Below are 72,089 nucleotides of genomic sequence, written 5' to 3' on the forward strand. Positions count from 1 at the left end.
TACTTGCCAACTCGTAAGTCAGACAATATGAACGGGATTGCGTTGCCAATTAAAATGCCTCCGCAGGTAGTAAACACGCAGCTACGCTCCTTCAAAGCTGCTGCATTTCCTGTTGCTTAGCAAAAGGGCAATTTCTTTCGCAGTGTGTAGCAGTGCCACAAGATTTTTGTTGTTGCTGTGCACAACTCTGGCGTTGTCATTTACTTAGACAAATATCTATGTGTGAGCGTATTCATGCAACGTTTTTCTGCATCATTCATAAAATCCTACCATCTTCACACACTTTTCCATTTCATTCGCTGTCATACGCACGTTCTTCAGCAGGTAAGGTGCGGTGAGGGGGAAAGCACTGCAAGGCAACTACAATTGTCGCCAATTTAAAATGGCAATTGGCATTACTGGCATTGTTCGCATGTTTTCCCTTTTACATTCTCTCTTTCTTTGGCTGCTGTTTCTTTGCTATGGCTTCGCTTTGCCGCCGTAACTGCCTAATGATGGTAAATCAAGCGCGTAAAGCTATGCGAGGTATTTAGTGGATGTTAAAGAGCGAGTGAGCAGCCCCATTCGCTCGTTCTTTGTGCGCTCTAATGACATTCGTGTGGCAAAAGACAAGAAAAAAATCGTTGGTTTAGTATAACTCCATTTTACCCCGACATACTCTTTGACGACGGCTTCCATTTCTTTGACTTGCCCACTTAGTCCTCTTCTCGCTTGCAGCCTGTATCAGCGCCCTGTCGTGGTGTCAGCGCCCATACCTTTCTGGCTGATTTCACTGGGTGATTATGTTGAATTACCGAAGGAAACGTGTCCTTTTTGCTTTTGAGTATTGCAGGTCCCAGTTGGCTTCTTTCTCTATATCGCGTTAGGGCAGCGAGTCAATACAGTCTTTTTGTTTTGTAGGAAATGACGCTGAAAAAGTTAGAACTGTACATGACTACATCGTTCATTGTCGGTGCTTTTGCGTTTTCGCAAACAGGCAAACGGAAATGTGAATGAGTTTCATAAAATAAAACAATACAAGTTTTTCAAATCAAACCGTTGTATATGTGGTTTTTGAAGGAAAGTATACCTGTAGGAGATTGGTTTACAGAATAACAAATGCGAATAACTCTAAAACACACTAAAGTCTGATCAATTTGATCCATTCTTAGATATAATAGTTTTTGCATTTTTTGAGATGGATCTCAGGTCTTCCGAAGTAAGTTGAAGTTATAGATCTGAGTTAGGATAAATAGCGTTTAAAATTATTCAGATATCTATAATAGATACGGTTCCAATGGCCCTGTTGTTCAACAAGTGATATTCTGTTTACTTTGCCCTTCTTAAAATAATTTGAAAATTTGGAATTTGTAAAATAATACCATCCGATATGAAGTTTCACGAATTAACCGATGGCAGATCCATATTTCTTTGGTACAATTTATTTTATTTCGTGAAGAATGCAATAACTTTTCAAATAGTTCTTAATACTAATTTTTCTTTGCCGTTTAAGGGACACACATAATGTGACAGTTGAACGATGAGTTTTGGCAAGGTATTTTTTTTCTTTTTTTTTAAACACAATCAATTTTTTTAGGCAAAATATATTTCGGGTTACGGTCGAACAATTTTAAAAATTGACAAAATAGCGGCGTTTAAAAAAAAAATTTCTCCAAACATTGGTAGTTTTTTGAGGGCCCCAAATCCAGCGCACAAGCCTGGCGAGGGATGGTTAGCTTTCTCACTTTAGCTAGTCTTCAAACGAATGTTCTTTGACTACCGATAGGTACTTGCTCTAAGACCGGAAGTCGTGAGCTGCTTGAGCATTATTCAAAGAAATCCATTCTTTCCACTCCCAAGTGAATGGCGCTGGTGCAGAGAACTTTCCACACTTACGTGAACAAGTGAAATGTTCATTCTCCAAAAGTATGTGCCCTGAATAAGGATAACCACTGCAGTAGATGAATTGGAAGAATATATTAAAAATAACTTTTAGCAATTTACTACAGGTATTTTAAAATCTAAGTAGGCCTATGCTAAAAGTACTTTCTTGGTAAGCACCCTTTGCAATTGATTTTTCATTATTATCCATTTTTTACAATGACAGTCGAGTTCTAGCGAAATAAAATGAGTCACGTTTTGATTATAATACATATGAACAGAAGTGTGCGAAACATATGCGATGAAATATACGTAGAAAATTCAGCAGGCGCAATATAATGGCTCACGTTTTGTTATGTATATAAATATATGCACATACGTATGCACAAATATACTCGTACTATTTACATGTGAAATAAAGGCATAATGTATTTATTTATTGTTTTTTCTTTTGTACGATATTTACACTCCCACCATTTTACACAAATAAAAAAGGAAGTATTCAGGTCTTCAGAAAGCACTGGCAGCGATATGTATGTAGCTTTATGTATAGAAAGTGATTGCACAATAAGCATAATAACAGGCACACAAAATGAAATAATATGCAGAGAAGTATGTGTGCAAATACTTACCGACTCATTGCCCCGTTCAATGCAGCTTTGTAAAGACAACAATGACACATTATATAAAAAATCCCCAAAGGACACAGACATGAAATAATAATAAAAAGTACACAGCCGCAAAGTAGGGTTAAACGCTAACAAGTCAATGCAGTAAAGAGTTAGAGTAGTGAAAATGGGCTGACTAAGCTCCCGTGGTAAGGGTTAAAAGCCACTCTGCTCCCTTTATGCTACGGAACAAGTGGGTGGAAACTGAATCACCACTGATTGCAGGGGAGAGCTTGCTGTCATTTCTTTGGAAATCCTTACAAATTATTACTGAAGAAATACAAAAATAAGTAACACAATAAGAAGCCATGTGATCCCTTAGCATAAGACGCTACCCAAAAATGCAGTTATGTTTGGAATTCGCCGTCAAGCTCTGTGGTGCGTCATGTCTAGTTGGAATGCGAGTTATTTTAATATAATAGAGAGAACATGTTTTTCAATAAAGGCTTTATGCCTAAATTTATTAAATAGGGTTAAAATCTCTAGACCCTATATAACTACAAACCAGATGCACCTGCATGAATTTCTGGCCTTAATCCTGGCAAGTTGCAAGAGCACGAAATGTTGGATTCCACTTTTAAGCTTCAGTATTGATATTTAAACACTCTATATTATTGACTAATGGTTCAGAAGAAACACTACCCTACCTTGAACTAATTATCCCATTACTTTTCATTGAGAATGATTGAGTAATGGCGATTACAAATGTGCCTTCGCCGTTGTTTACACTGACCCTGCTGAACATGTCCATTCTATTCACTAAACTCATCACTCAAAGCATGGGTCGAAAAGAAGTGTTCTTCTCAGATTATTTAACTTCTCATATGTCAAAAGTCTGTAAGATTTTCTGAATTCTGTTTTTGCTTTCGATCCGAAACCCTTGACGGAGAGTAATAGTCAAAGTTGCCTGAAGAAATCTTTCACCGCGACTATCATCATTTAGTGAACTTAGCAAATTGTCATATACATTTTTCGCCGATACCTGAATTACTTGATTCATTTGCTTGATATCTTTGTCTTTACAAATGACCGGTATTTCTCATGTGGGTTCAATATGATCTTCGTCGCCACGTAACAGCCCCGAACTCTTAACTAACTTATTTATTTAGTCTCTTCTAGGTGGCGGCTAAAAATACTAAAGTATCACCTCTAGCAACTTCAAGTCGTCTGTGTTAGTAAGGTTCATCGTTCGTCTGTGTCAGTAGGGCTTCGTTATAGTATTGTTAGTTATATCGTCGGTATCCGTCTATCATCCTTCTGGCGCCTTTTAAATTGGTTTGATTTTGGTGTTGAATGATATGAATCCTGCCTGGAATAAGTTTCTTGTAGTTGATAACTTTTTAAGTGAATCATACAAAAATACTCTTCTCTAAATCTTTTTTTGTCGAGATGACAGCATATATGAGTATATGATGAGATGATTTTAAACTTATATAACATCATATTTTTAATACATATATAGTCATGCCGAAATTTCATTTCTGTTCTTTCAATTGTTTGCCAAAGTATTAGCCCCGTTGACAGTGTCAGCGATTTCCTCATAAGCACACAAAGTGGATTCATAGTAGATTCATATCACAGGCCAAGCCTCGCTTATTTACCCACGTCTTGTATAAACCGCATGTCACAAGACAAGTAAACCCTCCAAGAGAAGAAAAACGCTAAATTGCGGATGTAACAGGCAGCAACATTAAAAGCCCTAAGAAAACTGAAATGAAAATAAATATTCCAAGAGGAAGGTGTTTGATTTCACCGCGCTTTATTGACTGCGCCTGTCAAATTATGCATTGTGCCATGTAGCATATTGTACGGCTCGTCACAGCTCGTCATGCACAGTCATACGTAATCCTGAATATTACGATGGCTTCGGCTTTGTTGTTAGAATTTCATTAAACACGAGTAATAAAAAAAAAAAATAAAAATAAAAAAATGAGAAACGCCCAATACAATGCAAATGAATGCAGATGAAATCTCTGCCGCCCACACTTCTTTGCAGCACAATATGCATATCTATGTATATATATATGTATATAGACATCCCCTCGAGAGTTGTTATGTTGCTAAACTGAAGTGGCGTAATCTGCAATAACTTTTGGGGTTATCTGCGTTGGCTAAAATATACAAAGCTAAGTGTGCGCGTGCACTAAATTAGCGATTTATTTGCATAAATTGTAGATAAGTCATGATTTCCTAGCATATTATATAAGCCGTTATATTACACTTAATGCCACAAGAACCACTTTTGCAAAATAGTAGTATGTTGAAAAAGGAGTCTTGTAAAATGAAATGCAGTGGTCTGAATAATTTTGAAATGGTTTTTTGTGGGATCACATCTTTTGTAAAATCTGTGTATGAAAACTAAATTGAAACAAAAGTATGAAAGAACTTACTTTTTATCACTCGTTTTGTATGGCAGCTATATGCTTGAATAATTATGTATCCAATTTCAACTAAAAAAGGACTAGTACTCATCAGTCAGTCAGTATGGTAGCTATTTATGGTACTCCGATATCGGCGGTTCCGATATATGAGCAGCTTCTTGGAGAGAAAAGAACGTTCGACATATCAAAAGTTGACGGACAAGTTTACAAACCAAATCGTCTCATCACGCTGATCATTTATGCATGTACTTTAGGGTCTCCGAATCGCGAGTCCCGATATTCATATATACTATATTATTAAGTCAAGGTTTTTTTAACTTAAATTGACCAAGATGAGCCAGTTTAAGTTAGATGGTTCATCAAAGATTGCACGTGGACTACGCTGTCTAGTCTTTTGTGATGCCATAGAAAAGAAGAACACGTGTGTTCGAACTAAAAATAAACAAAATACTTAGTAGCCAATAGATATTTGCACAGGCGCCTAATTCCCATTCCCGCCAGCTCGGTGGTATCTCTAAAAGTATGCGCTTCCAAGTATTTAAGAAGACCTCCCAAATGCGGGACAGTCAAGAAGGATGTATTGAGTTGTTTTCACCTCATGGTATTCCATACAACTTCTGCAGATGGCGTCTGGTAGGATTCCCAGCTTCAATAGGCCAATAGCTCAACTAGGGAGAGGCTAGCTTTACTGAGGGCAAAGAGCTAACTAGATCTCTTGAGAACACAAGAGGATACGGGAGCAGCGATCCGATGCCATTCTAACGATAACGATTCTAGGGTGCCTCTTCGTGCTGGTTCATCAGCTTAATAGCTTCCTGTGATTCCGCTGTGACCTATCACCCATACCAGTCTTATCACAAAAGCAGTCGATACTGTTGAAGGCGAGGTTAGTCACTCTTCGACCATCCCTGCATGCACTATTAAGGAGTTCAAGGCTAGTATCGGCGCTCGGTTATCTGAGTGGATGGTCACTTCTCTGAAGGAGTCTGCACTACGGAACAGTAAATCTACTGCTACCTTAATGGCGACGACCTCGGCCTGGAATACAGTGCAAGGAAGTCTGAAATTAGAGTTTTCCCTTCCCTTCCTTTCCCAAGCTTTGACCTATCCGTGACCCTCTCCTCCAATGGCTTCTTAACACCCACACCTCTCTGCCGCCAGAGTTGAGTTTCTTGGCTCCATGATCCAAGTGATCCGGTATGAAGTCAAAGTGAGTGAGGATTTCCGAGTTTTCAGAGTTGTGTACTTTTTTTGTAATTCAGACTCTCTCTGTCTGATGGAACCTTTTGGAGGCATACAGCTCGCCGGTCCATGGGCAATAAGTGCAGGATGGCTTTAAGTGCCATCGCTTTCGTTATGTTTTGCAAGTGTGGTCTTTTCTAAAATTCCTCCAAATATAAAGGCTTTATAGAACATAGTGGGCTTGGCTACGGTGTCGTAGAGCTAGAGGAACACTTTCCGTGAAAGAACCCTCCTTTTGCCAATGGTACAGGGTATTCGATATTCGGCTTCCATGAAAGCTTTCTATTCAGGATGGGTCCTAGATATTTCACTACGTCCCCTGCTTGCAGACTGATGTCTACACCGACACGAATACTGTTCCTAAAATAATAATAGACCAGCTTCATTGGAAAATCTTATAATCGAAATCGAAATTGGACACACTAAATGGCTCGCAATTTTAAAAGCAATGTGGAGCCATTACTCCACCACATTACTTATCTAGCATTTGGCCTGTTAATTACATATTGCTCAGTAGCTTCAGCCTGTGCAAGAGAGTTTCGGGCATTGAGTAGTGTGAAATATTAAATACTATCCTTTATGTAATTTCGGTGTCAACTAGAAATTAGTAACTACTTTTTTCTACGACTTAAGATGTTCCATGGTGAAGGTATCTGTAGCTAAAGTAGGTACTTCAACCTAACCTCATTTTCAAAGCACATATCGTTGACCGATTAGAATGTGCATTAATAAAATATTCGTCTGTATGAATTGGTTAAGCCGAGTAAAAATATCTAAATACACACAAATATACCCACGCACACACACACAAGCTTACACGTCAACGACATGCTCGGCTGCATTCAGTTCCGTTTTGAGGGAATTTGTAAGCCCACAGTTTGTCGACCACAATTTCCGCCGACGCATTTAAAGAGCTGCCAAGGAGGGAAACAAACACCAGAAAAAGCATAACTAGGCAAGGTAAAAATAAGGCGAAATCCCCTCGTAACGTTTACCATATACAATTTTGTTTATGCAAAATACTAAGAGGGGTTGTCGCTGTGTGTGGGTGTTTCACATACATATGCATATACACATCAGTGGCAAGGGTGATGTTAAGGGCAGAGTATTTAAAGTCAAAAATATGCTTTTATGACTGAAAACAAACAGAAACGTAAAGACGGTAGAGATTTACACATTTTTGTTTTCTTTCACTTGCTTAAGTAAAATAAAATGCAAAAAAAAAAAAAAAACACAAAAAACGGAAGCAAGCCAGTGAAGGCGTAGAAGGGTACGAAGAATGTCTCGATGAATGGTGAATTCTTGGAATTCACTGTAGGTGGGGGGAGGCTAAGCATGTGAACAAAGGAAAAGTGCAAAAAAGTGGATTGAAAAAACTGCAGAAGCGACAGCAAGTGCATGCCGAGGGCTGACTGATGAATGGGTTAATATGCATATAGCATTGCCTGCGGTAGTCGGCCAGATGGCAAAACTCCCCTCATTGTGCAAAAATTCTGCACACACAGACACACACGCACCGGCACAACTCGCAATTAAGTGCAAATGTAGTGCTTGTATATAAAACCATGAGCGCTCACTGCAGATGGCCGCAGAGGAAATTGTTGCTTGCAACCGGCGCGCCGCCGCCTGTTTGTTTGCGTCGTGTCTGCGGCATGCGTAAGTGTGTGTTTTGCTGTTGCTTGTTTTCGTGTGGGTGGCATATGCTGCAAGTGCGGTCGGTCGCAGCGACGCTGTGGCGGATGAGGCCGTCGCCACTTGAGCGCGTAGCAGTACTTGTAAGCGCGTGCACCTACTCATAAATCTACCATAAACATACTACAATGTCTATACGCAAATATAAATATATTTGCAGCAATGTGTTGGTGCGTGGTATAACCCCTTGTATAGTCTATGCTACAGCTTAGTCTGCCTGTGTGTACCGTGTAGTTTACAGTTTATTTTTCTGCCGCCTATTAGTGTGAATGACGCGCTTATGTCTGTCTGCGTAAGCTTACGACCTCATCTCTTGTTATGAATGAAAATTCCGCTTCGCTGTTAAAATACGAGTCTCAGCTTTGGTTGCTTGGCGACAATATTTTATGAATGAATGCCTCATCATATCCGAGAAATAACATGAATGAGCGTATTATAAAATTTAAAGATTGCGCCTATTAGTAGCAACATCAATTGCTGCTAGTAGCAACTGTCACAGCAATCCATCGTGCTGTCCTCTTCACCTGGGCAAGTATGGCTGCCTGACAAATATATAAATAAGCTCAGCATACGTTTTGTTCTCTCATTTCTCATTTTTCTCTGTATTAAGCCTTTATTTAGCGAATCTGGCAGATTACGAGCCAAGTAGGGTATACTTATGGTACACTGTGTTTTTTTGTTTTTTTTTTAAATCATAAACTTATAATATTTCCTTCTCGGAAGAGTGAAGGAAAGCAACTCCTATAAGGGGTCATTATGTTAAGTATTAAAATTTCTTATTTTACATTACATGGAAAACACCATTCTTAGAAAAGCAGATTTATTTTCAAATATCTACATATACACATAAAAAGTCATCAATGCTGCATTGATATAGTCACGTCCGCCTATTTGTGTATACATAAACTAGTAACTATTATCAGTATTAATCTGAAACGCACGTCCTTTTTACCCCAAGAAGATCATTTGTTGAAACCAAGATTTTGGACCACTATAGGTCTTAGCAGTCATACTAATGTGGATACATTAAGCAACGTAACTAGAAAGAACTGGAAAATATTCTTCATTGAAAACCGTTGGATTGTTGGACCGTTGGACCATTCAATAATATAGATTTTTCTCACTGAAGGTGGATTTTTACTAAACCGCTGTTTTTGGCATTAAAAAATTCTACTTCTTCTCTTTTGGCATAGAAACCGCTTACGCGTTTATAGCCGAGTCAATAACAGCGCACCAGTCGTTTCTTTTTTTCACTAGGTGGCGCTAATTGGAGATTTCAAGCGAAGCCAGTTCCTTCTCCACCTGGTCCTTCCAACGGAGTGGAGGTCTTCCTCTTCCTCTGCTTCCTCCGGCAGGTACTGCGTCGAAGACTTTCAGAGCTGCAAAGTTTTCGTCCATTTGAACGACATGGCAACGTAGCCGCTATCTCTTAATTCGTTATCGTATAACTCATACAGCTCATCGAATGCGATATTCGCCGCTGCTAATGCGCAAAGGACCATAAATCTTTCGCAGAACTTTTCTCTCGAAAATTCGGAACGTCGACTCATCAGATGTTGTCATCATCCATCCCTCTGCACCGTATAGCAGCACGGGAATAAGGAGTGACTTATAGAGTTTTGTCTTTGTTTGCCGAGAGATGACTTTACTTATCAATTGCCTACTTAGTCTGAAGTAGCACCTGTTGGAAAACAATTTCCTGCATTGGATTTCGAGGCTAACGTTGTTGTTGGGGTTGATGCTGGTTCCCAGATAGACGAAATTGTTTACAACTTAGAATTTTTGACCGTCAACAGTGACACAGAATATTGTATTTTCTCGATTTAGTTCTGCACCTCGAATTATTTTCTCCAGAAGAAGGTTGAAGAAATCACATGAAAGCGAGTCGTCTTGTCTGAAACGTCGTTTAGTATCGAACGGCTCGGAGAGGTTCTTCCCGATTCTGACGGAGCTTTTTTTTTGTTGCTCAATGTCAGTTTACACAGCCGTATTAGTTTTGCGGGGATACCAAATTCAGATATCGCGGCCGAGAAGCAGCTCCTTTTCGTGCTGTTAAAGGCAGCTTTGAAATCAACGTAGAGGTGGTGAATGTCGTCTCTCTTTTCACGGGTATTTTCCAAGATTTGGCGCATGGTGAATATCTGGTCGGTTGTTGATTTTCCAGGTCTACAGCCACACTGATAAGGTCCAATCAGTTTGTTGACGGTAGGCTTTAATCTTTCTAACAATACGCTCGATAGAACCTTATACGCGATGTTGAGGAGGCTTTTCCCACGGTAGTTGGCGCCGATTGTGGAGTCTCTCCTTTTGCGGGATAGGCAAAGCACACTTAAATTCCAATCGTTATTCATGCTTTCGTCCTAACATATCTTCAATGAAACTGATGCGTCCTTATCAGTTCTTCGCCGCCGTGTTTGATTAGCTCGATCGGCAATCCATTGGCCCTCTTTGCTCTGCTCTCTACGGGTAATTGCTATTCGAACTTCTTCATGGTTGGGCAAAGGAAGACCTGCTCCATCGGCTTCGGTGGGGGCATCGGGTTCGCATCATTTAATATTTGGTAAGGGGTTACGTGGTTTTACGGCTTTCAAAAATCGAATTCTTTATTGTCATATTAAATTCTTCAAGACTTCTGGAATAATATCCAAGATTTGTACGCTGATCTGAGTAATAGTTTCGGAGATTGAGCTTTGTGAACTTGTGCGAAATTTTAATTTTTTTATAAAAATGTCTGCTTAAAATCCAATTTTCAGGTTTTCCCTACGTCCAAATTCTAAGTTAAGGTTTTAACTAAAACACGTTTTTTCACTTTATATTGGGTCGAAAAAGTCTTTTCGTATTTATTAGCAAACTTCAACTCAATTTTTTTATATATTTATAATAATGAAAAAACAAGTAAGGAAGGGCTAAGTTCGGGTGTCACCGAACATTTTATACTCTCGCATCATAAAGTGATAATCGAGATTTCAAGCGTGGTTGTGAACCGATTTCACCCATATTTGGTACATGTCATCACGGTGTTAAGAAAATATTATATACCGAATTTCATTGACATCGGTTGAGTACTTCCTGAGATATGATTTTTGGTCCATAAGTGGGCGACGCCACGCCCATTTCAATTTAAAAAAAAAGTCTGGGTGCAGCTTCCTTCCGCCATTTCTTCCGAAAAATTTAGTGTTTCTGACGTTTTTTATTAGTCGGTTAACGCACTTTTAGTGATTTTCAACATAACCTTTGTATGGGAAGTGGGCGTGGTTATTGTCCGACTTCTTCCATTTTTGAACTGTATATGGAAATGCCTAAAAGAAACTACTCTATACAGTTTGGTTGACATAGCTATAGTAGTTTTCGAGATATGTACAAAAAAGTTAGTAGGGGCCGGGGCCACGCCCACTTTTCCAAAAAAATTACGTCCAAATATGCCCCTCTCTAGTGCGATCCTTTGTGCCAAATTTCATTTTAATATCTTTATTTACGGCTTAGTTATGATATTTTATATGTTTTCGGTTTCCGCCATTTTGTGGGCGTGGCAGTGGGCCGATTTTGCCCATCTTCGAACTTAACCTTCTTATGGTGCCAAGAAATACGTGTACCAAGTTTCATCATGATATCTCAATTTTTACTCAAGTTACAGCTTGAATGGACGGACGGACAGACGGACAGATGGACCTGTGGACGGACAGACAGACATCCAGATTTCAACTCTACTCGTCACCCTGATCACTTTGGTATATATAACCCTATATYTGACTCTTTTAGTTTTAGGACTTACAAACAACCATTATGTGAACAAAACTATAATACTCTCTTTAGCAGCTTTGTTGCGAGAGTATAGTAAACAAATATGTACCATTTTGGTCGACCACTTTTTCCATTTTTCGCTATTGTTCCATCAGGGTAAAACTTTCACCAGTGTAAATCACGCAGCGCGAACTGATACAGCATCGCCTCCTTGAACTTAACAAATTTCATTGGTGGTTTGCGTGGCAGTCTTCTCTTTTTTCAACTCCCCCTCTCACCTTTAGCATCTTTTTTCCGAGGGTCACCAGAAATGGCGTGGAAATGGCTGAGTTTAAAGGTTTTTTTTTTGCATGGCTTATAATTTATTTATTTGTTTACATAGTTTTTTTTTTAGTGTTTAAATCAGCTGTGGTAAAGTGATAATACTCATAACATAACGTGACATATCTACGTTTCTTAGAAACATTTAGTTTGGTCTAACTCGAGCGAAGCAATTTGAGGCATCAAAAATTATTTTGAGCATATTTTTGATATTTCCGTTTACAGTAGCCCCTTTGGACTTCAAACGGCTTCCTCACATCCTGTAAATTTACTAAGTTGTTAGCGTTACAAAACTTATTATCCTTTATGTTCATTTGTGGAAACTCTGCAATTTCCTTTTGGGTGTTGGTTTCTAACTATCGACATTCTCGCAGGCAATTGCAACAACTTACTAATCCTCTCGAAAGGGTAATGACACTCCTCATATTCTTGCATAGAGTGCTTGTCATTCTCAGAACAACGAATATGTTTATATATTAAGATATATGAATAATTTTATTGTAATCTTCACAAATTTAAACGTATATATTTAGCCACTAGCTGCGTGGAATAAATTATAAATAATATAACATATTTAAGTTATGTACATAAGTTACAATTACATATAGTATATGCTGCAAATTGTGTTAGTGTGTATTTCTTACTGCCACTGCACACACTTGACTCTTTATGAGTGAGTGAATGAGTCACAAATGATAAGTTGGTGTTTACTTTGCTGCTATGTAGCTTCCTATAGTATAGTGTTAGCGCTATAAATATATTTAATATTTTTTTGCTTCCTCTCCTACCACTAAAGGGCCCAGTGCAACATTTTCAAAATAAAAAGGCTTGTCTATACATTCGTATATGCTATATTTGAATGTGTATTTTTATATCATTAAAATGGGCACTAATTAGATGCTCGCCATTAAATTGCTTTTGTGTTGTCCAATTAGGCGTTTTTCACCTCCCACTAATTGAAGCAAAGATTTTATGGATGAATGAAAACGTAAACAAATGACTACTTGTTCATGCCTCACAATGCACGGAATAATGTGGCAAATTACACTCCCGGCTGCAGAAATGAGAAGAAATAAGAATTTGGTATGTTGTCTATAGTATTTCAAATGTGAATACGGTACAAATATTGCACAGAAAATTCAATGCATTATATTTTAGACCTAACAACCGGGAATAGGGAATTTATAAATAAAACGAAACTTTTTCAATCATCATCAAAATTTATTTTATCGTCCTTGAAGAGATGCACATGTGCCACCGCTTCTTTCGTCATCAAAACATTTTTTATAGGCACTTCCAGGAATGGCCCCGAAATTGTTTTGATGACTTCAATTGAGTCGAAGCGTGTTCGAAGTGGAATAATAATATGGTTAGTAAGAGAAAGTCACATGCGACTATATCAGTTGAATACGGTGTGCGTTTAATGATATTTGTTGAGTATTTGGCCAAAATAAAACACAAATACGTTAAAAAATTATATAAAATTCGACAAACACTACTGAGATTGACTGATTTAAACAGCTGCTGTAAACACATTTTTTAACAGATCGCGCAAATTTTTGGCATCATAATTAAGGACAGTTGTACATAGATTGGAAAACAGGACAGGGTGTAAGTCGAGTTTAGTCGAAAAACGCAAATTTGTGCTTCTTCCAAAATAGTGTACCACGTTTCTGTGGAAAATTACTTAGCTTAGCTTTTAATCTTCCGAATCTGTAAATCCAAGTGGAGCCTTAATTGATAAATATTTTACTGACATATCGATCTATACTAAACCTATAAGCTACAACTTTGAAAATAATTTGAATTGGAAAAATCACTTTACGGTAATATTTTTGATTATCTAAGCTGCCCAGATATGAAAAAATTGGACTTATACCCTTATTATAGTTATTGCTAACTAAATTGGCTCCGACGGTATGAGTCTTTCTTCTGACTGTGTTTCGTTATGACGGTATAAATTCCTCTTTTATAAATTGATATATAGTGAACCAAAAAAAACAAACAAAAAACTTTTAGCTTCCTCTCCTTATAGGCCGATTGACATTCATTGGGATTGAGGTCTGGGCGGTGCGACAGCACTTTGTTTATGTTATATAACAACCATTAATTAACTACCCAAGCGGAATACTTCGGATCGTTATTATGAATACCATTTAAATATAGATTAGCTGCTGACAGAGCCAAACTTTTTACTAATATTGTCTAGTAGTCCATTATTTTCATAATTTCTTCAAATAATAAAAAAAAAAATTTATAAAAAAAGATGTGGGATGCACTCTTTGAAATGTGTATTGTAACCTCTTCGCAATATATCTCTTCGATATTTTTGGTTTGTTTCGTAGTTCACTCGTATGTGCTCTAAAATCGGATGAAAGCAAGAAGCTCCGAACAGTTTGAGAATGAAGTTTTGTATTGTTCGCTTACTCCAACTCCTGTACCCTGATACTCCCAGAAACTTACAGCTTCCAACTCCACCAGTCTTTTTGAATTTAGCAATAATATTTAAAATAATAGTCACTATTTGACTACCAGAGCCTGTAGATCTTGAGACAAAAAGAATATACATAAATAAATGATCAGCTTTAAAAAAAATTTAGCTGTGTCAGTCTGTCTATTTATATGCGGTCTAGTTTCGAGGTTTTTGAGATATCTATTTCAAATTTTGCAAGAAGCCGGTATTGGACCACTCTCAATATCGAAATTTTTGAATTTGGGAATTTTTTAATCTTTATAAAAAAAAAAACATAAAATTCTGATATTGTTACTCATGGTTACAGTTGAAATAAGAGAAAAGTCACTTCAAAATCAAAACATCAATCTGAACAAGTTTGTTTGTTCAATAAATAAAATCCGTGACGAATTCTGAGTGTGCTCTAACGCTTCAACTAATTTGAACAATATATATGTAGGAGTCTTCAATTCGCTTTCAATGGTTTTTTACCCCTAATAATTTTTTAACTTTTTCCGTAAATTCTGGTAATTATCGACTACGATTTCATGGACTTATTATTTAATCAATTGTCCAAACATACATGCATACAAATATATCAGTCCGTATGACTATGTAATTTCATTCATAATTCGTTTTTTGTTGCCTCATCCATGGAGGGAGAGCGAGGTTCGACTCGCACTACATTGTTTAATGGCTTGCGAAAGTTAACAGAAATTCTTTCTCTTTTACTTCTCTACTTATATACACATGCATTCGAATATCTCGCCGTCGCTTTCATTACAGAATTCCACATAATCACACACATTCCATCCTTATTGCAATTCAGCGTGTTTTAATTCGATTTCAATCCAAAGAACCGTACTTATTAAAATTCGACTTATCATTTCAAATTGAAAATCACTTCAATGGAAAATATTAAAAAAAACGTTATGTTATGCTTTCACTGCCATTCAGCTTGCTGGAGAAGTATTCCCTCAATAATTTCATTATGCTCTGGGCATCAATCACTAGTTCATCTCTGGGGGGGTCCCCCTATTCCAAACATAAGTATATTCGATTTCCCTTTCACTTTATACCGCGCCTATCGTTCAATATATAAAAAATTTTACTAAAATTCAAAAATAATTATTTCTTAATAGTGTGTATTCGCTTGCCTTAAATTGGTGGGATCAGGGCCCTTCCTTACTTTTCTTCTTAAATCTGAAAGGGATGACAGAATAATACTGAAAATGATGCAATATCATTGAAGTTTGAAGCGCTTAGATTGATATGGTTTAGAAACCAATATTTAGTTAGTACTTAAGATTAAAAATAGGATGGATAGTACTAGACGATATCTCTTCAGTTTTCTTAACGGTTTATTCCCATCTACAAAGTTTCGCTACATACAAATAGATACAATTTCATATTTAGCTTACTTGCACATAAAAGGATTTACGATAATGGCAGGAGTTTGAAATGCTGCCGTCCGAAATTTAGTGCAATCTCAGCATCGCAATAAATCTAACTTTTAACAAACTAAGCACGGCAGATTACACAAACAAAATGGTGTTACGAAATTTTTGTAAATTGTATCGCATTGTTGTAGTTACAACGATTGTAAAATATATTTTAGCACAAATCACATTGATAGTACACATGTATTTAGAAGCTTTGCCATATTTGGAAGAATAAGGGCAACAAATTCGACCAAAAATCCAACTAAAAACTATGTTTCACATGGATTCCACTGAATTGGTATTTATTTTTTTTTTACGTATGTTATGTAGTTGTACTGTGGCTATGTTTACAAGTGTTAAAAATTGATGGCAAAATTTATATGCACAATTTATTGAAATAAATAATAAAATCGAGCAGCATGTAAGCTTGCCAATATCGAACAGAAATACTGGTAATTTAGTGTAAAAACTCAAACATGCATGAAAAAATATTCCACTTAGATCATAGAGTGCTCCAAAACTGGGTATATTTCATTTAAAATACATCCAGTTAACATTGCGATGCTTTAGATCAAAACCATATATTCCAGCCCCCAACGACAGTTTCCATATAGTAATTTCGATAAACTATTTTCTAACAACGTCCACATTACTTCGTAGTGAAAACCTGCGCTTGATTACTTTCGAAATTAATTTTACTTTTAATCCTTGCGCTTCTGACAATCAGTATCATATATCAACGTAATGAACATGTCGGTCCTCATTTCTAACGTCAGTTGACTACACATCACCCGCTGATGGCGTTCGTTAAAATACGAGTAGTGATGAAATTGGTCCACTTTTGCGTTACAGCAGAGCATCGTGGAGTCTATTTAAGTGTTATCCAAAGGTCCATATGGCCCAAAAGTTTGCCGGGCGACTTTTTTTTACAAATACACAAATTTATATTGTTATTGTGTTTCTTAAAAAGAACAAAGGCAATAAAGTGTAAATTAAGAACTTCTGTGTCCAAATTTGCCGCATTTTGAGAATCAATATTGCTGAATCCGATTGTGCTGTAAATATGCGAGTATATACATATGTACATATGTATTTATGTTCGTATGTTTTGATGCTTTATTTTAATTTCTTTATCATCTATGTGAGAAATTTTATACAAATTTCACACTATCTGCTTGATTTGTGTTGGTCGTGATGCAGCTAACTTTTTTATGATTTGTAGTTTGAATATAGGATGCGCCATCTTTTATGTAGGCACATAAAATACAGTGAAAAACTTTGGTATATACTAAGCAATTGAGTATAGCATATATTTCTTTGAAACCTCACTTCAGTACAATATTATCTACTAATCTCTTCTCGTTGGAACCATTTTTAATGATTACTAGAGGACCTGTCCACGCTTCACTGTGGCTGATATATAGATAATGCTATTACTACCATCTCTATGATTTCTATTAGTTGGATTATAACCATTAGTTAATGAGATATAGCATTTTTGTGAAGCAACTTGTGTTAGTTTAACTTGTGGATCATAAAGCATTTCGTGTGTTAATAAAGCATTGCTTTTTGGGGACTGCTAATGAATTTGGGCTCAGGGAAATCCACCGGCTAAATGAGCACCGAGGAGCACCGAGGACAATGATGCTCTAAAGAGGCGAAAGCTCTGTGCAAATTGGGAGCCAGGCAAGTTCATAATCCAACAAAACCAACGAATGACTGATTCTGAGAAGTGTTTGAGTGCTCTTTAGTCCTAACAAAACCGAATTTTTGCGTTGTGTGACAATAGAAACATAGCCACATCATTTTTAACTAGAGTCCAATCGATAGTCATTCTAGTGGACTGCACATGATGAACCGGTTCTCAAGCCTGGAAAGAGGAAAAAGTCGGCTGGAAAGGTTATGACATCAGTCTTTTGGGATGCACATCAACGACTGATTACTGAGCCAGTTATAATCTAGTTTACTTCGTACTAGGTTGCAATTCTTTTCTACTATTCCATACGCTTAGCAATTGCATTATTTTTGAGGAAGAATCTGTTAAAAATGTACGCATATATTCAAAGGATTCCTAAAAACATGAATTTTGAACAAATGCTTATGATTTGAAATATAATTTTTGTATATATGAGTTGTATTAAATTTTGACATAAAGAGATAAATAGCATCCTTTGTCCTTACCCTGGTTCTAAACTACCTTTCCACCAATTTTCAGCCAAATCGGTTTAGCCGTTCTTGAGTTATAAATGGTGTAACTAACAACAACTTTCTTTTATACTATATACATATATATATATATTTACATTGCAATTGGTTATTTAGGGAATTTCTGTATTTGGCGTACTGATAATCCATTCAAGATTATGATTTTATAATACTGCAACCAACTCTGTGCGTATAATCGATATGTAACACACTCGAAATCAAATTATAGTACCTGCAACCTAAAAATTGCTTGAGCTGTGATTATGCAAATATATGACTTTGAACAAGTTTCCAAATCTCAAAGTCTTTGACAATAATGAAAATCGTCGTTATTTCAAAAACGAAATGTATGTCATAAGCTCTCAGGGGATTGACGGACGCAGCATTTATCAGGCATTTGGTAAGCCATAGTATTATCATTACATTCTTCTATATAGAATCAAGGTCAAACTTTACCTCGATAAATCCATATAAACTCCGTGCGCAACCCGAATCGAATTTTTCATTGAAGAACTCCGTTCTCTAAAGTGGATTTTTGAGATTTTCAAACATAAAAAAGACACAGGGAGCCAAATTTGACAAATATGGTGGCTAGGCGATGGCTGTCGTTCCTTGTTTAGTGAAAAAGTCAAGTAAAATCATGCTAATAAGTGACGGTGCATTCAAGTCCAGGAGTCTAGCATTGGCATTAACCAAAATGTTTTGAGTCGTTTCGTAAGAGATGTTGAAACTCTCTGCTATTTCTCTTCTTTAACTTTTTCGATGTTTTCCTCATTTTCGATGACTTCACGACCTTAAATCACCAAAACACTATTTCGCGAGATAACAAACAGCTTTCGACCAAACACTAATTGGCATAAGGAGATCAAACTTCACACTAATATAAAAAAGTTTTTGATGATCTAGGAAAATAGTTGTATCGATTCGGATTTTTCGTGGCCGGGTCGACGCAGCATTCGGCGGTAAGCAGAGGAAAAGGAAGACCTCTACTCCGTTGGAATAATGAGGTGGAGAAGGACCTGAAAATAGATTTTAGCTTTATTATAAAGGGCTTGCATTATACTTTAAAACTTATTTCGAGCGAGTGGCTTAAATAACTTCCAGCCGAGAAGCCCAATTTTCGACAACTTTTTGCAGAAATTAGGGAGGCGAACTGAATATTTTCTTCCATTATTTGATGTTATCCGTAAATCATCTCGGTTTTATATATCGTAAATCGAATTATTCTTTTGGTAATAAATATGTACGATTTGTAATTTCCTTTCCGAAGTAAGTCTGTTCATTATGAAATGGCAAACCAAGCTAAGTGTAAATCTAGAAAATGCTATCAAAGAGACTAAATCGGAAACAATTATTGCCTGATAAAAAAAAAAAAAAACAACTTGTCTAAAAACACAGCCGTTAATATTAGGTACTAAGGATTAATGGTAATTTAATATGACGGAATTTCTTAGAATACTTTTGGTCGCCTAACATGTAATAATCGTATACACTCTATTGGTGAATCATTGTACCCGTGGTCGAAGACAAACAGCAATAAATAAGAACTTTTATTATATTCGTAATATATGAATTCTTCTACATACATATGTGTGTATGTTCAGTACCTAAATACATTTCTAGTTATATTTCTGCTAAGTTATTGTATTTATACATATGTATAAAATATATGTCATAATGTACAATAAATTAAATAAAATTTATTAAAATGACATTTATAATGTTGTAACTAACATACATACATATGTACGTGCAAATTGTGCATACATGCAGATTTTATACGAGCGAAATAAACGACAATGCGATAGCGATGGCGGCAAAGCGACATATTCAAAATCATGTATATGAATAAAATTACAATAAAATAAATTGTAACGCCTTGCAAGCGACATATGTACTCGTGTATACATATATATCTATGTATGGACATGTATTACGAATATGACTGCAGTCTTTGGCGTCCATTGTACTTATTATGTGCATACAAGTTACATCCAAGTCCATAGTACTGATGTATGTACATATACACATACGCATTGATTCAAAATTCAACGTTATATATGTATTTATAGTAAAATATTGATAATAGAAGCCTTTTATCCTTCGCAAATGCAAATTGTAGGCATGTACACTTGCATCCTGTAGGAAAACCCCTAGGAAATACAATTGTCACCGTTAAAACGTTTGGGGCTAGTATTCTATTATGGAATACACTCCAAAAAATTATTTTTTTTTTATTAACACACAAGAAAAAAAGTAAACTTCGGCTGAATAGCAGCAATAATACCCTTCACTGCATTTATTTTAGCAATTTATGTTTATGTATAACCAGTTCTTTCTAGGCACGTTTTTTGCTATGAACAACCATCTAGTCGAATTAAGGTTACTTTAAAAAGGAAAAAAGTATTTAATGAAGAATTCAAATTACGTAATGTGATTAGTCGAATAAAAAGTTTTCAATACCAAGATTTGATACTGATTCAACAGTTTATAGAACACACAGTGTCCTATGACGACGGTTTAGATAAACGACGAACTTCTTGGGAAGAAAATGATATGAGCCAATTTTTTAGAACAAAATAAAGAAAATCTGAAGGACTAGATGACAGAGTACAATCTATTAAGCGGACAAGTCAATATTTTTTTTTTTTTTGCAATGAAGTTTTTTTGTATGAACATATTCAAAATTAATCCTCAAGTACAATCCCTTGGATTCTTATAGCGTCAAAACGTTTTCGCATTTATTCGTAAATAAAATGTTCACTGTATTGAATAGTTTATTATATGAATATAAAATGTGTACCACAGCAACGCATGTTGCTAGGATCCCCTAGTTCTTTATATGTATATTTTATAAGATCTCCCCGAACTCTTTCTGTCTGTTGAAAGCTTAGCGGCAAACGTAATACACAGTATCCATTATATAACCAGTTATTTAATGTTGGAATTAGTGACCAACGTGCCACCCTATCGTACCTATTGTCAGTATCAATCTGTCGTTATGACCGCTGAGGCAAAGTAGAAATCAGTTGTTCCCTTTTTTCACATTTGACAGACTGTCACTCTGAATTCGACTCGTTTCCCCATCCTGATGTTTTATATTTATTTATTTATTTATAAATTTATAAAAACCCAATATCTCTCTCTAATCTTTCAAATATATGCCAGCTTAGTTTTTACTTACTACCTAATATCGAGACTACAAACACTACATTGTAGGAGAGCAATCAACCGTTTTTATTGGGAAAAAGCCGGTGGTGATTGGTTATTTACATTGAGCTCTCATAAGATAAGTGATATCAGCCGATACCGTATACGTAGCTCACTCATTGAAGTTAACGGCGATAAATAGTTTGAGATGTTTGAAAAAATTGGATTCTTTACTTCGCAAATTTTTAAAACCACCGAAAGTTTATTAAAAAAAAAAATCATACTCGTTATAAGCCATTAAGGTGAGTGTCTCTTCTACAGGTCTCAACCTCGAGATTTTTCCCAACACGTTTTTCTCAAATCCGCTTTTGAACATTCATACACGCTAATTTGAAAAGTTTTCTAGCAAACGTTTTAAAAAAATAATACTTGCTTTGTTCATGGTATTTAGCTCTATATAAGCCGATGAACCGAAAATGGGAATATTAGCCTTATTTGCAAACAATGTAGACAAAATAGCAAAATATAATGTTTTTTTGTTTTGACACCGGTAAGAAATGTAATGGTGTGTATTTTGATAGCCATTAATTTCATACATGTATAGACGAATACATAACATATGCATAATAAAAGGAAATTTTAATTGATCATCCCATTGATTGTGTATTTAACTAGAGCAAAATGTGAGAGAGAGTATTATTCGCAAAATTTCTCACAACTTTCAGGTAAAGGTTTTCGTTGTAAATGTGTTAAGGAGAAACTCGTCCAAAATTTGCCTGCAACCCTGCAGGGTAGGTACATACATAGAGTCCGAAGCAGTATTTTGAAAATTTCTATCGAAATATACTTCAATAATATACACACATACATTTCGGTATATTTACCAATATGCCTAACTTGAAATTTGTTTAGCTTTGGAAAAAAAACCAACAAAATACAAAATTGCATAACAAATAAATATGAATCTCACATTTCGGCCATAACCAATAAATTGCCAATACTATCGTCTGCAAACAGTGCTCTGCCATACGTCTTCCTGATAACCGTACGCAGTTAGAAATACAACAGTAACAACAAATTACAAACACGTGTGGTTTAGAAAGTTTATTTATTGCAAAATTCTAATAGATACATTAAGTTTGCTTGGAATTTGTACACAGCTTGTAATTCATTGCCGATTTGTTATGCATTGATTAGTTATATATTTGCAGTTATAAATAATAATGCTATTTATGTGCAGGTATGTAAATGCAATATTTCATAGGCGAGGCATCGCAAAATAACATAACACGTAAAAATGAGATAGGGGCATATGTCAAAGGCAACATATTTTTTGTAAATTTATGAAAGCATCAACTAAAGTAGATAAGATGTGAGTGCATATAGCACAGATCATGGGAAATGCCGAAATGCAGTTAAGGAAGTTTGAAAATTTGTAATTCTCAAACTCAGATTAAATAGTAAGATCCACATGGCCAACCAGTTAGACAGTTTTTTCATTAAAAAAACAGAATTTTATAGGTTATGATGTTCTAATAGCTCGCTTTCTCCATAAAGCTTTCTCCCAGAGTATCGCGTGTGCACTTATTGGATAGTTTCCAGTCAGAACTCCTAAAAGAAATCACAAGATCTCTTACGGTTCATTTTCAGCAAGATCATTGGCAAACAGAGCAATTGACGGATGATCCAAGTAGAGGTACTTTTTTCAATAACCTTTTTTGGACAGATCACGCGTGAGTCGTGTCAAGCTGTTATATCATTTTTGTTCAGTATTATTTGAAATTTCATTATGGGATGACTTACGCCTGTGTTTCGAGTGTTTCGCTCAACTGACGGTCGACATAATCGGCCTATTGAGCATACTATTTGCAACCCATATTATGACCGAGCATTTATTTGTTATAAGGTTCGACCGACTGGAACACGTCCAGCTACAGAGAAGCAAATATAGAAGCCGCAGCTGAAAGTGTACACGAAGTCCGTGGAGAAACGATTCGGTGCTGTTTGCAGCAACTCGGAACTACTTGACGTATTTTACGTCGGGATCTTAAATTAATGACGTTCAAAATAGAGCTTGTGCAAGAACTGAATTCGCCCAAGCGATCGCTTCGCTCTATGAGCTCTTGTTCCAAGAAGATCCGACGTTTTCGATCCGTCTAATGTTTCCTAAAAGAACGATGCCAGTAATGACCGGCTATTAGATGCCTGAAATTGAAGTTCGTAATCTCGGCGACATTTGGCTTCAAGAAGACTGGAAGAATGGATTTCTTGCGAGAACACTTCGGTGAGCAGATAATTTCACGTTTTTGGCTGGTTGATTGGCCACCAAGATCATGTGATATCATACCGTTACTTTTCCTGTGAAGATGTATGGTAAATCTGAAGTCTATGCGGACAATCTTGCTTCGATTCTGGACTTTGAGCAAAACAGCACTCATGTCATTCGTCAGCTGCCAGTCGAAATGCTCGAACGAGTCATCGAAAATTGGACTCAATGCATACACCATCTAAGACGTAGCCGCGGCCAACATTTGAAAGAGATTATCTTCAAAAATAAATGCCAAAAAATGCTCTTTCGAATGATAATATATATCCCGCCATTAAATTTGAACTTTCTGTGTTGCTTTTTTTTAATTAGAGAAATCCATCCGCATCCTCTTGCCAGCCGACTTGCTCGTCTTTCCACCTTTGAGGACTGGTTTATAATGTACACTAGCGGACTGAGTGTCGATTGAGCTCCAGTGTGAAATGATGGAGCCATATTTCTATTGTCACATACCGCCGCAAAAATTCGGTTTTATTACGATAAAAGTGTAATTGGCACAGAGCTTTCCCCTCTTTAGGGGGTCCACTGCCTTCATTGTTCTCGGTGTTCATTTCACCTCTTTCCAACTTAGCAAATCTCTTTTCAACGGTTGATTTCCCCGGTGTAATTTCCAAATTTAACGGTATCTTCCACTCTAAAAAACAATGCTTTATTAACAGCACCATTACCTAAGGTGCTATATCTCATTAACTAATACTTACCAAATATGTATACGTATCTTTTAAAGATAGGAGCTGACTAGAAATCATATATTATAATAGTTTTATATATATAAAAAGTTTTGCGGTATTTCTTGCGGTATTTTTATTGAATTTTCAATTGTTCATAAATTTTTTTTTTTTGATGACTCATGCTCTTGACCGGTGCTATGGCTGTTACTATGCCGGTCTCTTTCGACCAATTCAACGATTTTATCGCAATTCTCGGCGACAGGCCCTCCGGAGCGTGGCGCATCTTCGACTACCTCTACACCAGAATGAAAACGTTGAAACCATCGTTGTGCGGTGGAAATGGAAACTGTATAGGGTCCATAAACTGCACAAAGTTTATTGGCGGCTTGAGATGCATTCTTGCCTTTATCGTAGTAGTACTGTAAAATATGCCGTATTTTCTCTTTATTTTGCTCCATGTTTGTGACGCTATAACTCACGAATGACTTAAAAGAAACGACAATCAACCAAACACGTGCATGACCCGATGCGACGAATAAAACTAGAACTACGCACTCTCAGCGCCAACTAGCGAAAATACCGCAAGACTTTTTTGACAACCTAATATGTAGATGGTATTAGCAGTACCAACTACATATGTATCAGCCACAGTAAAGCGTGGACGGGTCCTCTAGTATCTACTATAAATATGTTTAAACAGCAAATTCATGAATTTCACCAAAGCATATATTTAATACTAGTGTAAACTATACCGATTATATTGGTTAGATTTTGAGGTAAATAATTAAAATAGCGCGAATATACTGTTTATTTAGTGATTTTCTACTTTTAGGTGGATTTTATGCCGTCAATGAGATTTAAAAAAGTATTGACTGATCCATTAATAGTTAAAAAGCTCGAATAATTTTATTACATTTATTTATTATCTGTCCCACAGATTTTAAAAAACGACTGGCGGAAAGCGGTATATTTACATAACGCAGTCAAAAGCAGTTGAATGAAAAAATTGTGGATATTGAAGAGGAAATAAATGATGGCACCAAAGTGAGTAGCAAGTCAGCTTTTTATATATGTTTATTAAATTTTTACGCACTACACACCTTTTCATACATATACATATGTGCATGTACAAACAAATATGTATATAATAGCGCTGCGTCTGACTCAGACAGATTTTAAATAAAACCAAAGTGCACAACTTGCAAGTGCCATTATGCTATTTAAATATTTAAATAATACCGAAAGTGTCAAGGCTGTTTGAATCAAGTCTGGATTTTTTAAATTTTTTAGCCAAATATATAACAGTACTGAGTGCAATAATTTTTTTGCTTCGAAACAAATGATAATGTTTACAATAGTCCTTTTTGCTCGCTCTACGGATGCTAGCCATAACAGTAATACTAAAAATTAAAAATGGGCAAATGTAAAGCACGTGAAAAACTAAACTCACAGCCGAAATCAATTTGTTTGTGGATTTTCAAACAATACATAAACTAACGAGCACGTGTCGCAGGAAAAACGAAAACTGCACAATTTTTAAATACATAAGAGTCAGTCGGAATTAATGCGCAAGCTTTTAAATTGAATTTTTTCGCTGCATATACATTCATATGTACAGTTATAAATAGTTTTGTTGCGATTGCTTGGCGCTTGCCGGCTTTAAACCAAACAAAGGCAATTTTAATTGAAATGTAATCACCGTGTGAATAAATATTGTTATGGCATTCACTCATATAACCCGGCCGCTGTTCGATATTAACACACCCGCGACATGATATTACATTTATGACTAGCTGCAGCATGCAATTGTATGTATGTGTGTATATTTGTATGCATGGCTGTATATTTATATGTATGTGTGTGCATATGCCTGTATTTCATTAATTTTTAAATTAAATATTGGAAAAATCCTCTGCTTTTTTATTTCAAATATTGGCCCGGACTTTTGATGGCAAATGTCAACAACGCCTTTTTGTTTTTGTTGATTTTGCCACCGAACATGTTGCAACAGCTGTTTATGTCAATAATTACAATTGTGCTATGAATGCGTTTAATATTAATTGGATATGCTGTCCAAGTGTAACGCGTACGCCGGTATTTAACATGGTCATCTTTATATCAAACCTTTGCGGAATTGCTGAAATTTTGCTTGAAATTAGTATTCCGAAGTTGGAAGTTAAAGATGAAAAAGATGGAAATAAGTTAGATGGTAAAAAAATAGTCACTTTTGCAAGAATTATTAGTAAAACTCTTAAATACGTTGTGATAAAAAAGTAACCGGTAATTGTAAAACGCAAAATATTTAATTATTCATCAATATTTACTTTGTCGTCTCACCAGATACAATGCACTTACATATGCCAACGATTATTCCAGTCCTCGAACCACTTTCCGTAAGATTTTTTTGGATGGCCTTCAGCTCATTCAGCGTGTTTTGTTTCATCTCTTCGATCGCCTGAAAACGGGTTCCACGGAGCGTCAATTTAAGTTTGCGGAATAAGAAAAATCGCACGGAGCCAAATCCGGTGAATACGGCGATTGATCGACGGTTGTCATTGCGTTTTTGGCTTTGATTCCAACTTAGCAAAATAATTTATTTTCAAATATCACTTACCCCGAGGAATTCAATTGCAATATCCTAGTGCTTTTTTGTCACTACATATATGTATACAGCAAAGGACTAAACTATTTATGAAAATACCGATATTTATCTCAACGCTTAAGAATTTTATTAAAAATTATAAATACATCGAAAGGATATTAAGTTTGTTTTCGAAACTAATAACTTAATTTAAAAACTTAAACTTAATTGTTAAGAAAAAAAATCAATTTTAAAGAGATATAAGTGTTGTCCATTGACTCAAAACTTCAGTTCATATCTCGCTAGAATGTGTGTCAATCCCTTTTTGGCACACTATTTATGAGATTTCCGATCCGTTCGATGCTTGGAGGGTTCATTTTCAGCCTTAGGAGCTCCTCTTTTGGCATAATTTTTCCTTTTTAAATTGGCTCTAAGGAGCTCAATGGGGTTCAAATAATTTGACACCGGGCGCCAGTTGAGCTGTTTGATACTACTATACCAAAACCACGATTTAGTAATTTTTGCGGTCTGCTTCGGATCGTTACCCTACATGAAATATCTCCTCCGTTCGCGTTCGATGATATCCATATTTGGAAGATATGGATCACACATTAAACCATGGATCCGCCGAAGTATACCCAGCTCATTTTCACATACACCTCCCCAAGCCATTAGTGATCCACCTCTAATTTATACTATTTGAGAGACACATGTGAATATATTCGATTACTTTTGGTTTAACTAATAGTAAAATGTTCATATATTTTGGCGAACTATAATCGAGCCTTACGGTGTTATCACAATAGAACCGTTTTTCACCGGTGCTCCAGCTTTTAGCACGTTATTTTTCAGGTACATTGAATCCTGATTTGTCACTCACGCTAATTCCATGGACCTCTCTAATGACGTTATTAGAATTTATAGTTATCAACATTATAAAGAGGCAAAAAAAAAAGTTCTTCAATTGCTATTTCTTGGGTTATAAATAAATAAATAGGGCATATGAATTGACATTTCTTGCAATAAATTTGATTTTTTGATTTAATTATGTCTTAAAGCGGACAAAACTGTTCAAACACTCTTTCTGTTCGGTTAATTAAAAAACATTACCAGCAGGATATTAGTGGAAGGCTTGATTGATGAAGTAACAAGCGAACTTAAATTAAGTATATTCGTGAACAGTTTTGTCCATTACCGTATATACATAAATATTCAGGATGGCGGATAGAGAAAAATTCAATTCAGGGTTCTGTCCGTCCTCCCTTTCATGAGTGTCGTGCTTAATTAGAGATATCTTCATGGACCTTAGTATATCGCTCCTTGGTTATGTGGTACAAGATATGGCAATGAAAAGGGCATTTGTGGTCTGAAAATGTTTTGAAAGTGGACGTGGGTCTTCTAAAGAGTTTAATGGTCATATCTTAGATACTATTATCGCTAATTTCAACCAGACTTGCAATAAGGAACTATTTTGAAGAATTTTTTTAATTTACTGTTAAATGAGACAATAACAACGCCCCCACCCCATATAACAGTTATAGTGAAAACTACTAAACTCGCGAAAACATACTGAACAAATGTTCACAACCAGGATGGTAGGGAAGAGCTTTATAGGAGTTAAAATTGGACAGGGCGTGATACCACTTATCTTTAGGTGAAATCCTATATACCAAGGATCAATTTAAACCAATTTCAGTACATAGTTACATAATAACGTTACATAATATGACCACGCCTGGTTTTTATATAACCAAATTCTAAAACAGAGAACAAATAGTGTCGAGCTTCAGTAACCATATATGTGGAACTGAGTGCCTATGAGATTTTACCAACAATAGGTCAACCTCTATGTTATAACCATAAAAGTGAAGTAATGTTCTTTTCATAATAATATGTTCTAGTGCCAAAAATGGGTAAAATTGGTATTCATTAAATTTTTCCTTTTCGCCCATATATCCTTTTCAATCAGTTCTATAAATGTGGGTCAACTCTTTTCGCCCACTGAGCTCCAAATCTCCACTTGAGAACTTGAACTTTAGACAAGCAGCATTTATCAAAAGTTAAAAGTTGTGGATGTCACGAAAAGGAAAGTGTGATCTAAAATTTTTTAAATAACTAAGTAGTTCGAATATACAGTCAAACTGATAGATAAACTGCCAATTAGACATGGCTAAATCGAGCCAGCCCGTTATATTTATAATAACGATCTCCGACATTTTTTTCTTCGTGCCAAAGGCAATATTCTCTGTTTAGGGTATAAATATATAAGTGGCTACCAGAAAATTTACTTGGTGTTTTTAATTCTAAGGACTTTAAGCATATTTAAATCAATTAAAGTTCGCTTAGTTCTCAATTGCCGTTTCTAGTATAATTTTTAAATAAATCAGAACAAGAAAGCCCCTGAGCCGCTTGCGACTCGGCGCTGTCAGCTGTCTGGTATGCGACGGCACAAAAATGCAGCCAACATCCTGTCCAAGTTCAAAAGCAGACGTACACAAGGTCATACACAAGGCACTAATATGTATGTATGTGTTTGTGTGCTTACATAGCTGTTTTATAGTTTTTGCACTCATTTGCACTTGTGCGACTAGACGCTGAAATGTAGACTATTTTTGGACAGACTTTTGGTGGAGTTGGAAAAAATGGTATTTTATACTGTTATGTATGTTTTTTTTTTAAATACTCGCGTAGCTTTGTTTTTCACTTTTCAGTGAATCATACATGCCACTCTCTGCCACGGTAAAGTGTACATCTGCGGCAACTTCACGGTCACACATGTGCGGCACATATGGGCTGTGTTGGAGGCAATATCGGCTTTTGTGAATGTGTGTGTTTTCAATTCAGTGTCCATTGAGTGGAAGCGTTTAGTGAGCGAGTAGAAAAAAAACGCTGGAAAAGACAAAAACGAAAATAAAATTTAATGAAAAGTGCAAGAAATTCATTAACATTGACGGGGCACAGCGCTAACGCGAACGCGTAATGGCAAAGGAATGCCGCGAGTTTACACAGAAAACAGTTTTATAAAAATGAATGAAGTCAAATGCAACACTTTAAATGAAACAACTAAACTCTGTCGCTTTTAAATAAAAGCAAATCACCACTTCTTGCGCTCGAATTTCAGTTTCAAGCGAAAAATCCTTTTTCTGCAATTTAATTGAAAGTATTTTGCTGCGGCTGGGAAAATACTTACTGCCAGCATGTGCCAGCAGAGCAATTGGGCATCGGTGGAGTGAAGAAAGTGTTTGGAGTGCAGAACATGCATGTGGCTTGCTTGTCAGCTCGCAAACGAGACGCGACAATTTGTTAAGCGATTATGTTTCTGCCTGCGTGCTAGTGTAGGTTTGTCGAAATATCTGTCCCGCCAAGTGATTATTGAAGTACTTAGCTCTTAATGTTGCTTTGAATTTCTGCTTCGACTATTGCTGTTGTTGTTGTTGCTGTGCGGTTTAAACGGCTGTAAATTATCCACTTCACTAAGTTTTTCCCAACTCATTTTTTTCGCTCTCTCAAAACTCATCTTTCGCCATTGGCATTTAAATGTTTGCACTTGTTGCAATGCTGGTGTTGCATGCCGCATGCAATTGTGGTGTTTAGAACGGTTGAGCGTGCTGCAGCAGCTTCAAGAATGTAGCAGATAAATTAAAAAAAAATTACCGAGAAATGTCAATCATGTCAAAAATGAGTGAGTGCTACAAAGTGTAATCGCCTGGTGATTACAGCGGATTTTAGTTTACATGTAAATATGTATATAGCTAGGTATTTTTTTTTAATTCTCGTATCACAGAGCATGCATTGAAAACAAATAAGTGATTTAAATCATCGGAGGTTGTGGCTTCGTCGCAAGAAGAGGCAACCAGGCTCCCTTTGAGCATAAAACCTACACAGATCTAGGAACTGAGAACTCTTTGTTGTGGCGAAGGATTTACAGAGAGTCTGTAATACTGGAGAGAGTGGATGTTAAGAACCTCTTACAAATGCTTCTGAAATAAAATATTTCTGTTTATTAGCAACTTTCTATCAAAAGTCACCATAGAAAATAGTCTATCGGCGTCAAATCGCATGACCGAGACAGCCAATTGACTGGGCCATTTCGTGAGCTAACACGTTCACCAAACTTGCTTTTCAATAAATTGATTATGACATTCGCTGTGTGGCTTGTGGCGCTGTCCTGTTGGAACCACATATTGCTCAAATAATGCTTATTTTGCATACTGATGAAGCCATTCAGGCAGAAATGAGCATCATCGCTGAAGATGATTTTTCGATGAAAATCCGGATCATACGACTTCAGTTCTTGCGTAAATTTGATCACACGTATTCCTAGATATTTTCGAAAAATTCGCCATAGCGACGTCACAAAGGTGCCCAACGTTTGAAAACGACGTGTGCGAGACTGATTTGGAAACATTTTGTACTGTGCCAACGAATTCAAATTTTTTCACTAGATGCCCAATTGTTGATCTGACAGGAATTTCGTTAGAAAATTTTAGTAATTTCGACTCGAAAAACGTTTGTCGTTTGCTGTCGCTATCGGTCTAACTATGTAGCGTCGTATAAAAAAAAATGCTTTATTTGTTTCGTCTCGTCTTTGGTGTTATTAGAGCCCAATACCTAGCACTTCTCTATTCCGCAGTATTCTACTCTCAACCTACTCTTGTGTTAATTTTTGAGTATAATTTTTCCATTTGGTCTCCGTCCTTTTGGCTAAAAATGTCTTTTGCGTGTAACACTCACTGCAGCTCAACTAGTTTGGATTCTGCTTGAGACAGTTTTTCTCAGCTCCTTATAACTAATTTTATTGTCTTGTACATTGAATGATATGAATGTAATCACCATCGACTGGCCGCTTAATTGTAGTTTAGACTTCAAAAAATATACTTAAACACATACATATGTACATAAGTATGTCTACGTATAAATATATATGTCTATAGAATATGAAATACACACAAGCATGATTAGACGGGTTTTATTTATTTATTTCTCATATAATTACTGCTTTAACTTGCGCTCTATTTTTTCAATTTTTCTTGTTTTCCTATAATGTTTGTATGTCGTAAAGTTAATGACGAGAATGCCGACATTTAGTATGCCATGCATTTCCGGTAGCTGACACACGGTTTCTGTTATTGTTTCTAGCAACATTTATGGCCTTTTCCTCTTCTGAAGAAATAGCATTAACCTGCGCTTGCGTGCAGCATCCAGTCGTGTAGACACATATGATATCCATATACTATATATATGTATTCATGTATGTATTCTCTATATGCACCTTTTATTGCAGCGCTGACTCTTATGCCTGAACTGCTGAACCCTTGTTTACTTTATAGATGCGCAGGCGTTGCTGCTGCACTTGGGACAAGCCTCTTTACATGCAAAGGCACTCGCACTTGCACATATACTTAAGTGTATGTATGTTTACATATTTACAAATCATTGTTTGTTAAAATGTTGCTTAGTTTACATAATTCACATAAGTATACACTAGTCAGAAAAAGTTTGCGTACAAAATTCCCAGCATATTTGTATGGCTCATTATGAATTTTAACACAAACAAACTTTAATTTTTATGGTTGCATTAGAATATCAGAAAAGAAATTTTCGAAATTTGAAACCATCATAAAATGTGGCAAGCTTTTTTTTTAAAGTTTTTTATTTTTTATTAAAAAGTTGGCAACATCGTCGCAGAAAAAGTTTGCGTACAAAATAAAACAAGGGGAATCCCAATAGTTTTCTCTGGGAAAAGTCGCACTAAAAATATTTACATCAGTTTTGTTCAAATCAAATAAACTATTTTCCTGAAATTTTAAACAATAAAAAAAAAATTTTGTACAATGGACAGACAAAGAAAACCAACCAGCCGCGGTGAAAGAGAAATAATTATAAAATTATGGAAAGAAGGTAAAACTCGCGAAATCGGCCAGACGGTGGTTTCCTCGATTGAAAGAGTGATCGAAATGTACAAATCGATGGGTTCTACCGCCACAAAGCCTCGTTCAGGGCGTCCCCCTAAATTAAGCCACAGTGAAAAGCGCTACGTTCTTAAGGAATTGCAAAAAAATCCAAAGGTGAAGGCTTCAAATGTTGCCAGAGATGTTAAAATAAGATTCCAGAAAACAATTTGCAGTGACACCGTATGCAAAATTTTCAAAAAAGCCGGTTATCGGAGCCGAGTCGCACGAAAGAAGCCATTCATATCATTGACCAACAGGCTTAAACGAGTTGCATTTGCTAACGAGCACATTAATAAGCCGCCTGAGTTCTGGAAACGCGTTATTTTCTCAGACGAAAGCAAGTTTTGTATATTTGGAATAAAAGGGCTTGTTTGGAGAAAATCCGAAACTGCACTCAATAAAGAAAATCTCGCGGCGACCGTAAAACACGGTGATGGTGGCGTGATGGTGTGGGGGTATATGTCCTGTAAAGGGGTGGGTAATATCCAGTTTATAGGGTCAACAATGGATAAAACGGTTTATTTGGACATCCTTAATGCGAACTTGAAGCAAAGCGCAGTTAAATTGGGATTGGAAGACAGGTATTTGTTTCAACAAGACAATGACCCCAAGCACACTGCAGAAATTGTTAAGCTCTGGCTCCTCTACAATGTACCCAAACAACTACATACGCCCCCTCAATCACCAGATCTCAACCCCATTGTGCACATATGGGATTTATTAGAGCGTCGGATCCGCCAACACAACATTTCTTCGAAGGAGATGCTTAAAAATGTTATCCTTGAGGAATGGAGCAAAACCACATCGGAGGAGACATCAAATCTCGTAAATTCAATGCCAAAACGACGAAGAGAGGTCCTACAACGCAAAGGATATCCAACTAGTTACTAGAAACTGTCATTTTCATATAAAATACATTTTTGTAATTTTTTTATTTTTTTGTACGCAAACTTTTTCTGAAGTGATTTTTGTCTATTTTTGATTTCATTCTTGTTTTTAACCCTAATCTATATCCAACAGTATTAAAATATTAGGTATACAAAAACTGAATTCCAAAATGTCAATAAAATAGAAAATTTGTTCAGTTTTTTTGTTATTTCAGGAAGTTTTTTAGTAATTAGGAAGCATATGAGTCTTGTACGCAAACTTTTTCTGACTAGTGTATATATGGAGTTTCATTCATAATGATTTTTTTTTTATTGAGTTATAAAATTTATAAGTAATTAAATTTTTACGGAAAAATCGTATCAGACCTTTTTTGTAGAGCATTCAATTTCCTGCAAAATCTAAAGAACAAAATATTTTTTGAAGTGGTTGGGAGCGTGATATAAATTTTTCTATCTGATAATAAGAAAAAAATAGAAAACTGTAAGTAGGAGGACCTTTCCGTTACAATTAACAACTCATTCTTGGAGAGGCTTTCTTAGAGGTGTCTAGGAACCTATCTATCAGAGTACCAAACGAAAAAAAAAAATTTGTCGGTGAGCATTCAGAGTTTCTCGAGCAAAAACACCTAAATACTATGTTGTCATTAAAAACCAAAACTTTTCAACCGTTTAAGCTACAGATTTTTTCATTGTGGACTCGTTTACAGAATAATTTTTTTTTTTAATACAACTTCAGTCGAATCATCAATTTCTGTTTTCATCCCTCTGAGGAAAATTTTTTAAGATATTTGATGCTATACAAGAATCCGCACTGTAAAAAATTTTATCCTAAATGGTTCAAAACTTTAATATCTTTCTTTTTCTTTTTTACTGGCTTAGACAACGCTTTCGCGGGCCAGTCGTTCTTCATTTCATTGTTTGCTGCCAATTTGCGGTTTTACGTGTAGCCAGGTCTTTCTCCACCTGGTCTCTCCAATAGAGTAGAGGCCTTGCTCTTCCTTCGCTTCTCACGGCGGATACTGCGTCGAATACTCTCAGAGTGTTTTCATCCAATCGGAGGACATGACCTAGCAGCGCAGCCGCTGACCCTTAATTCGCTTAACTATGTCAGCAAGGGATCATATAATTACCTTCCGAAGTACTTTCCTATCGGGGACGATGAATGACTTATAGAGTATGTATGATCTCCGATCGTCGAGATTCTCAATTGCCTACTCCGTCCAAATAGCGCTTGTTGGCAAGAGCTATACTGCGTAGGATTTCGAGTCAGACGTTGTTGTTGGTGTTAAGACCGGATCTAAGATAGTTGAAATAATCTACGAATTTGAAGTTATGACTGTCAACAGTGACGTGGGAGCCAAGTGGCGAGTGCGACGACTGTTTGTTTGATTATATGAGATATTTCGTGCCCTCGTTTACTACCAAACCCATTTGCTTCGTTTCGTTATCCAGTCTGGACAAAGCGGAACTAACGATGCGGATGTTGAGGTCAATGATATCAATCAGTATTGCGCGGATACCAAATTCAGACATCGGGGCATAAAGGCAGCTCCTTTTCGTGCTGTCAAAAGAAGCTTTGAAAACGACGGCGGTGTGCATCGATCCTCTTTTCACTGGTCTTTTTCAAGATTTGGCGTGTGGTGAATATCTGTCCACTCGACAGAATCTTACATGCCATGTTGAGGGGGCTTATCCCACGGTAGTTGGCTCAGATTGTGGGGTTTCCCTTTTTGTGAATTGGACAGAGCACACAAAAATTCCAATCGTCTAGCATGCTTTTCTCCGAACATATTCTACAAAGAAGCTGACACATTCCTTATGAGTTATTCGCCGCTGTATTTGAATAGCTCAGCCGACAATTGGTCGGCCCATCGTTTTGTTGTTTTTCAGACGGGTAATTGCTATTCGAACTTACTCATGGCCGGGCAATCACTAGATCACCTCTAGAGGTTCTTTTCGTAGGAATTTTGAACATTACCTTTGTCGAACATCTTTTTACGCTGTTCGTACTTACGCATCTCGGCCATTTAATTTTTTTGTCTTCTAATGCGTCTCGCTTTCCTCTTCAGCTCTCCGTGTCTATTCCATCCCGCACGTTTTATGCTGCACATAGTCGGGTGCGAATCCCCGCTTGAGCAAGATACTGCTCCGAGCCTTTGCTAGGACCTCGGAGCGTACCCACGTCTGAAATATTGAAGACGTGCCTGCTGTCAATCACAACATGATGAATTTATTTGGTTGGTGGCTTTTCGATCCAGATACAGGCAAGCAGATTGATGAATTTTCCAATGCTGGAATCTAGGATAAAGTCGATCAACCTCAACCCATTTGGATTTGTTTCCTCATGGAGGCTGAATTCACCGACCGTTTGATACTTTCTTTGCCTAGCTTTCCGTTAACGTCGCCAAGCACGACTTAAATATCGTCGGGAGGGGTACCACCTATAGGTGCGCTTCAAGTGCTAAGAGAAGACATATTTAGTCACCTTGGCCTTCTATCGCCTCCGTCGGAGCGCGATATGTTAAACAACTTCGCTTTAAAGCGCATTGTGGCAAGACGTTCATCCACCGGGATGAATGCCAGGACTCGGCGAAATTTCTTTCCATCCCCGAGTTCAAAAGATTGGCGTTCAGAGAATTTTCCTCACTCACATGAACTTCTACACATGGCTCCATATATTAGTGAAAACACATCTTTTAACCTCTTGTTTATATAGACCAGATCTTTGAATGCTCACAAGCTCCTTTTAAAGAGAAGCTACATAATCTCGTAACAGAGATATTTTTTTCTTTGCATATCCCATTACCTTTCAGTTTGTGCAAATGTCTCAACTTAAGGCCAGGCAGGGAAATATGTATATACCACATTCATCACTTGCTCAAATTCTTGTTTTCGTATGAATGATATATAAGTATATAGACATTTAAGTGGCTTCCTCATACATACATACTATATGTTTCTCTTTAAATTCTGCAATGCGGCAGCAACTTGTCAATTGTGATTATCCTGTGAGAAACTGTGAAAATTATATAAATTTCTAGCCATGATTAAAGATCATCTTAAGCAGTAATGTAAGTTGTACGCAATCGTGTATATGCTTACATAGGTAGACTTGAATGTAATTATCAGGGGATGAGCACTTAAACGCTTGCCAATACTTCAGCTTCATGGCACCGTCATGGCTCAGTGTGTGTCTGTCTGCCTCAGCGCAGATTAGAAAATTCCCACACGTCCAAGTCGGAAAAATCATAATTTGTGCGGCGCGTTACATAAACAGCGCCTACTTTTGCTTTGAAACCTGTCCATCAAATTGGAACAGTGTTTTACACACACAGACATAACCACATGCGCAAATACACAACGGTTGGTTTGTTCTATGTGTGTATGTATTTGTGTACATGCCACGACCTTGTTGCAATTATATTTCCTTACTTTGTGTTTTCTTTGCTTTATTATTGTTGTTATTAGTATTTTTCCTTTTTGCTGCCGCAAATCAAAGACAGAACGCCGACAATTAGTGTTTAATTTTTCACATACATACATACATACATAGATTCATAAATATACATGTTATATATAGCTGGGTGGTTAAAGCCTGTCTCGTTCTCGTAAAATATGAAAATTACCTAAAATGCGGTGTTAATTATAGACTAGTTGTATCTAAGATATATGCGCAGGAAGTGTCAGAAAATTTGAGAACGAAAAATACACCCTAAAACGTATAAACTTTTTTATAGAACTACTTGTTTGATCTTGTTAACTAAAAAATATAAAAATCTAAATGAAAGATTTGTGTGAGACCGCACAGTTAGAAAGAGGTCTTCAGAAAATGAGAAAAGGCACATACTTATGTAAGTCTCTCCACCACTGTTCTTTCAAATATATTGTTATTATTGTTTTTAAACAGTGTAAAAAGAAGCGGGCTGATAATAAATTTTCCTTACTCGTTTTATACCCTAAACAAGGTATATTAAGTTTGCCACGAAGATTGTAACACCCAGAAGCAAGCGTAGAGATCCTATAAAGTATATATATAAATGATCAGTATGTCAAGCTGAGTCGATTTAGCTATGTCCGTCTGTCTGTCCGTCTGTCTATCTGTCTGTATATACATATATGAACTAGTCCATCAGTTTTCAAGATATCCTTTTGAAATTTTGCAAACGCCATTTTCTCTTCAAGAAGCTTCTCATTTGTCGGAACTGCCGATATCGGACCACTATAACATATAGCTGCCATACAAGCTGAATGATCGGAATCAAGTTCTTGTATGGAAAACTTTCACATTTCACAATGTATTTTCACAAAATTTGGTACAGATTATTTTCTAAGGCAACAATGTAATATCCGACGAAATTGTTAATATCGACTTATTATAGCGTATAGCTGCCATACAAACTGAATGATCGGAATAAAGGGCTTGCATGGACAATTTGACGTGGTACCTGCACGAAATTTGGCATGCATTTAAGCAGATATGTCAGAAGTTGAGAAAGATTGAGTGAATCATTCAAAAGTATTGATTAAAAATTATTGGAGAAAAAAGTTCGAAAAATATATTTGCACAGCACCGGGTCTATTAGAAAGTCCGAACCAGTGTGGAATTTGCCTCCATACCTCACGCTCTCCTTCGTTGTAGTCTTAACTCACACAACATAACACACTCAGCCTTGTTGATAACTTTTCTTGTAATATGGACTCTTATGATCGACTTTAGTGATCATTCAATAAATCGGATTTAGAATTTTTTGAAGACCGACCCTTAAGGCGCCTAGTGTAGCAGCTAAATAATAGCTAATAAAATTTGATTGTCATCAGACAGAAGCGGTACTGTTTTTCAAATTCGTAAACTTCACTAACACTGAACAGTTGGAGATTCTTTGAATTTGAGATTTCTGAAAAACTCAATCGGAAATATCAAAAACTTCAAAAGATGTGTCACTTGATTACTATGCCATTATCTCAATATTCCGAGCAAGCATTATACAGCTGGTGTTCTTCTGCTTATTTTTCGGAGTGTAACATTAATTTGAAGGGTTGATAATTTTTTCCCAGAAATATGTCGAAATTTATCCCTGAAGAAGTATTTTCGCGAGCAGTTCTTTTTCAACTCTATGGTGAACATGCCCTGGCTCATCATTTGAGCTGGTGATTTTGGCTGGGAAGATGTGTAGGTCCTGGACGAGCAAAATAAATTGAAGATGAGAAATGGCAGAATCGATGACGATTAATGCCAAACACCAGAAAAGCTCGCAGAGTATTTGGGAGTTACTTAAACCGGCCTTTCGAAAGTTTTAGAAACAGTCAGATAGATTTAAAATCAATTAAACTGAACTATACGAATCAAAGCCAAGACGTTACAAGATGATTTTGCATCTTAGTATGACTGGTGTTGAAAACTGGATCTATTATGAACTTCTAAGACCGGGTAAAACCATTAATGGTGGTGGCAATCAACAGCAGATCATCAAATTGATCGAGCGATTTTCGAAAAATGCACCAAATATGACATTTGTCACGAGGCAATAATTCTCGATCACGAAACGTTCGGTCTCATGTTGCAAGACCAGTTAAAGACTATTTTAAAAACCGCGACTGGGGAAGTCTTGCCTCACTGCCTTATAGTCGATGCAGAGTGCTCTGTCTGGAAAACACATCACATCAAAAAGGGTATATAAAATTGTCTTGATTAACTTTTGGTCTCCAAGCCGGCGCAGTTCCTTTGAGCTGGCTTTCACAAATTTGCATTAAGGGGGGAAAATGACATAGTTTCACTGTTGACTGCTTTCAATACTATGATTTATATTTGTCTTAGATATACGTAAAAATTTAAAAAAAAAACGATGCTATGTTCACGGAAATATAGAACTGATGATACATAAATCGATAACTCACGCAAAGAGCTTTGTACATATAGACATCAGATTTTTAAAAATATATTTAAAATTGCTCAAAGCCGAGTTAAAAATTTTGCTATTATGTTCGTTAAGTAACTTCGGATATCCCTTAACAGACTTCGGTAAAGGAAAACATTTGACAAAAGCAAAGTTGTTCAATTAGTAAGGATATAATACTACGACACAATTAAAGTTCGAAACCAGAGGCATTCTCGCACTGCAGGTGCGCCAATTCTCATGGTTTACTAGAATGATTGGACTATAAAATCTATTGTTAAATAGCAAGCAGGTGAAAGCGATATTTTATGTATTCATATGTATATGGTCCCATTCGTACCTGTTTTAGGTTAGAAATGAAAATAATTTCCCTGCTAAACATAAGTAAACAATTTGTCTGAAAATAATAAACTTGCAAACATGACAATTATTTCGTAATTTACATGATCGCGTTGCGCGCTTGGGGCAACCCATAGACCCAGCGGCTCCCACAGTGAACTGATTCACACACTTTGTTGTATGTAGCAACGATGAAATTGACTTCCCGCAAAGAAAGTTATACAAGATCGAGGCAGTGAGTGAGCTTAAACATGCGCTTAAAAGCATTTGCCTTGCATGCACCATATCCATATCAAAAAGCAAAAGGTAAAAGTAAACAAAAACACTATAAGTCAACTGTAAGTCATCTTGCAACAATAAGTGGCATAAGTAAGTGGAACGAAATACTGGTAAGTGCAGAAGCACAGAAGCAGGTTGCTGTGTCAGACGAATGAGCGGGCACTTGCTTGCGCAAATAGCTAAGCAAATTTTTAAGGGACTTCGGAAAGAGAAAAACAAAAAAGTAATAATAATAAAATGTATAATCACAGTGTAATTGTTGGCAACTATTTTAATGAGTTGTGAAATTGAAATCTCTACCACCAACAGCGCAGCATGAATGAAGCGTGTTGGTCTAAGATGAAATTGCTTTAAAGCGAAGAGGAAGCACTTTTCACGGCGGAAACCGAAATCGCTGTAAAAATGCATGCAACACCAACGGCAAAATAACACATAATCACAACAACAGCAGCAAATGATAATTGTGTAACAATGGTGGCTGCAGCACAACAAAACAACCAGTAATTTGTAGAAAACGCGACGAATGCGAACGCAGATAAAATAATAAACAAAACCAAAGTAAAAAACAACAACAAAAAATAACAAAAATGGTATGAGCGATAGAAAAGAATGAATTTGGAAGAAAAATATAAAAAGAAAAATACACCAATAAAACCATAATTTCCTGTGCAGGGCTGTCGCATTTACCAAACCCACGCCAACATATTTGTTGTAAAATTATATTTATGTGTAATTTTTCGACACTTTTGGTGATATTCATAAATGTTTCCTGTGCGCACTCCCTTCTTAAGTTATTACCACTCTACTACTTATATAATGCCTGTGAGAGAAAGTACTGTGTTGAGCACTAAAGTAGTGCGAGCAAATTGTTTAAGGTGTGAGTTTCCCTGTGATGTTTCCGCCGTGGTTTCAGAACTTACCGTAATTACCAATAACACGTAAAGGAAATATATTTAGATGTAATAAGACTAAAAACAAGCAAGAACTAGGAGTTTTACAACAGTAATGGTAATTATCAAAGTAGAATGGTAAGACGGTGCAAGGACGCTAAAATACCCTTTACGGATGCTGTTTTCATAGCTTAAAAATATCTATTGTATTGATCACCCAGTTTGTGTGACAGCAATATGCTATGATGGTCTGATCTGAACAATTTGTTTGGGATTTCCAATAAGAGTGATAAGATTCCTTAAAAAAAAAAGACAACTGCAAATGTTTTATTTAATGTGAAGCATAACTGATTCAATTAGGTTCTGGATATATGTATTATCGTTCAAGTATCTTCCACGACTTCTTTTGCAGGAACTAATACCATTAACCTAATTTTTGAGTACGTTTGCCACTAAATCAAGTCGCATGTCATGAATAGCATGTTCAGTATTGATTTCTGAAGCTTGAATAGAGTCTGGTTTATTGCTAAAGACCTATGACTTCAAATAACCTCACAAAAAGTAGTCTAATGGCGTTGAATCACAACTTCTTGAAAGCCATTCAATGTCAGAATTTCTTAAAATAACAGAATCTCCAACATTTCTCGCAAATATGCGGTTGCTGTGTAGCAAGTAGCCTGGTCTTGTTGGAACCAGAATGATGTCAACATCAATTCCTTCCAATTGCGGCTATAAAAAGTTGGTTGTTATCTCTATTGATAGAAAGAATTATGAACTGAAGATTCCACCAGTCATAAAACCACATCAAACTATCAATTTAGATGAATGTAATGATCGTTCATGAATAATTTATGGACTTTCTTTGCACCAGTTCTCATTTCCGTTCGACAGTTTTATTCATTTACCGCACCGCTCAGGTGAAAGTGAGCCGCTTCGGAAATGATTTTCGTTCGAAAATCTTTATCGTTTTCAAGTTGTTCCAAGGCAAAAACAGCAAATTCACGACGTTAACGGTGGTCCTATGGATCTGTTCCAGAGTGAGAACTATTTTATATAGATACAAGCAAAAAATCCTTTTGCAAAATCCACCAGGCTGTGATTTGAGTCAGCCCCAATTTTTGGAACGTCTTGAAATCAACAAATTGCGTTTTTTAAGAACACTTGTCTGACAACAATATTTTTATTACACCGAGAGGTTCTTTGTCTGAGTGGCACTTGAGCATTACGTTAAACAATGTGCGCTCGAAAGTTTCAACAATTTCAATTTTCAATAAACCGTCAAACAGAGGATCGGAATCCCAGGGTAGCGTTGACCCAATTTTATCTATTAATTATTATAATTCCACATAACTGGGTTTCATTAAGGTACCTCACACACAATCACCAATCATACGGAGCAAAAACAGCCGGATATCCGAAAAAAGTTATATGGGGGGCTAGGTGAAGCTTTCACCCAGTTATATTTATTTTAGGCACAAAAATATAATTTTCTGAGTAAAACACGTTCTGTAATGTATATCTAGTATAAAGTCACCTCGAAATTCGAAAATCTTTATTCTAGGTATGTAAGGGCGCAGGGAAGTATTGACCCGATACTACCCATTTTTGATACAATTATGTGTACTAAGATCAGGAAGGGATTTTCTGTGGATTTCAATTGCATGTCTATCGTATTGACTGATTTTTTTGGTTAAAAGTCAACTATATATACTGGGTTCCAATCAGTACCTAGGGGTTTGAACAGTGCTCTTGGAAAATTTTTGATGATAAGTATGCCACTTTGAAGGAATTATTAATGCGAAACTTTATTCCGTTATTATAATTACTTCTTGATTTGTGTACCAGAAGGTAAAAGAAATTTTTAAAATTGTGTTACATGCGAAGTAGGCTTCGCCGAAGATTTTGCGCATTTTCGCACTTTGACAATTGGAGCCTATACTTATTTATAGTTTGAACAAAAAGAATAGTTATGATATTTGCATATAGACTTTAAGGCGAATGATTGCTAATTTATCGTTTCAGAATTTAATGTTAAAAATATGCTGTATATACTTCAGCGATCTCTAAAAATGTAGAAGATTTCGCAACAGCGTCTCGTGCTCTACACAAGTGCACTGTAAACCACATTTAACAACATAGTTTGCTGGGGAAACCGTTAATAATGGCATAATACATTAGTATTATTTCATTTACTGCTTCTCCTGACACATCTGTCTCTACTTTCTAACCAGACTGACCCGGACGAAAGTAATACCTCTAGGGAACACTAGACAGAAGAAAAATGAACAATAAAACAACTGCAAAGTGGCTAAAAACGTAATAAAGATAGTGCACACATTTATCTTACAACAAAAACTTGCAAAACTGCGCAAAAATGTATAAAAAGCGAAAAGAAAAGAAAACAATAATAGAAAAACTTATCAAATAAAAAAATGAATTTCATAAAAACTACGTTATCTCGGCCAATGTCAAAATGCTGCAAGAAAATTTCATGATGTGTCAAAGGAAAGTGAGCAAAGTACAATAAAAATGAATAAGCGCGCTCTTTAACTCGCCGATAAGCAGTAAATGGACGAGAAATGAGTGAGTTTGGACACACAAAGCGGAAGATCAGAAGAAAAGTGAAAGAATAAAAGACACAAAAAGGCAGGCACTAGTACGCTGTTATCTGCGCAACACAAACAAAAAAAAAAACTGTTAACTACCACTGTCTCCAAGGAAAACTACCAGTTAGTGGCCAGCAACTCGGCAGTCAACGGAAAGCCTTCCGATGAGCGAAGAGTAAGTCAACAGATGAATTACCAAATGACCCACAGGCAGCCACAGCAGACGACTTAAGTACCTAACACACTATTTAACTCGTAAAAAGGAGTATGAACATACGCACGCACACTTACGAACATAACAGATTTTGGCCAAAAGGAAATCGACAAATGAGCCGGTAGTCGATCATACTTTAAATACATACATACATATGTCGAAAGGACGCCAGGAAAGTATGTCTGTGGCATTACAGAGCCACACTTCACGCTTCAATTTCTTTAATGATACTTATTAGTGCCATCATTAGCGCTGCAACAACCTCGTTAGGCGTCGCTCATTCGATATCCGCCGATTTTGTTGCGCTTTCGATACGCCCACAGCAATTGGGAATATGGACGAAAGAGGCGAGCTGGTTTAACTTCTTGAGATTTTAAATTCGGTGTAATTGGTGCAGAAATTGTGTGTGAAAAAATAGAAAAAAAAAATAAGATTTAAGAAATTCGAGCCTAGTCAATTTTAAAAATACTGGACTATTCTATAAATATTTTTATAGACTTAATTTTATTGCTTTATTGTTGAGATTTTCTAATTTATTGCTTCTGTTATGGTCATATTCTTGGTACGGCTTCAGAAAATCAACTTCAAATCCGCAGTTGGCAACTACCACTAATTGACATTTTTAAATATTCCCACTCTTCTTAGACTACTTCTTAATTTCGAAAGCTTCTGCCGTGTATTTTTCAATCTTCTTCATTTCGCTAAACACTGTCTCCGATAGTTTAACTGCAAACGTTTCTGCTGCCTCAATGACTTTCTTAAACTTATCCAACTTTGGCAAAACGCCTTCAAGGTGCCCTTTAATTTGTCCTGGCTTGACTTCCTTTGCCCATCCGCGTAGACCAAGAACATTGACTTGAGTTTCCAGAAATTTGGTTATTGCCTCCTTTGGAAATTGACCTTTGAGATCGAAATCGAATGAAAATAATTCTTCTTTAGACATAACTGCAAATTTTCAGTGTTTTTATTTTACCAAAACAATGAAATTACTGAAACTATTTTGACTGATTCAAATTGAAGTATGACACCTCGGATTTATTAAAAACAATTATACTCGATGTATTCTACTCTTAGTTAAAATTAATGTTGGTTAAAACAAGAAACAAGTTTCCACCGAAGAACTTGATTTATTTGCTTTATTAAACCAATTTGAAAACCCCAAATCTTGGTGAAATTTATTATCGTATAAAGAGTTATCTCACAGAGACTCCTTTACGTTTTTATCACGCAGTTTCAACGGCAAACTTATAGTGGTCCAATATCGTGTTTCCAAAAAATAATTCCCTTGGGAAGAGAAAGATGTGTGCAAAAATTCAAATCGATATCTTAAAAATTGAGGGATTAGTAAACGTATTTGCAGATAGGCAACAGATATATCTAATTCCACTAAAGCTGATATTAAACATACGATACATAAATATATACGATCGTATATTGGAGAATTTCCGACGTCTCTATTTGGGTGTTTCAAACAACTTGAGCCTGTTCAGGGTGTAATGAAGCGACTGGTTTCGGTTTTAACAACCTCAGTTGGATATCATTTCCCAAATAAATTCTTAAAATCTACAAAACTTTCGGAGATGGTCTTAAAAACCCTTCACTTATCTAATGATAGCATTATTAATGTCGTTGTTTCTTTACCTATTTTAGAAAGTACGTGAGAATTGTTTGATACTACGATATATTGCGGGCAAGTATGCAAGTCCGATATTCGAGATATTTCCTGCAAAATTATTTCAGAGACCTAACCGATCCTGCATATCAACTAGTGGTAATAACAGAAGGCAATCAATATAACTATTCGACAAAAGTTTTGCCGACTTTGTCCCCATATCAAATGCGTCAGATTAGGTTTTATTTTTTTATTTCTATGGATAATTTTATTGTTGACAAAAACGTTTATATAATCTTCTTTTATCACATGAACACCTATCTTTACTTCGTGCTCTGTTTCGAGACCAACAATGCGTGGAAGCAGCGTTTATATTATCTGTAATTCCCGATCGAAAAAAATGAAACCGCAGCAGAGAACGAGGGAACTAAAGTGACATACATACATACAAAAACAATTTGTGTGTTAAACATTTAAGATTTCCAGGACCGTATGCTAATATTTGGTGTTGTCTTGCTTTTTTTGTTTGTATATTTCTCACCCTAAACGGTTAGCAGATGACTTCAAATTTGATAGCCGAATATTTGTTGATCTTTTTCAGTTCGCCAAAAACAGTACCGATAATTTTCGAGCCAAATTGCGGTGAATTTCTCAAAATAACTTTGAGTTTATCCATTTTGGTGATCTCGCCCTCAAGTCGACCTTTGATACATCCATCCTCGACCTCTTGAGCCCAACCTCGGATACCGAGCTGATTGATTTCCTTTTCCAGAAATTGGTTGAAGAGCTCACGCGGCACTCTGGCGCTAATCTCGAATTCACATGCGTAGAGCTCGGTTTTCCTGACACGTAGTTTGGGTAATTCAATGGACATGATGACGATAAATTTCGAATGTCTATGCCAACCGTGTCGAGACCGTTACATTTAATTTGAATATTCAAATTCATATTTTTATAATTTTTCTTTCGTTTCGTTTGACAAATTTACGAAAACAGAAGTTGACAGCTTTCCTTTGTTGTAAAGCAAGAGTTTACAAGATTTTTCACTTTTTTAACTATTGTTTCGGGTTTGGTCTTTTTAGATTGAAAACTTCAAGATATTGAACTGAAAGTAGATTAGTATTTTAATTCAGAGAAAAAAATTTTAATGACAATTAAAAATATTTTAGAATAATCAGAAATTGAAGTTAGTCACCTTAAGTTCAAAATTTTTAGTCTGCATCCAGTAGAAAAAGACAATGTCAGAGCTGACGAGAGTCACGCCGGGCCCCATTATGTGCTTATCTAAAATCGTATACGTCGGACTGGCTTTTCCTTTCGTCGGCAATAGGTACCGCACACAATTATAATAGAGGCCTAGTCCTGTATTTAATTACATGACAATTATTGCTCTTTAAATTGGGTTACTCTGTTCTTCTTCTTCCTTTTTTAATGGCAAAGACACTGCTTACGCGCTTATAGCCGAGTTAACAACTGCGCACTAATCGTTTCTTCTTTTTGCTGTTTGTAGCGAATTAGTGCATCCAAGCGACTTCTCCACCCGCCTTTCCAACGAAGTGGTGGTCTTTCTATTCCTCTGCTTCCCCGGCGGGTACTGCGTTGAATAATTTCAGATCTGGAGTGTTTTCGTCTATTCGGACGACATGACCTAGCCAGCGTAGAAGCTTATGACTTAAAACATGGTATTTGTGGTCGTAACATTTTAAATTGAAATCATGTGCAATTTTAGTTTTGTCAATTTCAATCTGGTAATTTTGATAACATAGATTCACCACTCTCCGGAAGGCGAAATCAGGCTAAATACTTGGGCCTTTTTTTCAATCGTTGTTTCTTTTTGCGATCTTAACGGATAAAAATGGGTTCTGACCGAAAGTTATTTTAGAATCGACTTAACTTTGCATAATATTTTGGAAATATAATGCTGCTTTACCTACACAAAATATTAAATTCATCTCTTAAAATCTAACAACTAAACTGTCATGAACACGCAAACGCTTCTTCGATAGTTTCTTTTCTACAATGAATTTATTTTTCCTCTCTCTTCCACGAATCAGTGAGCAAATTGATTGTGACGGCATGAACTTTGGTAATATTTTTTATTTATACACGTCTGTCAATGACTTATCAGCATTTCTAATGCCCAAAAGCAATATTTTGATCGTAATTACCATGAGAGCATTTTAAGGCGACAATTACAAGCCCTCTATGGGGTGCTTAGAAGCGTTTAGATAAACATGCGAGCTCTTACACAGAAATGGGCAACATAATAACACACAAGTATGAAAACATCTGAAAGCGATTAATAAGAGTAGTTTTCCGTTTCAAAGCGCGCGCATTCATATACATTTATATGTATATGTATGTAATACATATGTACAGAACATGTCTATTTGTACGTAACCTTAAGTATTACTCATACTTATTGGTTATCGTTGATGGCTGTTTTTGGTTTTTTTCTTGCTTCAATCTGGTTGCATCCATAAAGATGTTGTGTCGCTTTGAATTATCGTCATGTCGGTGATGCTTTAGAAGTGACTTCAGCGCAGCTTTGGTAACGCATTCATAAATACTATATTTTCGGAGATGTTGGGCTATTATATGTAAGTAAATATATGTATATGTATGTTTGTAATGTGTGCGTTTTCAGCTTTCACACGCATAATTGGATTATGTGGCGCGGGCAACATATGACGGCATATCTCGTCGCTTCGTTACAGCTGCCAAAGCGTGCTCATAAATTTGGAGTCAACAAAAAAAAAAAAAATAGTGAGGCGCAGCAAGCAAGATTAGCGCTTGTTAGCGTGAAAGGGGTCTTCATAACGCTTGGTAGCCTCGTGACGTTGTTGTGGCCATGCTTGTCAAGCGCCCGTCCGCAGTGATTTCTTTGCATCTCGGCATCTCGTGCTTTTTAGACTTTTTTCTCTATTTTCTTTATCACTATCATCTTGTTGCTGACTGCCATTGCAGCGTGTTGATAATGAACTTGAAAATGGGCGCACTTCAAACGGGTCTTTAATTCAATTTAATTGTGTTTCGCGTAATTTACTTTTAACTGTTTCGAGTGCGCGCGATCGTTAGTTAGATTTCTTGTAATTTGGCGTGCTTTTCGATACTTGCATCGTCCAACAGCTGAGTTGTTGAGCTGAGCTGCGAATTATCTTGTTTACTTTAAATTACTTTCTTTAAAATTTGCCTTGTTCGCCGCAGCCACAGGGTGTCCATGAAGCTGATACTTTGCGTGAAGTGGCAAAAAAGCGACGCGTCCAATATTTCATTTATTTACTTTCTATTTTTGCATGCCAAAGCAAATGTTTGGATAAATATATGCCGTCAAACGCGTTTGATAGTTATTTTTTATGACTCGAAGTTTTCGTTTATGTCAATGCCAATTTCATGGGTGTGCGCTATTTTATAGCGGCGCTTTTTAATAACTGGCGTAAAAAAATCCTATTAAAAATATACTTTCACCACAGCTGGAATTTTAAGCGCAGTAGAGTTAAAGTTTAATTTATGTGCACTATTTGTGTGTATTTATGGTTGTCCTCCTTTGATTAACTGTGGAACTTAAAAATTTATTGAGCCTACTTCACACAAAGCAAAGAAGATTTGGTTAAGTTTTTTCGATTCACATACTTTACGTGCTTATTTATTATTTGTTCTTTAACTATAATATATAATGAATTTTTATACTCTGAGTATGGTATATTACACTTGCCACAAAATTTGGTACACACAGTAGGAAGCAAATATCGCATAATGTATATAATATAAATAATCGGTGTGACAAGCTGAGTCGATTCAGTCATGTCTCTCTGTCTGTATGTATATACACGAACTAGTCCCTCAGTTTTGGAGAAATCTATCTTAAATTGCACACCTCTTTTCCTCGCCAAGGAGCTACTTATTTGTCGGAACCACCTATAACGGATCTCTGCGCAAATGACCATTAAGCTACCGCAGAAGATTTCTCCCGAAAACTCGTAACTTATCAAATGTAGTCAACGACTATGCATCTGCACCGTACAGCAAAACGGGAATGATGAGTGACTTGTAGAGTTAGATATTTGTTCGTCGAGAAAGGACTTTACTTCTATTACTTTCACCAGCAGTAGTTTAAAGAAGTCACACGATAGGAGGTCTTTTTGTAGTTTGGTATCGCACGGCTTGGAGAGGTCCTTCCCGGTCCTGACAGACCAGACCTATTAGTTTTGCAAGAATACCAAATTCAGACAGAGCGGCACAAAGGCAAATCCTTTGTGATGTCCGCTGTCGTCCAGCTTGTCAAGCTCCTCGTACTCATGCATTTTGGCCTCTCTCTTGGACCAAGGCCGGAAGACGTTAGTTACTTGAACCATATGTAGATGAATCGTTTATGGCCATTCCCAAGTGAAAGGCTTTCGGAAAACTTTCCTCACTTGCCTGAGCTTCTGCACATGGCTCCTTCTTAACATACAAACTGACTGACCAAAATCAAGATCTGTAAGCAAAACATTTGAATTTGATATTTGACACTTTCTCATGAATTTGGAACTGATTACTGATTAAGGCTGCCATGAAATCAAAAACAAATTGTTCAGTTCGAATCACTATAGTATATATATGTATGTATATAATACATATACCCACATATTAGCTGCCTTTCATACTGAACGATAAAAAACAAAACCTTGAATGGAAAAGTTTTTCAGTTCAAGGCAACGGTATAATGTTAGAAAAAATTATAAAAATCGAATCATTGAAATCAATATGAAAATTTTTTGTACACTTTTAAGCATCTGTGAAGGGTTTTATAAGTTCCGTGCAGCCGAAGTTGACTTTTTTGGTATTGCAATAGGAGGCCGAGCGTTGTGAAGATTGAAATTTATTGCGTCGTGTCTAGTCGCAAATTGTCTTTGGCGGTAACCATTAATAGTTTCATCGGGTTTTAGTAGCTCTAAATTTAGTACTCCTTGATGTCATGGATTCGACTTTACCCTTTAGCTCGTTGGCTAGATTTTATATAAGATTTTTTGCGTTTAAGGTTGTCGGTGGCGGCTACATTTTTCATCGTCAGCCACAATCCAATGAACTCAGCTGCTTTTAAATGTTTTGGAGAGGCTGCTTGATTCACTTCTAAATGTTCTGCGAGCTCTTCCCGATTTTGGCATCAATATACATCGAATAATACTCCTATTCCTCTGCTTCTATTTTGACCGCCCAGGATAATCTCTGTCTTCCCAGCCAAATCGCCAGTTTTAAGTAGTGCAAGCAATATGTTCGCCATAAACTTCCACCCAAAAACGTTGACTTTCGGCTGAGATTTTTGTTCATATAAGTAATGAAGAAAAAGTGTCCGAAAAGAACACTTTGTCATGGTGACATCTTCGGTGGTTTCAAAGGTATTTAAAAATATGTATAATTTATTCCAAAATTTTCAGTCATCAATAATGTTATTTTTTTTTTATGCCAAAAAAATTTCCGGAAATTGGGAAAACACTCGCCTGCCTCTAATTCCCTCTAAGGTGGAAGTATATTAACTCAATGAGTAACTACAAAATTTGAATTCCGCACAACTTAGTTTACACAATTTGTAGAAGAATTTACATTCTGAAAATATCTCTACGAAATGACATAAAATGTCCTCAACCTAAAGAATTTTTTAATTAATATTTTTCATGATTAAACTTGGATATTTTCAATGTGAAAAATATTTAAATCGGAGTTATTTTAAATTTTGAAACTGCATTTTTTAGAAGCAGCAAATATTTTCTAAAAATAGTTATAACATATTTTTTCCAATTCCTTTTGCAATTTCCAACGTATTTCTATGTGCTTACTATCGCTTATGACTGTTGTTTCGTATAAACAACGACTCTGTTGGCATTTTCAATTTAAAATATTCCAAAATAAATCCAAATATATTGCAAATATTTTACACATTATAGTAGTGCTAAAAGCACAAGGAAGGCGACTGGATATAATTATGATATCACAAAACTGAAAATATATTCGCAATATTTGAGTGAATAATTCACTTATTGTCTGATAAAAAAGATCTTCGCTGAATCAAAAATATGGAAAAGAATGCAGAAAATGATTTTAACTTGTAAATATGAAAATAATTATTTTGAGCCATTCACCCATGCTATGCAGTCAGCGGGTTAAAAATGTAAACACCTAATAGAAGTCTAAAAGATGCCCAAAAATATGATTTAATTTAATAAAATTGTGATGCATAATAATATTATCGGCAACTGCAAATGCAGTGATTTTTATTTTTGTTTTTATTATTATTTTTCTTACAAATTGTATGTATGTGTGAGTGATGGGCAATTGCACATGCATTAACATTTCTGATAGTGGCAGAAAAAAACTTGATTTTAATGCGTCATGTCAAATGAGGTGAAATAATTCGCTTTATATTAAAATTAAGTATATGATTTCGGAAAATTATGAATATGTTTTTCAGGTCAACCTGATCAACCATAAAATTTAAAAAAATGCATAAATATTTTTATTTAAATATATGTATTTATATATGTATGTATGTAAATACTCGTGCATTCATAAAATCTATGTCTGTCAGTTTTTTAGCTCATTTTTTTTTTTTTTGGAAATTTCATGTGGTTTTTTATTACACCGCCTCTAATAGACAAAATTAATGGATGAAATAAATAAATATTAAATTGACTTATAGTCAGTTTAATTGATTGAATAAGTGCCAAGCCTTTGATAGGTAGAAACAAGAACAACAAGGAACAAAAATATATAAAACAATAAGAGAAACTTGCTAATTCTAAATTTTAGATAGGTAGATTTTTTAATATTATTGAAATTGGCGAAACATACATATGTATGAAAATTTTTCACAGTTCTCTACAAACTGTATAACAACCAACAACCATATTGTAGAATTTAAGATTTATTCGTCAAAACTGAATTCTCAATTTGAGCATAGAAACAATTTGTGACTTGAAAATTGCAGATTTAAGTCTAATATAGTATATAAGCCTTAAGCGATATATATATAATTGACACAACACCCTTAATCCGCCACCGATTGTAAACAATCGGAAGCATTGTGCAGATACTATTGAATCGCCTGATCATATTAAATAACCTGCAATAGTTCCTTCTATAGTTTACCGTTTCTATAGTTCCATACTGATCCATGGTTTTTATGGTTTATTTAGGGTGGAGTCCCGTCTTCGTAGCAGACATGCTGTTTCAAAAGCACAAATGATGCATTGTGTGACTTTTTCTATTGCTAAGTCATTATCTGACACGGAGTTTCTTGAGTCAGATACTGAGAGTATACCAATGGAGCAACACAGTTCAGTTACACATGTGTGTTTTCCAGTTTGTTTTGGACTCATTCCTATACAATCGATAGATCTAGATCTCAGATATTAACTTTGAAGTCAATGTAGTGGTTGGAAAAGGAATGTTCTAAAAAGAATTGTCAATCCGATACTAGGTCTACTGCTCTTCTATTGGACATAATAATGTCTAAGACTTCCCTTCTACCCCTATTTATAATGGTGGGTGTGTTACCTATAAGGTTAGTAGGTCTGTAGAAGTAATTTAGTCGATCAAAGCCATTCCTCTGGCATTACGGCTGTATGATGGAAATTAGCATCTGTGTCTATAGATGGGGAGTCGAAAGCAAGATATGGTGCCAACAAAAGCAGTGGAATATAAGAAATTTTTATTACTGTGATGTCGGCCAGGTTTGTAGACTCCACTCTGCTGCGGTGGCAATTGATCTGCGTTCAGCAGTGTGTCCTCTTGAGAGAGAGTCAATTCTGACCCAGTTGCCTTTTTAATGTTGGGAGGAAGTTCTCATATTCCTCCATTCGTGCACCGGGGGGTCTCAGGTCGACGGCAAAGCAGATGACGATTCAACCTGCCTTCTCGCATTCGCCTTTCTAAATTTGACAATGTTAGGAGCACAACTCTACCCCTAAGGGAGAAGTGAATCTTCAAGAGTCTAGGGACTTCTTCATCACGCTCAAGGCACAGCTCTACGGAGTTGAAGACCGAACACCGACCTATTCGATCTCAGCGACAGTATTTGGTCCGTAAAACCATCGCCGGCTTAAACGGCTCCCTTGCTTCGTCGGTATGATTTCTTCGGGTCTGCCAGTGTCAATAACGGGGTATTTAAAAGGACGCGTCGGCCCGCATAAGATGTACTTTTCTCTTTCTTTTTTTTTCTTATTACCGGAACTTTTGTTTGCCAGCTGCGCATCTAGCGGCCCAGGAGCGTTTCCTGGCCTTTCAGACAGGATTTTCATCTGCTGTGAAAATGGTATTGGGCGAATTCTTTCGTTTGTCTATGAGCGGTGTCCAGGTCTCCAGGGTCCGTGCCCAGCCAAAGCAAAAGCTGTGGTCGGATTACCTTTTACGTGCCACCTGGAGTATTAATCCATTTATTATTACCTTTGCTCTTGTCGCTTTCTAGACTCGCTTCGTCCTCTTATTTTCTGAACAAGAAACCACTCGGGGTGCTTCATCCAACTCTTCCCCTTTCCAACACAGTCTTTGAACTGGGTAATCAGTGGAGTGAAAAACGTAAAAATATTTAGTATTTAGAGTTTTTTTGCATTTTTGCAATTATATTCGATTTTAAATTATATTCTCATATAGTAACTTTTGGATTAGCTTACCAACCTGACGAACACACCATACAAAGGCGGATGAAGAAGAGACAATAGAATATTTCCTAAGAAAATGCAATTCTTTGTATAGAAAAAGAAACGTATCATCGGAATTAAAGAATATTTGAGACATTACATAATAAGTGAGGGGATATATCTCATATCAGATATCTACCCTAATTAATTTTGGGCTGTAAGATGTACACACATAGTTAAAAAAAAAATTTCTCACATATGCGTTGTTTAGTAGTTAAGCAGTATACATTTTAAAATAATATTACCAGGTTATATAAAGAGCTGCAGTAGTAAAATGTAACACAAAACTTTCGCAAAAGGCTTAAGCAATAATAGCTGCAGGATAACATATCCAACTATAGCCGCATATCCAATTCAATATTTGTGCCTATTTGTATACGTATGTTACATATAAGAAATGCTTAATACGTCCAAATTGCAATTGATCCACTCGTCGATGTATTCGATTTCTGGAGCTTAACGTTAAGGCAGGAATTTGTAATTAAGCTCACAAACAAGTGAACTTAAGTCAGCCAACCCCCAAATTGCACGGCAATACGCGTATAACCTTGAAATCCCAATATCGAATATCCTGCAGTTGACTTCCTTATGCATTGTAGCGATAACTTAAATCCCGCTGATATTGGCATTACATAAAGGTTAATATGAAGTTTACCATCATCAACTCATTCTTCGATACCACACAGCTGATTAACCTTTTCATTGCCATTTGAGTGCCCAACAAAAGCCTTTGGGGAGGTGGACAAGCGAGACTGAACTTAAGCGAATATTACAGCCAGTTAAAGGAGGAAATGTCTGCTAGTCAACGGGAGAAATGTTGAACTTATGGAAGAAAGTTCCTGCTTTGGCGCATGCACACTCGTTTGCCGGCGATAATTAGGTGTCTTGTAGTCTTATTAGGCTGACAAGCAGACAAAAAGTAACACACACACACAATTACGTGCATTTATGCCCAGACAGTTAACCGAGCAAAGCAGCGTGCTACTCGTACCAACTGCTTATTAAGTAAGTTGTCCCGATGCGCGCGCGCCCACCAACCAATCAATTGGGGATTAAGAAGTGAAGTACAAAGTCCGAAAAAGTCGGCGCCCAGCATGCTTCACTGCACACAACGTCTGCGAGTGGGGAAAAAGACATTTCTGCTGGCGGAGCCGGAGCACGCAGACACGCTTCCTTCAGCGTCTAATTTATAACGAAGTGCAGCACAGCATGAAAAGCGTAAAGTTGTCTCCTTGCTTTTTGGGTGGAAAAGTAGGAAAACTCTTATCCAGTTGTAGCATTCGGGCAAACGTAGCTGATTGTGCAGATTTCCTGAAAATTGCGCTCGACTTGTTGTTATCGTTTTGCTTGCACTCCTTGCTCCATGCAATTATTTGGCTTTGTTATGTGTTTTTTTATGCGCTTAGGAATTGAAAAGAACCTCGCTGGAAATGATGTGTGCATTGAAGAGCAATGGTGGGAAGAGTCAGCTGTGAACGCCAAGTTTCCGCAAATTCATGCGATAATTGCAAATTGCATTTGTCATCTAACGGTTAACTAGGAAAATTTTCAAGATGAAACTTTTCTAAGCTTTACTTTCCAGAAAAGTTGAAATTTAATAAAAGCTGTATCTTGCTTGAATCGCTTTTAGGATCAAAAAAGCATTACCTTCCAACTCTTTTAAGATTCAGATTTTTTTCTTTAATGTAAAAAAAAAGTATATCCTTCCATAACCCACGTCATAAATGATTATGTATTAAATCCCTAAATTCACTTTGAAAAACTAACTTTTGCGTAGATGTTTCACCATCCTTCTGAGTCGCCCATCAGACTGCGGGAAGTGGAGAACATGTGAGATTTGTATATTGACAAGAGCCACATAACTCTAACCATGCCTGGAAAAATAGACTTTATTACTCATACGCTAAGCGTATAGCCTCGGCAATGTCCACTTTAGTTGTGATGTTGTCGAGATAACGTATTTCTACGATGACTTCGTGAGTTACAGCTTTTATCTGCCCATTTTTTCCCAGCACTTTGCCTATCGGTCTTAAAGATGCCAGTGTTCTTCATCTGTGCCTTTTTGAATTCTAACAGAACTTGTCCTTTGGCCGTCTTTTTGATCTTTGACACATTTTCCTCTAGTTACTGCAAAATATTGTTTTCCTTAACAATCCATAGGATGTCGCTGACATTACATGTGACCTGTTTTTTCTATGACTCTTGCATCGGATCGAGGTGACGAATTATATAGTGTCTTCTTTGGTGGCTTACCTTCCATGTTGCTTTCCCATTACTTTGTCATTACCTTTGACATGGTTGTCACACTTTGCTTCCTTGTTCAGTTTTGCTCGGCCCTTTTTTATGGATCATTTTATGGTTCTTCGGCGATGTTCTTCGTGTTGGCTGCACTTCGTCAGGCCAGGCCTCTTTATTGCATTCTTTGAAGTGGTTGGCATAACGAGAAAATTTCGTCGTTCTTCTTTATTTGAAATGTGCTCCTCCTTCTTAATCGCATCCCCTAATTCGGTCTTACAGTCTCTACGAGTTTGTATCGCCTTTGCCAGTTCAGTGGTGGCACCCAACTCTGATGGTGATGATAACCCTCTCAAAGGTTTGTCAACATCAAGGTTTTTGATCGGGTACCTACCTTGTTTTGGTGCCCTCTTAAAGAATCTGTTTCCGTAATCGTCGTCTTTTGGGAAGTGTTTTGCACTTTGTTATCAAAAGCGCTCAAGCTACCAGTTTTCCTTAGTCAAGAATGGGTGTGTCCTCGGATTCACTGACGCTACCCCAGTTCCCAGAGGCCTGTCCTTGCTTTACCAGGCCTGGGAAAAAACATACGGACTGGCGCTCGCCCGGGGCAACGTAGGCTACCACTCCTGCGTTTAATACACACTTCTTGATCAGAGCCCGATGGGCCTGATTCCTGATCCGTACCGCAGCGGACACATTGAGCGCGCGCATATCACTCTCTTTATCCCGCCAGGATGAGAAGTCGCTATCGACACTTTGAGGAGCTCCAGGTACGCCGCTGATGACAGCCGCGCCTAACATGGTGAACAGATGCTTCTTGTGGGTCCGACGCGTCTCGCAAGTATGTAAAATGCTACACCCGTAAGCTTTTTTATTTTGTGGGGGGGAAGATAAATTTCTCCATCAGGGAAAGACGCGTATTATTATCATCCATGTGTCATAGGACAACAACTAGTATGGTTTGTTCGATACATTACTCTCTAACACTTGGTGAATTGAAGACAGCTTATGTGTGAGGGACAAAAAATACTAGTATTCCCAAATAGAGCTTCGTTGTTTATTCGAAGTTGTTTTTAAACTGTATTTCCTCGAAGGAAAATACTACTTTTAATGACTTGATAATTTTTTTTGAGAACACTGAAATTATGTCTTGAAAATTCGTTCATCGCATTGAGAATACAAATTCCTACTAGGCGCTTTAAAAGTTACGACGTCAGCGCGTGTCAGACATCAGCCGCTGGATCGCGTTAATTTAGTGAGTAAAGCGCGTCTAAAATTTGTGTTTTTTATAATTTCTTTTCCAATATAAATTTCGCTGAAATGCAGTGAACAGGCGTGCACCATGACTGCGGCAAATAAAAAAAGGCCCGCGAGGAGTGGAGAGTGAGACAGATCTCAACAACGAAAGTTGCACGCAATGTCGCGGCTAAAAATAAATGCACCAACGACAGCAGCGACGCCAGCGACGGCGGCGGCTGTGACTGTGTGACAGATAAAGGCGAAAGTCAGCGAAAATGCGCAGTGTCGGCCCAGCGGGTTGGTATGCGTCGTCGGCTGGTTGCCTGGAAAATGCACTGAGCCGAAGTAAATTATTTGTATTTGTTGTTTGTTCGCTTTTCGCTCATTAAATTCCTCTTTTTTCTTGGCTGCCAGTTTTAAGTATTTCATCTTTGCTTTTTTCCTTTTCGGTGGCTTTGAGCTGCGTATGCAAAAATGCAACATGCCACAGCAGACCGTGACTCCAAAGTGCAGCATCAACCGCTGACAGTAGCAGCTAAAAGTGTGTGTGTGTGTGTGTGTGTGTAGAGGGGATGTGCAAGAGCAACTGCGGCACTGCAGTTTCTTCTTTAGATTTCGCATTTTTTTGTTTTTGTTTCACATGTGGCATTTGCATTGCGACAGCAAACGGTCGTGCAACACTAATGGGCGGAATGTCAGTGGATTACGCCTGTCAAAAGCATGGCAAGCGGCTGAGCCGCAATCCAATGCTGCGCATTTGTTGCCAGGCCGCCTCGCGCCAAATGCTCAGACTGGCGTTACCGAGCTGGGGAACGACGTTTATTTTTGGTGGCAACTGCAAATTACCACATACCCCACAGTAGCGCGTGTAGTTAACTGTTGCCGCTGCCGCTGCTTGCCACAGAAATGTTCAACTCTCTGCAATCGAAGCATGCCACATCAGCAATGTGAGGGCTGAGTGATCTGATTACTATTACTTATTTGCCTTTTTATTTTGCCTTCTTTTCTTATTTATCCTCCTCAAAATGAGTTTTTGCATTTTTGCTCCCGGCAAGTTGCGTAAGTGTGTGCGTGCATGCGCATATGTAATCAAGGAAAAGTTGTGTGTGATTTATTAATAGTTTGCTTGACTTTTCACTTTCTAGTCTGGTGTGAAGGCAAAAACTTTGGCGCTTGTTGCTCATTTTGTCCTTGAAAAATTTCACTATTTTACAATTACAGCTTGCCTTTCGCATTATTTGCTCTGATTTACACTTTGCGTCTCTAGTAGTTGTGTGTGTAACGAAGCTTATTGGCATTAGTTTGCTAGAATTTTTAAATCTAACCACTCTCTTGTTGTTGTTGTGACATATGGTAAATTGTTTGTAGAAATTCTATTGCAACTGCAGTACTCAGGCGAATGTGAAACATAATCTGTCCCGGATATATTGACCGCACTACTTTACAAAAGCCAGAAAAATAGGGATTACATTAAACTACTTTGTGGATCGGAAAGCCCAAATATGGTATGAAGAGTGGTGCCGTTAAATATGTTGGGAATCTAGAAAGAATAATTTATTATAATTAAACCACCTACTTATGGCAGAGGCTACCTAATACTAAAGGCTGATTAATTTCGAATGATATTTATTTTCTGAAGATTATCCTATTTCCATGTTAGGCCATTTTCGATGACTCGTTCTAACATTTCGACTGGCAGTTGTCGAATGACACGCGAAATGGTTTGAACCAGGGCCTGAATCGAAGCGGGATTGTCCGCTCTATACTTTACATATCCCTACGGAAAAAATTTTAACGGTGTTATACCACACGATCTTAACAGAAAATCGGCCGGCCCCTACACGTGGAATTGTCTGCTCACCGAATTGTTGTCTCAATAAATCCCTTGATTTATGCGATATGTGGGAAGTGGCGCCATCTTGTTGAAACCAAATGTCGCCGAGATCATGAACTTCAATTACAGGCATCAAATAGTCGGTCATCAAGGCGCGATAACGGCCGACATGGACGGTTGCGTTTTCATCGGCATCATTCTTGAAATATGAATTATTTCGCCGACCCACAAACCACATTAAACCCTTTTTTTCTGGATGAAATGTAGCTCTCGAATATCTCCAGGTTGGTTTTCGATCCAAATCCGGCAACTTTGTTTTGTTTACATACCCATTCAGCCTGAAATGGACCTCATTGTTGAAAAAACTTTGGATCGAAAACATCGGATCTTCTTGCAACTTTTCAAGAGCCTATAAAGCGAAGCGATGTCACTTGAGCGGCTTCAGCTCTTGCACAAGTTGTATATTGTGCGCCTTCAATTTAAGATTTCGCCAACTCGTTCCATACGTCAGTCCAAGTATCTGCGAAAGGCGCCGAATCGACTCTCTATAGTCTTCATGTACACTCTCAGCACACTGCTATAGACTGTAGTCTATTCGGCCGATATTATCCAATAACGAATGCTGGGTCTCAAGATGGCTGATGGTGTACCGAATACTATGCTCAGTAGGCCGATTGTGTTGACCATAAGTTGAGCGAAATACTCGAATACTAAAGAACGTGTTTACAGATCGTGCATTTTGGTAAGAAAGTTGAACGTTTTGTAATTGTTCTTCAGGCGTCTTTTCATATTGAAATACCAAACAATACTGTAAAAAGGTAACATGACAGCTTGACATGACTTACGAATAATAATAACCCTGCAGTTATTCCTCCCGTAAGAAATATCGGTATTTATGAAATGTTACAGCTGAAAGGGACTAAAAATTATATAAATTGACTCGATATTTTCTATTTAAATGGAAGTTGAAAGACTTGCAAGATCGTCAAAATCGTGGCCAAGAATATCGAATGCAAAAATGCACGATTTTCCCACATGGTCTCGAAATTACTCGAAAGGAGGTTTGATAGCCTAATGACAGATCACAACTTATAGACGGTAGAAGCGAGCCGGATGTGGATTAGTAACGACGAGACATGTAGAATATATACCTCCCCTACTCGAGCCTTAAAAGCAAGATTTTACTATTATGAAGCATTTTTGTCATCAATTTTGTGGATCTTCAAACTTGCGATAACTTATATTTACTAGTGCTTTGGAAATACGTTGTCTTTAGTAATAGCTAGTTTAGTTTTGATTCCTTCTTCAAATGATTTTTTATATTTTTAACAAATCTAAAAGTTTGGTGAAACTGCTGTTAGCATGAAATATCTTAAAGATGAAAGAAGATGACTAAAAGTTCTCAAAGGTCACATGCGGTCTGTACAAATAAAAAGATGTCGCTTTAGCTTGACTGCGTATCCGTTTTCTAAGATAAAGCAGTAGCGGCAAAATGGGAAGCAAAAAAGTCAAAAAGAAAAGAAATGAAAATAAGGATTTCTTCACCAGCGCCATTAACAACGTAATCCGAATCTTAAGCTAAACTACCATGTACAGAATATTGTGTGTAATTCCAAGACTTGCGTTAGCTTGGCATTATAATTAAAAGTCTGAAGTAAAAATAACATCACACATTAACTTCCCTCTGTTGGCAAGGCACTCACACACACATGCTTGTAAAACCAACAGCCGCAAAGAAATTGAAAATCCGAAGAAAAAGGAGCAGCGATACCGTAAGGTGAAGAAACGCAAGCAATCAAAGCAGCAGCAGAAGCAGGAGCAGCACATCCGGTGGAGCAGGAGCACACCCATACATGACGCATACATACAAATAAATATTTATACCTTGTGTGCTATAAAGTGTCTGCTGGCGGCAGGGTGTGAAGCCGAGCAGTTGGGGTTAGCAGTCGACTGTCGTCTGAATTGAAAATTGATGCAGACAGTTGCTGAAAATCTGCTGTTCTCAAAAGCAGCAAGAAAATACCGAAGCAAAAAGAAATTGAATTTGCTGCAAAGGTATTTGTGAGTGCAATACACAGAGAATAACGGTGTATGTGTGTGTGTGCTTGTATGCATGCCGACGGCCACATGCAACGTGCAACGTGAGTGAAGTCAAGCCTGCAATGATGCAGACAATCGAGGCAATGTACTGAGAGTGGCTGAAGTTCAAGGCTCAATGGGAGCAATGTCTCAGGGAAATTGATTTGTATTTACTTTTGACTTTTTAATTTTTCACGTACACATTGACGCACGCTGTGTGTGTGTATGCATGCATTCCTCCCTTGCTGCGAATAATTTATGAATTTGTTTTGACATGACCGCTAGATAAGCAATCATGCGCTTGTATCTATGCATGTACGCTTGTATGTATGTATGTAACCAAGTGTGTATGTGTGTGTACTTAGGTATTATTAGTGTTAGAAGCCAACTCTCCCCAATTTTCAATGCAGCTCAATCTTATTTTTAGTCTGAGTTGCTTCGGTGTTTATCTTACGGTGTCAATGCTTTTTTTTACGCCTCACTTACATCTCCATTCTTTTGTTGCTTTTGTACCTAGAATAATTAGAATTCATGGCTGTACTTGAACCCAAAGCTATACGCGTTTGTAGAAAGGTATTTTTGGTCACCCCATTTCATTTGAAAGTGCACTTTTAGCAACGGGTGGGATTGTATATAATTTGTTGCTACTTCAGTTACATGCACACACACTCTCTAATAGCATGTCACATTTTTCAAGTTCTAATCTGGGCATGGCAATGCGCTATTGATGCCTACGTAAGAAATAATCTCAGCTGAAAAACGTGCAGCGCTCTCACAGCGACCAAAAAAAAGTACATCGCTTCAGCGCTGTGCTTTCTCGCCTCCTCCTATCTGTCGCCTTAGCGACTTGCCTTCTTCCGCCACCAATTTGTATCTGCCCGCGCGCTGAGTAATCGGCGTCGGAGATAGTGAAAGTTATTGCGTTAAGGCGTCGACATCTCAGTTCGATGTGATTTTAAGTCCCCACCGCGTGTGGAAGCTGAGAAACACTGCTGTGTGTGTGGCTGTTTGGGGAGAAATTTAAAAATTGCGGCCCTTGTTGTTAGGCAGCGAAACTGCCACATTTGGTGGCAATAAATTACTAAAAAGTAGCAGTCGCAGCATCAGCTGCGACTATGTAGATATGTGTAAGTAACGGCACCCCTTTTCTGTTAACTTCTGTGTTCGTTGTTGCTTCGTTGATTTTTCTCCACAATATCGAGAATATGAGAAAGATAGCCGGTAAAGTTTTCCTTGTATGTAAACAATACTAACATCGTATGAAGAACAGTTTAATGAATATTAGATCTATCGTAAGTACTTTCGAGTAATTGCATTTCCATGTACATATATGCACATATAAATTAAGAATTAATTTATTGTCTTCATCCGTCAACCAAGGCAACTGCACGTCAGAAAACTGTTGAAAAATATTTTAAATAACTAGTACTGAAAGTACATGAAAATCTCTTCCACCAGAATATCCGGTCTAAGTAATGGTAAATGTAGCAGAATTATAAGTCTTATTTTCGAGACAACGAAGTAAAGACAACTGAAACTTTGAAAACTCAATATTTTCGGATGTATCCGAGCATTATAATAGGGATATGGTATTTAGGCCACGGTCTTTTTCTGCACATTATATTTCTGAAAACAATGAGATATCACATATATTGAGTCGAACATGGTAGTAGCGGGATTATTAACCTGTTTTTATCTATTTGGCTTTACGTCTTACCTTTAGTATGAAAATATTTTTTACGTGTTTTATAAGATGTCTCACATATTGACCGATATTTCCGGTAAAAGGTCAGCCAAGGCATAAAATCGGTATCTGGTAACTTGAAAAGTTATGCTGCGATACGCTTTGTGAGTAAATATCTATTTAGATAACATTATTGACTTTCGATTTATATACTTGTAGTCTGATTTCTAGCATTTTTGCAACATATCTTCAAAATAAAAATATTAACAAATAAATAATTTGGTTCTAAGATATAGAATTTCGCTCGAAGATGGGCAGTGCCAAGCCCATTGTCTTAATACCGGCTCTCAGGCAGCGCTCATATACCATTCATTATGTGTATACAATATTATGTCTAATGCATTTGCTTACTGAGTTATTGCAATTTTGGTAGTTTCCATAACCGTTATATGGTCGTGATTATAATCTGATTTAAGGGGTTTTTAAAGTAAAAGTTTCATATTTTTGCTTGTCAGCTATTTCCAAGGTTTGCATTGTTGTCAATCTTATCTATAAAATTAGAAATTGTGTCGACAATGCACCACATATAATACTATGTATTTGTGGGTTGTGGAATCTAAAGTTTTCACTGACAACTATCAATAGGGGGATTCTCTTGCTCTTGCAAGATTGCACGATAACACAAAATACAAAAATCCTACACCGAAATATGCAAGGCCAAGAGAGCAGTCATTGCAGAATCTAGTGATATATGACGGTATGAAAATAAACATGGATTTTGATCTGACATATTTTACAGCCATTGCAAATAGTCTGCGTGTGATTGTTGTTGTTGTGCCGTTGCACCAAGAAGAAAATTCTGCAATTCGTGCACCGTGCACGGGTTTTGCAAGAGCAAGACAATGCCCCTAATATGGCAATATCAAGTGATAGCTGTGTTTGTATATGGAATGTAAGTATCAAGTGACAATTTAGGGTCGGCAAAAATATGTCTTGGAATAAAATGGATTAAGCTAGAGCAGGTGTTGTAGCAAAAAACTTAACAGATTCTAAGCGTCTGGATATAAACGATCAATTTGTCTTTATACTTGTCGCTCAGCCTTCATTAGAAGTATTGAGTCCACAAATAGAGAATTGAATACCAAACTTTATAACTTTGTTTATCCTCATAGGTATAAATATTGACAATTCAGGATATAAATATATAATATACCGTTTTCTCTATCGAACGAACTTATCCTCTAATATATAAATAATTAAAAACAGTTTTCAGTAGGTACATTAAGAAATGTGTGAGTAAAAATGACAAAGAGATAGCCTAAAGCCATACATATATATGTCATGAAACAAATGTTGAGAAGGAATCGAACCGTTTGTAACTTCTGCTATATGACCTTATACCTTAATGAACCACCTCATATTATTAATATTACATATCACTCAAATCCGTTTGTTGATAATAATAGTAATGAAACAATTTAGTACATTTGAGAGGTTAAACAAGCCTAGAGCCCTCAAAAAAGTCCATTTTATGATTTATTGAAACAAAATAGTGACTGCTGCATCAAGAGCATTGATCAATCAAATATGGAGTCCTAAACTACGTAAGGTTTTATAGTAAATTTTCTACATTTGTAGCTTGACATCTTCTTTCAACAAAATAACGGCCTTGTAAAAAGGGCAAATTTTGAAAGAAAAATCAGCAAAAAGGGTTTAAGGGGTGAGTAGGGTAATTTGGCCTGTTTTTTACTTTTTTTTCATAGAAATTTTTATTCTATAATAGAAATTTTTTCACATATCATGAATTTCTCATCGTGGAGTGTATAAACAAATTTATTCGGAATTTTTGGATGAGATCTGTCGGGGAAATGGCTGGGTGAATGAGATGCGTTTTTTCATTGGCGGTCACGTTTTCTCATGTTTGGATCATCTGAAACACAAAAATTCAATTTATTCTTAAAAAGTACGTGAATGGTTATCGTCGCTACTAGAATCATGAAAAAATTTTGATTAAAAAAAGTAATTAACTTTAAGGAAATTAACTTTTTTTTTGTGTTTTTTAATTTTTTCCAATGTTTTTTACATAAATTTTGTCATGACATTGTCTATAAATTATAAGAAGTATAGGAGCAATAAAATTAATCAAATCGACCGGAATCATGTCCGTGAGTTTAAAAAAGTGTGTTTTGAGAAAAACACGTTTAAAGTTTGACATCTACATTCTACATTAATTCGAAGGTTATAAGGGAACAGAAAATACAAAAAAAAAAAAAAAATAATTTAAAAAAGATTACCCTACTGGCCCCTTAAAAAACTAGACTAATATTGCTATGAAGCATCAGTTAAAATTTGGGCGATGCGATAATCACTTCATTCAAATTTAATTATCACATCTTCATTCTTACTTTCTACTAATTTTAAATAAATAATATATTACAAGTAAGAAAGATCTAAGTTCGGGTGCAACCGAACATTTTATTTTCTTGCTACTTTCAAGAATCACTGCAAGAGAGATTCCTTAAGATGGTCTTTAACCAGAAGACCGGAATTTTACATATATTGTACATACATATACTATATAATATATAACTTATACGTTGATCGACAAATTCGGCATAAGATTTGTTAGAAAAACAAAAATCTTATACGTAGTTAGTTACATATATGGGGGCTAGGTCAAGTTTTCGCCCAAATGTATCACTTTAGTAACACGCGGTCTGCAATTTTCATTAAGATAGCTCAAATATAGGACGATATGTTCAGCAATGAGCCACATGGAAGTTCGAAAATCTATTTATTAGGTATATGGGGATCAAGGAATTATTGACCCGATTCAACTCATTTTTGACACACAGAGTAACTATTGTAAGGAAATGATTCTCTCTAAATTTTGGTTCGATTTGGACAATTTTTGGTCATAATTTGGTATGCACTTCTTGATTTGTGTACTGGAAAGTGAAAGAATCAAATGGAATTTAAAATTGTGTTATATGGGCAGTAGGCGTGTCTGTTGTCCGAATTCATCCATTTTCCCAATGTGACAGGAGGATGTAAAAAGAATGACACGTACTATATTTTGTCGAAATATTTTAGTCCGGTTCCAAGATATTTCACCAGAAAGTGGGCGGTGTCACTCTCATCGTCCAATTTTTACAGCAGGTCCCATAAAGCTCTGTCATACCATCTCAGTGGTAAAATTAATTATTGATTTATTGCACTTTTAGTAGTTATATGGGGAGTGGGCGGGATTATCACCCGATTTCATCCATTTTCACACTCTCAGTAGCAGTTCATATAATATTCGCGCTGAGCAAGTTTTTTTTTTTTTTTTAATTTTAGCTTTATAAGAAATATATGCATGTACCTTAAACTTATTATAGGGCTACGAATTCGTACTTTTTTTTTTAATGAAGCTTGCAATTTTCATATCAGAATTATATATGAGTGTGCATATGTAGGTATTCATATTCTCATGCATACTTACATATGTATGTGACTAGCGGATATATTAAGAAGCATAACAAACCGCATTTTGAATATTTATTTTGTTGCGCTTTCGGGTACTATTAATTGGGAGAAATTTCGGTGGGATTTTATGGATTGAAATGAATGGTATGGTACTTGCATAAGTATTCAATATTGTATATGTTTTAATTTTTAAACATTATTTCTGCTATCAGCGTGCTGTCTGATGTTAGATTAGGGTATTCAGGATTACTTATGGTTCTTGATTTCTCCCCTTTAGTTTTTCATTGAAAACTATGTAGAGAACAACACACGGCTGTCATTTAAATTGATAACATTTAACATGTTTATGGCTTTTATAATCATGTGTGGAGTATATAGTATTACACGTTTTATAAATTATCGTATATTATTTCAAAGATTTATGTTAAATTCCTCCTAAATCTTGTCTAAATTTTTTATGTCGCAGTCAAGAGCAATGAGACTACTTCAGTACAATATGTATATATTTGCAAAGCATCTCTACTAGGCCCTGTTGAAGGTTTCGCATTTACATTTGACTGTGAAATGGAAAAAATCCATGAAAGCCGCTAAGCCGTCATAATTTTGTACGCCACAACAACAACAAGCACACCTACTTACCGCTAACCCTCTTAACCGCCTACATGCTTGTAAGTATGTACATATGTATGTAGATATCTCGCACTGCTGTCATTAACGCCCGCGTGTTCATCCTTCTGCTCTGTTGAACCGCGTGGATTTAAATGTTGAAGTGTTGAAGTGCAGGCGCGCAATCGCATTGGAAATTAACAGTCACAAACTGTTGCATTAGCACTTTTCAAAGGGTTGATGTTTCACCTTCTAATCAAATACATACTTACGTACTGTGTTTGTGCAGTAAATGAGAAGTGAGAAAATTATGAAAATGCTTTGTGGTTTGGGGAATTTCTATTTCTGCTTTTGTTTACAGCTAAGTTCTCTGTTGCTAAATAAATATTTTCAATGAAAATGTGAGTACATGTGGCATGCCCCAACATTTATTGCGCATACCATATATGTATGTGTGTACGTGCATCCACAGAGTTAAACTTGGAAGCTGATTGCTGCGCGTCGAAATGTTGAAATGCCTGATAAACAAATGACACGCTTCGAGTCGTTGCCACTTTAAGTGCATACTCTCAATTCATTGGGGCATGAACTATTTTTACTATCTACATTGTATGTATGTATATACATATGTTCAAATATGTGTTCTTCGATCTAAAATACAAATTTCGTATATGCAATATATATATATATGTATGTATATCGTATGTAGAATAATATATCTACGTAGTTTTGTGTACAGCACCAGATAATTATTTTAAAAAACGAAAAAAAAACTACTTCTTTCGAATTTCAGATACGAAAAGCCGGAGTGCGGAACTTTAATCTGCTAAGCCTATCCCACTCCTAACTCAAGAATCTCTCACGGAACCAGAAGTTTAGTATTACTTCGTGGGAGAGACAGGACATATAAGTCTCCTCTATTGTGTGGACTGTAATGTCTAATCGGTTGAAATTCAGGTTAACATGGCGTCTGTCTATCCATGAATGGATGACCGAAATAATTCTGTGGATCCAACGATCTTTGGATGAGGATTGATACATTTGCTCTTGTTCTTCTCTTCTTTCTTTGCTGATAGTATTTTATATGCTGATAGTTGATATAATCGCTCGAGTTCATCTTCCTGGCTGTCAGTGGGTGCCTTACTTATTAATCGAATTGCAGAAAGCCTACACTGTAACTATTTATTTAGCATAATATTTTATATCCAGTGCTTGTATCCATACTGGTGCTACATACAGTATTACGGAACTCATTGCTTTTGCTATAAAAATCTCCGGCTGGCCTTGATTGATTACTATTTGTTGGATTGGCTTCGGTAACTGTCTCCTTTACATCGCACCACAAAATTTTTATAGAGTTGAGGTCTGGAGACTGTGCAGGACACTCCATGACCTTAACCCAATTTTTCTGAAACCACTGCTGAGCCAACTTGCTTGCTGTATAATTCGAACATGAACAATTCGATTCTTGGTTTACTTAATCCAATATCGATATGTCCAAATGAAAAACATGCACCCTATAATACATAACCCCCATATATAACTGTGTTTTTGGAGTATTGTTCGCCGAGTTGGTTGGTTGCTTACGTGTTGACTAGATCGCCTTGCACCGTATAGCACAATTTCGTATTCATCTTTCCTACGTATAAATTTTCTTTATACGTTTTGCCTTTTGAAATAGGATTTTCTTTATAGGAACGCAATAATAAGCTAAGCAAAATTTAATCAGATTTTTACAAAATGTAAAAAAATACAAAAAAAGACTCACTATCTACTTCTCAGAGAATTTTTTATCTAAATAAATATTTAATTTTTGTGTTTTGATAGTTTAATCCACGCACTGCTATTATTTTGACTGCCTTAAAAGCTCAAACTTATGAAAATAAACGAAATTTCAATAGCAAGTGCTAAGCTAAATACATATATGTAGTCATTGTTGCACTTTTTCGACAATATCTACATACAAGTATTTTAAGGAGAACGTCAAACACATAAGGCAGCATAAGGAATTAAAAAATTGTGTATAAAGTGAAAATGTTTTTTTTTTTTTTTTTTTTTTTTTTTTTTTTTTTTTTTTTTTTTTTTTTTTTTTTTTTTTTTTTTTTTTTTTGAATAGGGAAAAAGTGTGTCATTACAGAATTTAATATGCCATGGTTCATCTCCAAGAGAAGCTCCGCAGAAAGTTCTTTGGTCGCAAGCAACAAATTTCTCCTGAATGTTTTCTCAAATCCAAAAACATTTATTATTTATTAATACATACATATTTAGATGAATATGGGTAATTATCGAAGAAATATTTATTTTTGACAAAATGGCGGCTTCGAAAAAAATTCTTTTTTACAGTTTTGAGTGGCTTAAAAAACGAGATTATTATCAATTATTTATTGATTCACTCATTCGCTTTATGTCAAAGAAGCTAATGTAAAAGTTACCAGTCGATGGATCGAGTCGATGGATAGCACTGTTTCGAAAAATATATCTCATCTACTATGAAAACAGTCGTGTTTAAAATTTTGGGAGCTCATATATCCCAACATCGTCTTAAAATTTTTGCACTCTCAAATATATAACACTTATGTAGATTCGATATATGTACATGCAAAACAAAAAGTCACAAATGGATATAATCCCAAAAAGCTCCCTGTCGGTTGTAGTTGCCCAAATGATTAAGTAATGCAAATCAGAATACGTTGTAACGTCATCTGAAAGTATGGTCCATTACCATAAAGTAAACGTATTTAGGTCCTAAAACTTCTCTACATAAGCCATATTTAGCCTAAAATCTATAGGAAGTTTATTTTAGATCTTTACAAAACCTATTAAATATTTTTGTAAGGGAAGAAATATTTGGTTGCCAGTTTTAAATTTTTCCTTAATGATACAGTTGTATATATATATTATAGACAGGGTGAATAAAAAATAATTATATCCTCCGAAAAATTGGTGTGGCTACCAAAAAGGTTCTGTTCAAGTATGGCTCTTCGTTTTGATAGTAAGACTCCACGCTTTTGAGTTTCCTATTTTTTCTTATGGTGAATTAATGAAAAATTCATATTTAATGTTTGGAAAGATGTTAAATATTAAATTTTAATTATTTGCAGGTAATTTATGTCAACCTGACATATTTTCCCAATCACACACCTTGCTCCCAATCAACCATTTCAATACAAGAAACAGCCCAATACAAGTTGCCAATGTCAACCGCTAGCAAGGTGAGCAACTGCAATTAATTCGCATTATATATAATTTTGATAATGTAATTACAATTCGCGTGCCACAACTTAAGCATTTACCGTTCACCGAAAGTGTTGACGCCAATTCACTTTTGAATCTCTCCCATGATATTAAGTATAAGCCACAATCAGCTTTCGAACACAATCCCTCGAGTGTATATACTCATATATTTATATATACATACATACTTATGTACGTATTTCGTACAATTCAAGTTGTTGTCGCGTCAACGGTGTGATTTCACCTCAAGTGCTTTCACGACATTTTGTGTGATAAATAAAGTAGATAGTAAACTTGGATGCAAGGAATCAAATCGATTTACATACATATGCAAAATAACGTAGCATCAATTTTCATATAATTGAAAATAATAGTATTTTAAACTTTACTTTATACTTAGTTTTGGTTATCAAGTGGTTATACAGTGGTTATCATACACTAATATTGAAACAAAATTAGAGTTTTGGTTATAAAATGGTTACATATTGCTTATTATATCTGACAACGATTATCAATTGTTTTTGATGATACGTTGTTTTGCATTTTAGGTGACGATATACTATATACTATGGTATATAAAACGGCAGCCGCCGAGCTGTAGCTGTTATAAGTGTCCGGAGGACATGGATTCGATCACAATTTCCGAACACTTTCCGATTCATTTTTTAAGGGCAGTTTTAGACTAGAAGGGTTTTATAATATGGCAACAACAAGTTAGAGCTTAAATAATATATCATGTAAATTTTGACAATAAAATGTAACTTTTGTTTCTAAAATTTGTCAGATCTTATCAAAAATCACTTCAACTGTAAGTTATGCGACATATACACATACACGTACATTAGATTGGGTCGATATTTTTCCTTAGAATCACGTATTGCCTTAAGAATCGCCGGCTTAAAAGTGGGTTTAGACCCATAGAATCTTAGGCAAAGGTGTTAAAACTAATCCGTAGAACATTTCAGGCATACGCGATTTTCGGTTTTTTGGCTCCCTGTAAATCAACCCGCTGTAATGTGCATATGTATGTATGATCATGCTGTGACTGACGGATGCTTTGACAGCCAGCCGGCTGCGTGCCACAGAAATCTCAAACAGAAAAGAAATAAAATAAAATCGCATGCTATAAATACTGAAACGGCGAGTGCCAACAAAGTGAGCACAAACACTTCGGAAAGCAGACGCTGATGCGGGCAACAAGTATGACACAAGAAAACTGCAAAAGATGTACTACCGTCTTTTTACTTACTTAAAAAAAAAACGCTCAAACTTTGATTTCGTACCATTTGGGATGACATTTGGTGCAATGCGGTGGGCATTGGTTAGCTGACTGGGCACAGACCAACCAAGAAGTGAGGCCGAAAAAAAAGTTGCCCACCAAAAGAGACGACAGCTGTTATTGTTGTGGCACATGCAAATGTAGCATGCAGCAAATTGGACTTCGTCAGCTTTGCGGTTGCTTCGGGCGCATGCTTTGGGTCTGCCAATATGACCTCAGCCTCAGCTCAATTTCAACACGCTGCATGCTGACAATGTTGCTATTTTGCCTCACTTTTTTTTTTTTTTTTTGTCATTTTGGATAAATACACCATTTCTTTAGGATGCTGCAAGCAACTGTTGCTGAAATT

General features: G+C 36.4%; 2 protein-coding genes across 2 annotated transcripts; both read right to left on the reverse strand.

The window, feature by feature from the left end:
• Window positions 1-44,280: 44,280 nt before the first annotated feature.
• Window positions 44,281-44,803, reverse strand: LOC108973685 (acylphosphatase-2-like). The gene has a single exon (XM_018941091.1). It carries the CDS (start codon window positions 44,736-44,738, stop codon window positions 44,442-44,444), a length of 297 nt encoding a protein of 98 aa, XP_018796636.1. The 5' UTR covers window positions 44,739-44,803; the 3' UTR covers window positions 44,281-44,441.
• An 844-nt stretch (window positions 44,804-45,647) lies between these two features.
• LOC108973680 (acylphosphatase-2-like) lies at window positions 45,648-46,527 on the reverse strand. Its single transcript, XM_018941087.1, has one exon. It carries the CDS (start codon window positions 46,279-46,281, stop codon window positions 45,958-45,960), a length of 324 nt encoding a protein of 107 aa, XP_018796632.1. The 5' UTR covers window positions 46,282-46,527; the 3' UTR covers window positions 45,648-45,957.
• Window positions 46,528-72,089: the final 25,562 nt, after the last annotated feature.

Source organism: Bactrocera latifrons, unplaced genomic scaffold (genome assembly GCF_001853355.1).
Source record: "Bactrocera latifrons isolate USDA-ARS-PBARC rearing strain unplaced genomic scaffold, ASM185335v1 scaffold_5, whole genome shotgun sequence".
NCBI lineage: Eukaryota > Metazoa > Arthropoda > Insecta > Diptera > Tephritidae > Bactrocera > Bactrocera latifrons.

What these genes read in the sequence shown, in the direction of transcription:
- LOC108973685 (XM_018941091.1), bottom strand. Translation starts at nt 44,738, where the DNA reads ATGTCTAAAGAAGAATTATTTTCATTCGATTTCGATCTCAAAGGTCAA.
- LOC108973680 (XM_018941087.1), bottom strand. Translation starts at nt 46,281, where the DNA reads ATGTCCATTGAATTACCCAAACTACGTGTCAGGAAAACCGAGCTCTAC.